The sequence below is a fragment of the Schistocerca cancellata genome, chromosome 3 (assembly GCF_023864275.1).
Source record: "Schistocerca cancellata isolate TAMUIC-IGC-003103 chromosome 3, iqSchCanc2.1, whole genome shotgun sequence".
Classification (NCBI taxonomy): Eukaryota; Metazoa; Arthropoda; class Insecta; order Orthoptera; family Acrididae; genus Schistocerca; species Schistocerca cancellata.
In genome coordinates, this window is record NC_064628.1 from 838,587,551 (window position 1) to 838,658,146 (window position 70,596).

The 70,596-nt window shown below is 40.1% G+C and overlaps 1 protein-coding gene across 1 annotated transcript; it reads right to left on the reverse strand.

The window, feature by feature from the left end:
- Positions 1 to 6,871: 6,871 nt before the first annotated feature.
- On the reverse strand, positions 6,872 to 60,340 carry LOC126177119 (39S ribosomal protein L52, mitochondrial). The gene is made up of 4 exons (XM_049924389.1): positions 60,182 to 60,340; positions 60,008 to 60,095; positions 20,844 to 20,976; positions 6,872 to 7,139 (listed from the first exon to the last, which is right to left on the reverse strand). Exons 1-4 carry the CDS (start codon positions 60,201 to 60,203, stop codon positions 6,996 to 6,998), a joined length of 387 nt encoding a protein of 128 aa, XP_049780346.1. The 5' UTR covers positions 60,204 to 60,340; the 3' UTR covers positions 6,872 to 6,995.
- Positions 60,341 to 70,596: the final 10,256 nt, after the last annotated feature.

Genomic DNA, 70,596 nt, shown 5'->3' on the forward strand with positions numbered 1-70,596 from the left:
TTATATATCATGTCCATACGTATAATTATGTTCTTTGTTTTCATTTCTTTTATGTGGCTCAAAAAGAGCAGACAGTTGCAATATTTTCCTATGGACATATGACCTGTCCATCTATGTAATATATTTATGTTCCTTCTATTATCTTGATTAATCTGTGACTCAATGAGGACTGACTTTGAAATAATTTACATATATTTTTTATATATCTTAAAATCGCATGTGATATATTTGTGTCTGTTTTTGATCATTTTCCATGTGGCTCACTGGGAGCAAAGATTAATAGTTTTTTTTTTACTTTCATATATTACTAAATATTTTATTATGCTGTCATACTGAGAGCCATAACACAAAGTGCATTTGAAACAACACAACTAAAATATTTGCAGGAAAAAGTCATTTTGAAACGGTGTAACGGTCATTGCATACATACACATTATGCATAGTAAAACAAAAAAAATTATTAAAGTAGTACTTTTCCAAATTTTAACCATTTGAAACCATTTGACACATTTGTCCTAGTCGGCTAATATCATTAACATTCTGTAAATGATATTACCCGAGGGGGGTATTGTAAGGGAACATATTAAAGGCTTTACTGTACCGCAGTATGCGATACCCTCCAAATTCAACCAGTTTAACTAGTATTTATGATTATAGCAAAGGTATTGTGTATGTTAACAATGATTGCATAACATGTCTCCATAAACAGTCAACCCATTAAATTATACTGAGTAACTGACCCACACAAAAGTTAATATCACTTGATCACTGATACAGCAAATGTCATCATGTAAAAACACTAAGTTCATCTTAAATAATTAATATGAAGTACGAAAAATAGTGGCCAACTTAGGTATTTTGGATCTCCTTAAATAAAAATCACCCAGTGAAACCTATTTGTTCACTAGGAGCGGTTTCACTCTGTATTCACGAAATCAATCCTATTTTAGACGAAAACCAATGTAATTCTTAATAATTCATGTTATTTACTTATTTATGCAAATTAGAGAAGTCAATTGACAAACTTCCAAAAAACGGCCTTTTTGTAACAAAGAATTATTCTGTCAAGTCAACAAATCTGTCTGTCATTTTAATAACATGTTAAATTATGTCACTCGATGCAAATTAATAACTTTTCTGCACAAATTATGATAACAGATGTACATGTGACTTACAAACTATATCTCTTTTTAGTAGTTCTTTGACAAAGTTATAAATACGAGCAGCAAGAAGGGTCGAGAGGCAGTCGGAATGTCACTTTGGTAAAGTGTGTTTGTGTGTTATTGTTTGAGGTGGATAAACAATGCAAAGAACATGTAACGGAAGTACTACTTTGTGTTGAGTCATGGTCTTTGGTGGACAGTGGAATTAAGATGGCCACCAGAGTAATAAATATTTGAAGTTTACATATTTGTTGGTTTCACTCGTTCTTTATCATCAAAAGCACATAAAAAACACGGGACCTCATGTTTTTAACCCTAGACAACCAGATTTAGAGCCAGCATCAGCATCGAGACACAGCAGCGATCCAGCAAGTAGCAGCAATTACCACAACACAATGCATTTTAATGGCGCCAACCTAACATCAAGTGCTAACAAGCTCCGTAAATGGGAGTGAAATAGTGCGATTATAGCAATTAGCAATATCTACGACCAGGCGACCATTAGAAGCCGGACATGGTACAGGGGATGGAAGTGGCTCCACCTCTATCGGCATCCATCACTGGTCACTATTGATCTGTTGGTGTCTAAAACGAGGGCAGATGTTGTAGTGGTGGCAGGCAGGTTGTTGGGCAGGCTTCTCCCTGGTGTGATTGCATCAGTTGACTGTTGACCAAGGGTGGCACTGTATGTTGTTGCAGCTGGAGCTGACATCAATGCCTGACTACATGCCCCTGGCCTCTAGCACCTACCACCTTCTATTGCCAGCAATGGTGCCTTGTGTCCACTCAGTGTTTCAATCAACAGTGTGAGCTCATACGTAAGACCCAGGTAGTAATAAGGCTGTGTGCACGTTCAGTGGGTCTGTCGGGTTGGGTGCAGCAGGTTGATGAGGTGTGTGGTCTGTGGTCATGCAAAATCTTGGCCAAACTATATGCATTTACTGGGATGGAAAGGCAGGTTGTGAGAAACCGGTGAGCGCTTTCGCATAGTCAGTTATCATTAGCTTGTGCACCTGCATTTTGAAGGTCCTTACCATCAGTCTGGTTTCTGAATTAGATACTGGATGGAAAGGGGCAGTAATCATGTGCTCAATAATGTTGCATTTACAAAAATCCTGAAATGGTGACGTCATGACCTGAGGGCAATTGTTGGAAACTAGGGTGGAAGGTGGCCCCTTTATTGCAAATGTAATGGTGAGGGCACAGATAGATGCTACTGTGGTGGTAATAGCCACTTCTGCCACATATGAAAATCCAGAATTGGCATCAACAACTAGCTCCTCATAATCATGCAGCTAAATAACGTACTCTTGGTCAGGGTGTGGTCAAAGACTGAAATGCCGCACCAGGCTGGCTGACTGTGGAAGCAGGCCTAGCAGTTCCAGAGTGTGTTCTACAGTGGCCAGTACACAAGACATCACTCTATTGCCTCCATTCCGCACATTCCTCAGTGTGCATGTGGAGCAGCTTCAACGTGTGGGATGGTGTATAGGCAGAATTACTACCCGGCATTCAGATTCAGTCATGGCTAACAACAGGACACCATCAATGGCATTAAGCTGGTGTCAAAAAATGTGTACAATGTTGGAGCTGCACCCTTAGGCAGGTGCAGGTGTGTCACTGATTGATGTCTAAGGCAAAATACAGCACTCTGCGGCTGTCAAACTCTGCATCTGGACCATAGGAGCAAGAAGGAAACTCTGTCCACATTTTAGTGCTGTATGATGGGCCTATAATGGATCTCATTGTTATAATTACTAAGGAACAATGCCTACCATTGCAATTGCTGCACTTTCTTACTGGAAAGTTTCAAGTGTGGACTGAATATCGAAATGAGGGGCTTGTCAAAGTTGATCAGGTGAAACTTAATACCGTAGAGATGTACTTGAAATTTCTTGATATGACAGCCAATATCTCTTTCTCTATTTGCAATTAATTTTGCTGTGCTGTGTTTGATGTTTTAGATGCAAATGCAATGAGCTGTTCTGTGCCATTGGCATGCTTATGGGAGAGCATTGCACCAATGCTGCAATCTGAGGCATCAATAGCTAGCAGTAAGCATTTACACGGGTTGCCCCTTCTAAACATGGGACAGGCACTTTTTAAGTTTCAAGAAAGCTTTTTGGCATGCCTTTGACCATAGAGCTTTTTCATGCATCTGATTTAGCAGGTAGTTGATCCACGCCATATTGTGAATGAATTCCACATAACAATTAGTTTTGCCTAGGAAAGACCATAGCTCTTTAAGTTTCTTGGCAGTTAGTAAGCTATTGATTGAGTTCACATGATTCTGTGAGCTCTTGTGCCCTTCTTTGCTTAATATATGTCCTAGACACTTTACAATTTGCAAAGAAACTACATTTATTATGGGAACAATACAGCCCATGGGCCTGAAGTCACTCAAATGTCGCCAGATTTTGCAGGTGCTACTCCTACATTAGCCCAGTAGTTAGCAAGTCATTTAAATAATTAACACAACTGGGGATACAAGATATCAAGTTCTTTGAACAGAACATGGTTGAAACTAGACTGACTTAGTCTTGAATTTGGTAATCAAAATGCATAAAAACAGTAAAGCCAAAAATGTTAGTTGCCATCCAAGAATCTATTCTCAGCTGGGTTAGTTGTCAAGCTATATTTTTATACTTATCTAGGACTACGATCTGACCCCACAAAAGGAAAAACTGTCCATTTTACGTCATCAAGCTTCCACTTGCTTTGAGACAAATCAACAGCAAACAAAGTGCTTCTGTTTGTTAGCATCTACCAACAATGAGGGTGGTGGATTTGGAACTACTGCTCTAACTACTGAATCCTACTTCCCTGCACTACCGAACAATTGGGTACATGCCGAATCAGATGAAGACATTGATTGGTTGCCATCCATTGGTCATTCTACTGCTACTGCTGCTGCTGCTGCTGCTGCTGCTAAGGGTTGGATCAGACGACTAAAGCATTTGCAGTAACTGCTCCATCAGGAAATGGATGTATAATAACATCACAGATTAATGATTCAACATACAATGCACCATACTGTTTATAGGAAAAATCACACTTGGTTGGTAAGCCTTACAAGTAAGCAGCCTACGCTGTAAATGGTTGCTTAACAAATTGATTAAATTTGAGCCTAGTTGTGACTACATGGGTTTGGTGACTGTCATAAAACCACAAACATCTGAAAAGCTCAAAACAACTGGGGTCTAATAGTGAGTGTAGTTTTTGCACAAACTTCAAACAATTTATTACAAAAAGGCAATAAGAATGCACTCTGAAATTCTTGGTCAGCTATGTGATGAACCATGTAGAGAATAACAGAACTATGTCAATAGATCTCACAATGCTCGTTTTCCTCATCAAAGCAAGCAAATGGCTGAGGGGGAGATGATGATGCTGTAGCTGCAGGTAGTTGGAACAGCAAGTCCTTCTGTCACTGCTGCCGTAGTAGTTGTTGCTGCTGCTGCTGGAATTCTTTCTACAGCTGCTGCTGCTGCTGCCACAACTTTGGAAACTCAGGATCTATGCATCACATTGGATTGTTGCAAAGTAAGAAAATCCTTGTCACCACTCTTCTATCCTATCTGGCATAGGCAGAACACAATTTATGATCACAAACACTGGCAGTGATGCGGTGACTGGTGGAAAAATCAGACAGTTCTTGTGGCTGATGACAGTGGACTTCACAAAGTAAACAATGAGCCAGAAGCAAAGTTCAGAGCATAGTGAAAGTCACTGTAAGCACAAGCAAACAGTTCAAGGACCAATTCGAATTGAAAAGTGTAAACACAGGCAAGGTCAATTACCTTAGTATCAATTGAACATACAGAAGGCTCCAGAGAATGGTGAGAGCTGTGTGACAAGTGCAAAGCCACTATGTTGACGGACACTCTTACATCAGTGGATGGGTCCATGTGACACGCTTATGAAGGCATTCTCTGCAAGAGCTAGCTGTGGCCAAGGTACCAGAGGGCACCTCACATTCTGTCTGTCTGTCTGTGTGTGTGTGTGTGTGTGTGTGTGTGTGTGTGTGTGTGTGTGTGGTGTTACAGTTCTTTTTGTATGTAATTAGCTCCTTCTGAATGTTACTTAAATACTGTATTCAAGTAGTTAATGCTTCAATGGAATAAAACTGTATTCAGTCTATTGGTTGTGTTGTACTTATAACTAATTATAACACCAAACATCTCTGACTTTTTCTCCATATAGATATGTGGACTGGGCAAGGAACCTACAACACTGTCAGCCACTGAGGATTGCATAATTTTATCTCTGTTGTTATTTTTTCACCTGGAATCTTAATTGATGAAATGTGTGTCTACCCAAAACAAACTTCTATTTTGTTTTCTTCATACCATAATTGTTTGCAGTTATTCTCTTGACAAATTTTTATTGTGTCTTCTCGCATCCAGTTTTGTTTCATTCAGCATATTCTATCATCTTACTGTTTGCTAGAAACTCTCACCTTCTCTTTAATAGCTGCATTGTTCCACTTGAAAACATTTCTTTTGCTTTCTTCATATCTGAAAAATTGATTGTGTACACTACTGGTAATCTTCATTGTGTTTTTTATCTTTTTATAACCCACTATTTTGCTTTAAAATGTTCTAATAAGCTTTCTGTGAATTATTTGTTCCATGGCCCCACAGCTTTGGCTTACACTGCTCACCAGTTCCTGCTGAACTGAAATTATAATTAAAACTTATGTCAATTAATGTTCAGTACCTGAGAAAGATGCTGGGAGCCTGCACAGGTTCTGAACATTGGTTCCTTGGCTTAATTTGTTAAACATTGACTCTCTTTCATTCTGCACAATAGATACATTACCAACATATTTACCACTGAGTGCTGGCTGTAACAACAAAACTTGTATCAATTTATAACTGAAATGTATACACAAATATTCTTGATACTATTTCAAATTTGCTTCCATGTGACATTCTCTGTCGACTCCCCATTGCACCATCTCTTGATATCTGCATATCATCACAAGGGTGTCATTACTATGTAGGAGAAGGTGGTTGTGGGTGTCCCTCAAGTTATACCAGATGAGAGTAATATTGACTGATTGAAATTTTAGTTAGTTTTAATTAGCCATAAATCATTGATTACAAGAATATATAAATTTTAAAAACAGCAGTGCAATTGAAAATATACTTATTGCTGTTTTCGACTTTACAGTTTCTGAACATTATCTCAAGACAAGGATTATGAAGATTATTCCATCAGTTCCATGGAATCCAATAATTACTTCATCTCATTTACACAGTAATTATAAGCATCTGATGTCACTAGCAGCCTATTGGCAAGTACATCCTATTTCTCAACTGTCTTGGTGAAACTTCTGAAACCCTTAAATCTTTGTACCCCTTTATCATAATCAGTAAATTAAAAAGAAACCGATATTCATGGGAATCACAATCATGGTCTATGACAGCATTCTTCATATCTACAGAAAACTAAACTGAAAAAGGGCTTACTGAAGGTTCCTTCAGCATCTGACTACCTAGTTTGATCCTGATCAGAATCCTTCCAAATCCCAAATAAATGCAACTGCTTAAGCCACAGAGCCAGACAGACTACTTCCTCCACTGACTTTAATAAATGATATTAAATTAATTTTCAGAAGACAATCACAAAAACTGAAGCAGGAGCCACTTTACAATAAAAATTATTTAGGATGGTCTATTTTAAGTTGGAAAAAAAAGACCAGCTTATTCCTGTAAAATATCACTTTACTATATTACAAATAATTACATGTCAGATACAAATTCTGCACTATTAATCTAGGTAACAGGTTTAACAATAAGAGAGAAGTGACAATGGACAGCAAAATAATCACTTTTCTAACTTTAGGAGATTGCCCTTTGGTTTGAGTTTACTGTTTATAATATTTTTCCTATATTCTTCCTCCTCCCTCTTCAATCTTTCATGACGTTCGACAGCAAAATCCATTTCTTGGGTCAGCTTCACAATTTTTTCCTGAAAAGCGAAAACATCAAAAGTGCAGTAACACTCATCCTTTTCAGTGAAGAGTTAAGGCAAAATTGTTAGTAAGATGTGAGAAACAACAGACAATGTAACAACACAATAAACAAATTCTTGTCCAGAATAGCCCCGGTAGTGTTTGCATGATATGCTTGTGCATTAATTATTTCTATTTACTGTAAACAATACATTATCCCTCTGCAATACAAATCATCTTCTTACCTGAACAGAAACGATAAAAATGTTTCAAATCTAAAACAGAAAAACTAGCAAAAAGATTGGTAAGTATGTATACTGTATCAAAAGGAAAATTCACTTGAGAATCTATAAAAATATGAGATAGACTTGATGGCCATTACCTACCTACAGGGGGTGAAATATTTAGTTCTACAAATGTGTATATATAAGCATACATAAAACTCTCCTAACTTTTGGAACTATTAGTTTTTCCCTTGGGATGGGAAGAGGTACAAGTCAGGGATGATTAATAGGACACAGTCACATCATTTAAATATATGGGCATAACATTGTCACATGACGTGAAATGGAATGAGCATCTAAGGATTTTGGTAGGGAAGACGAATGGTCAACTTCAGTTCATTGTGACAATTCTGGGAAAGTGTGGTTCATCTATAAAGGAAATTGCATACAGGACACTAGTGCGACCTATTCTTGAGTACTGCTCAAGTTTTTGGGATCTGAATCAGGTCAGACTAAAGGAAGACACAGTTCAGAGGCGGGCTGCTGAATTTGTTGCCAGTTGGCTTGAACAACATGCAAGTGTTAGACAGATGCTTCGGGAACTCTAATGGGAAACTGTGGAGGGAAGGTGACATTCTTTTTGCACTTGAAGCTGACTGCAGAAGGATTCTACTGTCTCCAACATGCATTGCACATAAGGACCACGAAGATGAGAGGCTAATTAGAGGCATGTAGATAGTCATTTTTCCCTCATTCTATTTTCGAGTGGAAGAGGAAAGGAAATGACTAGTAGTGTTATTGGCTACCTTCCACCATGCACCATATGGTGGATTGCAGAGTATTGATGTAAATGTAGAAGGGCAGGTCATTCACGTCTCAAAATGAAACAGATCCCATGTGGGTCGAATTGACCTACCCTTCCTTTTAATCTTACCGAACCTATACCATTCTCCTCCTCAAGGAAGGAACTAATATTTCTAATAGTGCTACAGTGATGAATGTAACACAGAAGCCTCAGTTGTTGAGTAACATAGAGGACAAATGCCATTGTGATGGTTTGGGATAGTATACGACATAACTTGTGATCTCAACACCTATGTACTGAGGGCAACTGGAACAGCAATTGCTACATGCCGTTCAGGGTGGCTAGTGGAGTGTAGGTGTAGAGGTATGAATGTCAACAACAACAACAACAACAACAACAACAACAACAACAGGCAGCTTTTAGAGTCAGAGGTACCGCTTCTCATTCAAGGTGCCCGACATGGAATGTTTCAGCAGCAAAATATGTAGTAACATTTGGGGCAGAATGTGTAAGCATTTTCTGAAGTATGACAGCTATCGCCATCAACCTGGTCTGCCTCTCAGCTGACCCACAATCCACTGGATGCCTCTGTGATTTGGTTAGTCGACAATTTGTATGTCACTGTCACTGTCGTCTTTGACTAAATGCCACTTCTTTTAAAATCACTGATTGAAGTATGTTGCTGCTTCACACTGTATCAAATTCACAAAGTTAAATATCATGTAAATTTCTTTAACCCTTGGTATGTCAACAGATAGACAGCTCAGTGATCCTGAAGCAAAAGAAATGGCAGCATTGGTGGCACTGTCACGCAAACTTCATGAATGACTATCTCACTTGATGGTGCAACACACCTCACTATGAACTAGTTTTAATCCCACATCTGGAGCTCAAGCTCTCATTCTATATTAACCAGTCTACAAAGTCCCTTCCTCAACTGTTATTACTATGAAATATGTTGCTTGTATTGTGTCTTGTGAGAGTGCAGAATTAACTGCAGCCTGTAAACACAACCCTAGTAATTTGTGTGCCGTCATGTATTTAATAAGTGATATAACAATCATTTCCATCAGTGTATCCTTCTCATTGGTACTGCAATTTTTGCATACATCGACTGACAAAAAAAGTGAAGCATCCAGAAGGGGAGGAGAAAACAAAACAAAACTTTACGGACTGAAAAAGTATGCAAAGTCATTTATGTAATTACAAAAAACTTGGCACCGTAAGTCCACTTATCAGTATGATGTTGCTCCCTCTATGACCTCAATGCATGCACTGATTTGGTTGGAAAGGGTTTTACAAAGCCATTGTATCCTCTCCTGAAGCAATCTCACCCACATCCACGTAACCGGTCCTTAATATCCTAAATACTGGCACTGGGACAGAATTGGTGTCTGAGCTAGTCTCAAATGCTGGTATTGTGGACCTCGCTGGCCATGGGAGTATTTCAAAACCACACAAACAATCCATAGAAATATGTGCCATGTGTGAACAAGCAATGTGAGTTGAAAAATGGCAACACAACTGCATCACGAGAGGTAACACATGAAGACATAGGATGTCCACAACACACCATTGTGTCATCAGAACTCCCTCTATCATTTGCAGCTATGACCTGAAGTCTGATGACTTCCCACACTATGACAGCAGAAATTATAAAGCTATGCCCCTCCAAAACAAGAGGAATGGAACCTTTCCCCCAAGTTGTGCTATATTCACCAGTGATAGCCATATAGGTTAGTGCACAACAAGAATTCATCACTGGACACATTGTGGTGTCATTTATCAGCAGTCAATGCTTGCCAGTCACTGCACCATTTGAACACAGCTTTTTGAGTTATGGTATATCCAGCAGCGTACACATGGTATGATAATGCAACTGCCGCTAGTCTCTGACCAATGCTGCAGGATTACATAGAATGCTACAGAGAGTCTATTATCTGTTCTCAAGTGGTAGGTGCACATGTAAAGAGGTTACAATGTACTTGATGCACAACACAGTGATCCTCCTTTGTGGTGTGCAGATGTGGTCAACAGAAACCTTGATGAGAAGTATGTCACAAATTGCATTTCCATGTAGTCCAACATAAGGCCACTGTTACATCCAAATAGCTCGCAAATCTAGATATCGCACGATTCGACCAGCCAACAAAAGAGAGACCCACAATGAGCCCCCTTTGAATATCTATCTTGTCCTTATGCCACAGTCTCACTTAACATCAGATGCTGTTTGCACCCTTCGCATACCCTACAAGGTCTGAGTCACGGAGAATTGCAACTCTATAATCATTTACATGCCCACCAACGATGCGTACGTATACAAAATTACATTGAAATCTGGTCATGTCTTCTGGGTGCTTCAGTTTTTCACCATGCAGGGTACTTTATGATAGATATTATCAGCTTGTGCCTTTGTTCTGACAAAAGCCTTTATTGGTAATGCCAGAATAGAAACCTAAAGATTACACATGTGATTCTATGATGATTTTACAAACTTTGAGGGATGATGGAGAAGAGTAAATGTATCAATTTGAAATAAGGGACACTAGTCCACAAATGACCAAGTCAAAGGTACCTCTGACAATGGAACTCAATCTATTGCAAAATCCTGGCTTTCCACTTTTTGGGAGGAGGTGGTATGGACCAAAACAAGAACAAAAAGTCCAGTAAACATGGGCTCTGAAGTGCATATCTGAAGAGCTATCCCATTTGTTCATCCATGCTGCTAAGAAAAACATCTCTTCTACTGAACAAGTGCTCATAGCTCTAATGATGTGCATTTTGGAGCCCATGTTCACTAAGAGCTTTTTCTTGTTTTCTCCAGACTGCCTCTTCCCACAATATGGAAGCAAAGAGCTTGCAGTGGAAGAGGTCCACTTTCAGAGATATCAGAATGATTTTCGCTTACAATGTTCGACTCGGTCATTTCCACACCAGAGTCCCTCCCCTCAAATCAACACATTTATGCTTCTCCATCATCCCCAAAAGCTTATATCATCAACATCATAGAATCACACTGTATCAATAACCTTCAGCTGCAATCACACCACTAAATCTTAATATCTGGAAGTACAATGTGAGCAAAAGGTTCTCTTGATGAGGGTCTCTCTGATAGGACTGATGCTAGATGAATATATTAGTGTTAGTACACATTTTATTTTGAAGCAGATAATAATACTAGCATGAAAGATGAGAAGAGAATCAAGCTGCTGAGATGAAGTTTGTACAGCTCATGACTGGTAAGACAAGGATTAAGAATGAAATAGTGAGAAAACCTAGAACAAGTCAAAAGTAAGAAATATGTGGGAGTAAAATGGAATTTCACAGGATCCAGTACGACTGTTCACAACTTCACATCACATGGGCATATGTCATAAATGAATGTTGACTGACTTTCTAGAATACTGCAGATGGACAATCACAGACCACGAAGATGACCATGGCTGTGATTTGGTGACATAATGATGAATAATGTGCAAATGAGCAGGAGCAAAATTGGAAAAACATAGAAGGAATGAAGGAAAGAAAGACGATGAAGATTTAATGTTCCTTGAACAATGTGGTTATTAGAGACATAGCACAAGGTTGGATAAGCAAGGAAACTGCCACCCACATGAAGTGAATTAAGGAATACTTGTAAACCTAAATATGGATGACTGTATGGGGATTTGAACCATCTCCCCAAAAATTTGAACTATCCTCCCAACTAAGAGGCCAGTGTCTTACCACTGCGCCACTTTGCTCAGTAGATCAACATAGATGGAAAACAAAGACACAGAGGTAAAAGTCAATAGACAAGCTTCATTTGCCACTCTCTTGAATATTGAATGAATGGTCTGACCCAGCAAAATAGTATTTATTCTTTCACTCATAAACCCAATTGGTATTTCATCCTGACAACAAATGCAATCAACCTTCCAATGTAATACACTACTTAGGGTTTTATCTGAAAAATTTTCACCCTTCATATCAGCATTAATTATTTTCAGCTTGATAGGCTCACTCCTTACACACTTCCCAAGAATTCCTCATCTTTAATGTCCTTCAACAACAGTCTTCAAACACAATAATACCAAAGGACTACAACTTAAGTGAGAATGATAATCATAAGTGTAGTGCCACCACCAAATGTTACCATGTAAACAAAGTAGCTGGCAGAACATTACTAGCAACCACTATAGCACCACTACATACAGGGTGTTTCAAAAATGACCGGTATATTTGAAACGGCAATAAAAACTAAATGAGCAGCGATAGAAATACACCGTTTGTTGCAATATGCTTGGGACAACAGTACATTTTCAGGCAGACAAACTTTCGAAATTACAGTAGTTACAATTTTCAACAACAGATGGCGCTGCGGTCTGGGAAACTCTATAGTACGATATTTTCCACATATCCACCATGCGTAGCAATAATATGGCGTAGTCTCTGAATGAAATTACCCGAAACCTTTGACAACGTGTCTGGCGGAATGGCTTCACATGCAGATGAGATGTACTGCTTCAGCTGTTCAATTGTTTCTGGATTCTGGCAGTACACCTGGTCTTTCAAGTGTCCCCACAGAAAGAAGTCACAGGGGTTCATGTCTGGCGAATAGGGAGGCCAATCCACGCCGCCTCCTGTATGTTTCGGATAGCCCAAAGCAATCACACGATCATCGAAATATTCATTCAGGAAATTAAAGACGTCGGCCGTGCGATGTGGCCGGGCACCATCTTGCATAAACCACGAGGTGTTCGCAGTGTCGTCTTAGGCAGTTTGTACCGCCACAAAATCACGAAGAATGTCCAGATAGCGTGATGCAGTAATCGTTTCAGATCTGAAAAATGGGCCAATGATTCCTTTGGAAGAAATGGCGGCCCAGACCAGTACTTTTTGAGGATGCAGGGACGATGGGACTGCAACATGGGGCTTTTCGGTTCCCCATATGCGCCAGTTCTGTTTATTGACGAAGCCGTCCAGGTAAAAATAAGCTTCATCAGTAAACCAAATGCTGCCCACATGCATATCACCGTCATCAATCCTGTGCACTATATCGTTAGCGAATGTCTCTCGTGCAGCAATGGTAGCGGCGCTGAGGGGTTGCCGCGTTTGAATTTTGTATGGATAGAGGTGTAAACTCGGCGCATGAGACGATACGAGGAAGTTGGCGTCATTTGGACCACAGCTGCAACACGGCGAATGGAAACCCGAGGCCGCTGTTGGATCACCTGCTGCACTAGCTGCGCATTGCCCTCTGTGGTTACCATACGCGGTCGCCCTACCTTTCCAGCACGTTCATCCGTCACGTTCCCAGTCCGTTGAAATTTTTCAAACAGATCCTTTATTGTATCGCTTTTCGGTCCTTTGGTTACATTAAACCTCCGTTGAAAACTTCGTCTTGTTGCAACAACACTGTGTTCTAGGCGGTGGAATTCCAACACCAGAAAAATCCTCTGTTCTAAGGAATAAACCATGTTGTCTACAGCACACTTACACATTGTGAACAGCACACGCTTACAGCAGAAAGACGACGTACAGAATGGCGCACCCACAGACTGCGTTGTCTTCTATATCGTTCACAATACTTGCAGCGCCATCTGTTGTTGAAAATTGTAACTACTGTAATTTCGAAAGTTTGTCTGCCTGAAAATGTACTGTTGTCCCAAGCGTATTGCAACAAACCGTGTATTTCTATCGCTGCTCGTTTAGTTTTTATGGACGTTTCAAATATACCGGTCATTTTTGAAACACCCTGTAGATGGGACTGATCCTCAGGCACACTCTCTGATGGGCTCTAACCACACTCTGGCACATAAGCCAGTGCAGGGCTGGAAGGACACTCTTCTCTGTGTGTTAAAGGCCATATTCTTGACAGGAAACTCCAAACTGTATCATCCACTGAAACTTCCAGGCAGATTACAACTGTGTGCTGGACCAACACTCAAACTCAGGACCTTTGCCTTTCACAGATGAGGTACTGGTGGAATTGAAGCTGTGATGGCAAGTCATGAGTCATGCTTGGGTAAGTCAGAGGTAGAGCACTTGGCCGTGAAAGACGAAGGTCCCAGATTCGAGTCTCGGTCTGGCACACTGTTTTAATCTGCCAGGAAGTTTCATATCAAAGCACACTCCACTGTGGAGTGAAAATTTCTTTCTGTATCATCCACTATAAGACAAAGAACCATTAATAAATCTAGCATAACTTGTGTTGCCTAGAAGGATTTTTTTTTTAATTGCAAGAACATTTCTCAATGAAGATGTACCCTGAAGCATGGAAGAAACTAGTATAGACATGCGTATTCAAGTACAGATATATGTAAACAGGCAGAACACAGCGCTGCAGTCAGCAAAACCTATATAAGATGTTTCCTGGTTGGACAAGTCTCGCTTCAAATTGTATTGAGTGGATGGACATGTATGGATATGGAAACAACCTCATGAATCCATGGATCCTGTATGTCAGCAGGGTACTGTTCAAGCTGGTGGAGACTGTAATGGTGTGGGATATGTGCAGTTGGAGTGATATGGGACCCGTAATACATCTAGATATGACTCTGACAGGTGACATGTATGTAAGCATCCTGTCTGATCACCTGGATCCATTCATGTCCAATGTGCATTCCAATGGACTTGGGCAATTCCAGCATTACAATGTGATACCCTACATGTCCAGAATTGCTACAGAGTCGCTCTGGTACACTCTTCTGAATTTAAACACTTGTGCTGGCCACCAAACCTCCCATACATCAGCATTATTGAGCATATCTGGGATGCATTGCAACATGCTGTTCAGAAGAGATATTCACCCCCTCGTACTCTTCAACATTTATGGGCGGCCCTGCTGGATTCATGGCATCAATTCCCTCCAGCACTATTTCAAACATTAGTGAGTCCATAAGTCCATAGCACGTCATTTTGCGGCACTTCTGTATGCTCACAGGGGTCCTACACAATATTAGGTAGATGTAACAGTTTCATTGACTCCTCAGTGTAAATTACCGCAGCCAGGACAGAATTTTGGTAGCAAAGAAGGATCCCAAGCAACCACATGCAGACTGGGCTGCTGACCTACACAGATTAAGTAGGAATTGCAATTTTACATGTCTGTGTGGTCAGAATTATGTGGACACTCTAATCAGGGATGTGATAGCACATTTAACTCTGATGTGAAATGCAGGGACCACTAGTTGAGGTAATCACATCCATCCTCAAAGGAATGTAAGTGAATAGCTCAAGCCTATGAAACTGGCAACATGGGCCAGAGTTTGTTTATGATGGAGAAAGGTACTGCGACAGTCAGCTCTCTGACAACAGTCACACAGTATGTCATGCCATCTCTGGCAACGGCCCCACATGCCCCACAGCCCTGATGACCTCGTAAACAACCACACCAATGACAGGCCACATCAGCAGTGGAGCCATGTCCAGCTGTAAACACTGTTTAATTTACCACACATTGTAATAAAACTTGCTATGGTGAAATAAATGTACTAACAGATCTTGGATCATATGAAATGACCCCTTCCCAAGTTGAAGGCTCAATATCCAGAAATCCACTACCATATAGCTATACAAAAATTTATAAATGTTAACAAACATAAACACTTAGTGTAATTATGATGATGATTATGGACTTCTTAAAAAGAAAAGTAATGATAAAAAATTATTTGTACTTTATTTTTGAAATGCATGTCACAAAGATAATTTTGCACAAGTAGAGCAATATACGATAGTATTTTCTTTGTTACATGTTGTTAGAGGTAAATCTTTGTCTTTGGGCTGTTAGTAATGTGAGTTTGAAGTATGAGGACAGAGTGCAAGTTACGTGTGTTGTGTTAGCATCATGGTTGATGTGGATTTCTACTGTGAAGTGAAATGATTGAAAATATATGTGTTCAACACCAAAAAGTCCACCAGCAATCATATATTTAACAAAATGAAGTCGAGCACCCTCTTGACCAGTATGAAAAGTTAAATTTCAGAATGGACTCTGAGCTTACAACTTACAACAAAGAAGAAGAAAAAAAGATGAGTCTTAAGAAAACTGTTTATACAAATTCTAGCATTGTTTCCTCTCTCTCTGCAGTGTGTCACTATCTCAGCATGCAAAGTGCTGTGAAAATGTGACCTGCCACCCAGATTATTAACTTACTTCAAAATTACTAAATCAGCTTTGGGCTACAAGAGGGTGGTGACAGTCAGAACATGCAACACGTGCCCTCATTGTGTGCAACATACCACAGGCTTGGCAAACAAAAGGACACTCACAAGCTAATGGAGATACTAGCTCTGCAGATGAATAGATTGAAAAATGAATGATGAGATAAAAGAAATTATTCACAGAGTTAAAGGACAGGAAAATTTAATTGTAATGGGTGACTGGTATTCTGTAGCAGGAAAAGGAAGACAAGGAAAAATGGTAGAGGAATATGTACTAGGGAAAAAGAAGAAGTCAGCTGGTAGAATTCTGCACACAGCATAATTTAATCATTGTCACTGCTTTGGTTTAAGGTTCATGAAATAATTTGTACATCTGAAAGAGATCTAGAGAAGCTTGATGATTTCAGACTTATTATATAATGCTAAGACAGAGATTTCAGAACAAGATTTCAAACTGTAAGACTTTTCCAGGGGCAGATGGGGATTCTGACCACAATTTATTGGTTATCAGTTGTAGATTAAAACTGAAGAAATTGCAAAAAGGTGGCAAATTAAAGAGACAGGATCTGAATAAGCTGGAATAACTACAGTTATTTAGAGTTTCAAAAGCAGCATTACACCATGACTGACTGAAATGGGGAAATGAATACAGTAGAAAATAAATGGATAGCTCTGAGAGATGAAATAGTGAAAGCAGCGGAGGATCAAATAGGTAAAAAAGCAGTGCCTAGTAGGAATCCTTGGATATTACAGGAGATACTGAATTTAATTGATGAAAGGAGAAAATATAAAAATGCAGCAAAAGAAGCTGGTGATAGGGGATAGAAATGTCTAAAAAATAAGACTGACAGAAAGTGTACAATGGTTAAGAAGGAGTGACTAGAGTACAAATGTAAATCTATAGAAGCATGTAGATCTTGGCGAAAGATACTGCCTATGGGAAAGTTGAAGAGGCCTTTGGAGAAACAAGAAAAGGGGAAGGGGGGTAAAATACACATAGGGAGACCAATAGAGGAGTGTATAAAGTATGTTCAAATGGATGTGGATTGCAATAGCTATTCAGAGATAAGAGGCTTGCACAGGGTAGACAGTCTTTGGACTGAAGAAGTACACAACAACAACAATGCACATACATCCCAACCTAAGAAAGTGTACCAAGTGAGATAAATTTACAGAAGTGCATACTTTTCACAGCGCCAAAAAAAAGTAACCTTTTTGGAACAGATGTTTTTCACCCTTTCGGATTTATAATCCACAAAAAGCAAAAGGATTAAAATGATCTTTGTGCAAGGGTTCTTTCAGGCAACTGCCAGTGACAGATTTGGGATTCACCCTCTCAGCAAATGGACTGAATAAGCAGAATATTATGTCACAGCCGCCACCTAGAAGGAAGTGATGTCCAATTACGGCACTAGCACACCCTGCGATCTTCTAGTAACTTGCATGGCCACTGTCTGAAACTTGTAGCCTGGTGGAGCAGTTCAATGGCTGCCCACCACCCTATCCTCTCGTTTGTTTTGCATCTACCAATGGTCCATGTCATCACTGAGGCTTCTTCTTTCAAGGTGGCACCCTACTGTGAGCCCACAAGCCTGGACACCCTCAAAAACAATTTTGCCTCAGTCATTCTGGGCAGCAGCTACCTGCTTCTCCTCCAATCCTGTGGAGACTTTAGCATTTCCCATTGAGCCTCGTCCTACTTCTGTGATGCCAGTGAATGTTGATCCACAGCCTTCCTCTTTGTGGCTCATCTGGGCCACACACCACACGGGTGAAGGGAAACAGTGGGGGGAGGGGGGGGGGGGGGGGGGGATTTAGTGGTGCTACCCAACTTTACCACGGAAACCGATTAACTGGTGCAACATGACTACTGACCACTATAGTGCCATTACTCAGATAGAACTGATCCTCAGTTGTGGCCTCTGATGGAATCATGCCTGACTCCATCACATAAACCACACTCTTCTCTGTATGTTATGATGTGAGCTGCGAATTGCATGCCATGAAAGTCATTGTACTGGCTACAGTTTTATTCTGGTGGACTCTATTTGTAACATAAAAAATGGATTTTACATGGGAAAACCGACTTAAGACATTTCCAAGGGCAGATGTGGACTCTGACCACAATCTATTGGTTATGAACTGTAGATTAAAACTTAAGAAACTGCAAAAAGGTGGGAATTTAAGGAGATGAGACCTGGATAAACTGACTAAACCAGAGGTTGTACAGAGTTTCATGGAGAGCATAAGGGAACAATTTACTGGAATGGGGGAAAGAAATACAGCAGAAGAAGAATGGGTAGCTTTGAGGGATGAAGTAGTGAAGGCAGCAGAGGATCAAGTAGGTAAAAAGACAAGCGCTAGTAGAAATTCTTGGGTAACAGAAGAAATATTGAATTTAATTGATGAAAGGAGAAAACATAAAAATGCAGTAAAATACAGTAAATGAAGCAGGCAAAAAAGAATACAAACACCTCACAAATGAGATCAACAGGAAGTGCAAAACGGCTAAGCAGGGATGGCTAGAGGACAAATGTAAGGATGTAGAGGCTTATCTCACTAGGGGTAAGATAGATACTGCCTACAGGAAAATTAAAGAGACCTTTGGAGGAAAGAGAATCACTTGTATGAATATCAAGAGCTCAGATGGAAACCCAGTTCTAAGCAAAGAAAGGAAAGCAGAGGTGGAAGGAGTATATAGAGGGTCTATACAAGGGCAATATACTTGAGGACAATATTATGGAAATGGAAGAGGATGTAGATGAAGATAAAAGGCAAGATATGATACTGTGTGAAGAGTTTGACAGAGCACTGAAAGACCTAAGTCGAAACAAGGCCCAGAGAGTAGACAACTTTCCATTAGAACTACTGACAGCCTTGGGAGAGCCAGTCCAGACAAAACTCTACCATCTGGTGAGCAAGATGTATGAGACAAGCGAAAAGAAGAACATAATAATTCCAATCCCAAAGAAAGCAGGTGCTGACAGTTGTGAAAATTACTGAACTATTAGTTCAATAAGTCACGGCTGCAAAATACTAACATGAATTCTTTACAGAGGAATGGAAAAACTGGTAGAAGCTGACCTTGGGGAAGATCAGTTTGGATTCCATAGAAATATTGGAACACGTGAGGAAATACTGACCCTACGACTTATCTTAGAAGATAGATTAAGGAAAGGCAAACCTACATTTCTAGCATTTGTAGACTTAGAGAAAGCTTTTGACAATGTTGACTGGAATACTCTCTTTCAAATTCTGATGGTGGCAGGGGTAAAATACAGGGAGCGAAAGGCTACTTACAATTTGTACAGAAACCAGATGGCAGTTATAAGAGTCGAGGGATGCGAAAGGGAAGCAGTGATTGAGAAGGGAGTGAGACAGGGTTGTAGCCTCTTCCCAATGTTATTCAATCTGTATATTGAGCAAGCAGTAAAGGAAACAAAAGAAAAATTCAGAGTAGGTATTAAAATCCATGGAGAAGAAATGAAAACTTTGAGGTTCACTGATGACACTGTATTCCTGCCAGAGACAGCAAAGGACTTGGAAGAGCAGTTGAACGGAATGGACAGTGTCTTGAAAGGAGGATATAAGATGAGCATCAACAAAAGCAAAACGAGGATAATGGAATGTAGTCGAATTATGTCGGGTGATGCTGAGGGAATTAGATTAGGAAATGAGACACTTAAAGTAGTAAAGGAGTTTTGCTATTTGGGGAGCAAAATAACTGATGATGGTCGAAGTAGAGAGGATATACAATGTAGACCGGCAATGGCAAGGAAAGCGTTTCTGAAGAAGAGAAATTTGTTAACATCGAGTATAGATTTAAGTGTCAGGAAGTCGTTTCTGAAAGTATTTGTATGGAGTGTAGCCATGTATATAAGTGAAACATGGACGATAAATAGTTTCGACAGGAAGAGAATAGAAGCTTTCGAAATGTGGTGCTACAGAAGAATGCTGAAGATTAGATGGGTAGATCACATAACTAATGAGGTATTGAATAGAATTGGGGAGAAGAGGAGTTTGTGGCACAACTTGACAAGAAGAAGGGACTGGTTGGTAGGGCATGTTCTGAGGCATCAAGGGATCACAAATTTAGCATTGGAGGGCAGCGTGGAGGGTAAAAATCGTAGAGGTTGACCAAGAGATGAATACACTAAGCAGATTCAGAGGGATGTAGGTTGCAGTAGGTACTTGGAGATGAAGAAGCTTGCACAGGATAGAGTAGCATGGAGAGCTGCATCAAACCAGTCTCTGACTGAAAACCACCACAACAACAACAGACTCAAGATAGCATGCGCCGTTTCCGAATAGTATCTTGCATATGTATCACTTCCTGGGAATGAACTCCATTTCTAGTGTGAATAGATTGCCTTTTTACAAAAAATAACAGCATCCACAAGAGTATCAAACACATTCAGAAAAATAAGAGAAGTCAAGGCACTTATTTTGCCAGACCTGATATTCACATTCCCTTGTTGTCAAAACTCTGTTTGTGGACTGTGAGGATGGAAACAAGTTCTCTAAAATAAGTCTATACTTTTACTGACCGCATATTCACGTTGTTTAAGTAGTCGCTTCTTCTGCCTTACACCCAGTGGAGTTGTTCTTCCATCAAGGAATGTGTAGTCAGGAGTGTTGATTAATGAGAGCTCTTTATTTGGATTTTCAGGTAATCCATTTCTGAAAGCAAAATAGAATGTTTCCAGCTTATTAAGAACTGAAAACTGAAAAATGGTAGTAATATAAACACAGCATGGATATGGATTTAGTTACAAAACTATACAACTGAATGGAAATTTTAACATGAATATCTAAGCTTCAAATGAAAAAAGTATCAATAAAACTACTCTTTCCATCTATGTTATTTTACTTGGTTGAAAACATGAATGTAACATACAAAATCAGGTTACCACGTTATGACTGCACTGTCAGTCGCATGGAGAGAAAAACGTTACTGAGACAGAAACAAATGTTGAAAGGAAAAACTCATAGTTAGAAATAAATTATAATATTTGTGAACTTATCACTATTTTTATACATTAAAAAATCTGCTGTTCAGTTATTAGGATTGATATAGAACATGTTATCTGAGAAGCCAATACACAATGAAATCTCACATATAAGGTAACAGAGTGATTTGGAGAGCAATGTCGAAATTCGGAGCAAGTATCTATGCAAGCTATTGTACTATTAGCAGAAAATCAAAATGGATACACAGGATAAGAAAACTGTGAAACAGAAAGCAGTAATTATGGAAAATATAGATCAAGGACATCAAATGAATGTCAGATCAGGAAGCAATACTGGGACAAGAAGAAGTGAAAAAAGGAAGAGGACGATACTGGTGCACATGATGGCTGTCAAAATTATCAGATATCATATCATCGTGTGTCTGCCAAAAAACTGTTGAACGTACAAGACTTATTTCAACAGCTCCCAAAGGCAATAAAAACAAATACTGACATCCTGAAATCATAAATAGGATATACTGTAAATACTGTCTCTTAAAAACAAAGTTGGAACCATTAAAAATACGAGGGCTATTCAATAAAGAATGATCATAATTTTTTATGCTCATAATTTCACACACTAAAATTTAATCTTATGATTTTCTGTTAGCTTAATGTGCAACAAACACACCATAGTAGTTTCATTGTTGGGACTCCTGGTTCCCACCTATGAGAGGCAGGCAAGGTCAGACATGTTCAGTATTGCCCACCACTGCAATGGAGGTAACACAAGAGGAACAATATGCGACTTTGAAATTCTGCTTTTGTTCCAACAAGTCTTCAATTGAGGACTATACAATGTTATAGGAGGCCTATGAAAAGTTTTCTTCCCTACAGCACAGCTCGAAGGTGGTTTAAAATGTTTACAGAGGAGAGACAATCGGTTTCAGAGAAAGGTGGACCCAGTGCTCCAGTTACAGCTCCTACGGAAGAAAATATAAACACTGCTGCTGTCATTGTGAGAGAGGATCGACGAATTACCTTAAGATCACTTTCTGAAATACTGAACATTTCACTGGGTGCCTACCACACATTGGTGACAGACAAATTACACATGATGTGTTTGTGCGCAATGGGTTCCAAGGCTGTTGATTCCTGAACAAAAAGACATTCGTGTGCAGGTCTGCATGCAGTTAAAGTTGATGTTAGAGGAAGATCCAGAGTGTCTTTCAAGTGTAATCACTGCTGATGAAACTTGGCTACATCATTTTGATCCTGAGAGCAAATAGCAAAGCTCAGTGTGGAAATCCCCTTCATCACCAACCCCCAAAACAGCAACAGTGCTTGTTTATGCTGGGAAAGTTATTTTTTGATATTCACGGAATGGTTTATCAGCATGTTGTACCTGCACACACACCAGTAACTGGACAATATGACAGGGAGTTCTGAAAACAGATGCAAAAGACCACATTTCCATGAAGCAGGCTGGATGCTGCACCACAATAATGCGCGGCCACATATTGCCAATGTTGTTGCCGAATATCTTGCATAAATCAATGTGAAGTGCTTCCCTCATCCTCCCTATAATCCGGATTTAGCCCCATGTGACTTTTTTTCTACTCCCTAACATGAAGAAATGTCTTCATGGGAGTGTTATCAATCATCAGAAGCAGTGGTGAAGGCTGTGGAGGTGATTTTGAAGGACCTCTCAAAAAATGGTTTTGAGCAAGTATTTGAAGACTGGCAGAAACACTGGGACAAGTGCATCACATTCATGGGAGACTACTTTGAAAAGGACCATCAAAATTATGAGGATGAGTAAAGGTATCTTGTCAAAAAAGAAATTATCATCATTCTTTATTGAACAGCTCTACGTAGTTCTAACAAAGTCCACGAAAAAGGATCAAGAATCTTTATAGGAAGATCTAATGCAGTAAATGAAAACCGGCCTAGATTTCTTGAAAGCAATCAATAAATCTTTAAAAGAGGGTCTTAGAGCCTTGAAAACTACTTAGGATTAAAAATAGCACCAGGTGAGAATGAACGAAATTAAAACACTCAAAAGTGAATTTACGGAAGGCATTGATGCTTCTATGAGTGAACTGCAGTTCAGAAATTAGTGAATAAGGAAGTAAACAAAACAGAGTAAAATATTATTAAAAAAGTAGACAAAAGAAATAGCAAATGCACTTTCAAGAATTCCTGGAGGACAGAAGGCACTCATGAGAGTCATTAAATGAATATTGTGTAAGTACTGGAGTATGTGGATAGGCTACTTCATATACCACTGTCTCCCCCCGCCCCTGGTAACCCACTGTGTTAGTTCATATTTCTATTCAACATTACCTTCCCGGTCTTTTCAAGAGATATATGTACAAAGAAGTAATTATTGGTTGACTTTCTAGGAATGCATGCATTCAGAATTTCAACAGTAAACTACACTATGAGGCACAGCAATACCCTTGTGGCATCTGGCAATGGAGCTGTGTAAGCATCTCTCTGACACTTTCATGTTTGTTACACAAACCTGGGATTAAATGCACTGTTCTTCTTTGTCTCTTCTTTCATTCCTCTATCAATACTACCTGTTAATGGTCCCAGATAGCGAAGTAATACTCAAGTATCACTCTAACGTGGGTTTTGTAAGCTACCTTCTTTTTGGTTGGACTACACTTCCTGACGATTCTTCCAATGAATCTCAGTGACAACTGCCTTTCCTACGATCAGTTTTTTCTTGTTTTTCCATCCATACCACAAGTGCATTATCCCCGTAGTCATGCACACAGAGATACATTTATTAATACAAAGAGATGTTTATATAAGAGTGTAGCTCCAAGAAAAATGCACGAACTAAAAATAAAAAAAGGTGTCTCACAAGACGAAATGTAGGCAATGATTAAGGAAAATTCATGGGGGAAGTAGGAGGTCAGCAATGAAATGTTAGTAAGTGATGTGACATCTTCACTTCAGTGATGTCAGAAAAGAATAATAGAATAAGAAGTAAAGATCGATTAGAAGAAGAAGAGAAGCAAGTGGTAAGTGGGCAGAATAATGCAAATGAAGCACAACACCAAACACAAAGGTAATGAGGGAGACAGAAAACAAGATCGATTATAAGAAGAGAAGAAAGTGGTAAGTGCACAGAATAATGCAAATAAAGCACAATAACAAACACCAAGAAAAAATAGAGGGGGCGGGGGGGGGGGGGGGGGAGAGAAAGGACAGCCATTTTCGGAGGAGAAGAATAAATGAGAAAATCAATAAAAACAAAATAAGATTAAATTAAAAAACATTAAGTATGTTAAAGAGAGGTATGGGAGGGATTAGGATACTATTGTTCACTATGAAAGTATAATGAGAGGATATGCTAGTAAGCAAGATCCCATGTCCAGAGTTTAGGAAAACTGCTCTCCTGAACCTGAAAGTAACAGCAGTCACAATTTTTCAAATTGTCTCTCTCAGGATACACAATTACACGTATGCACAAGTTTATACACAATTAACTGTTTGCAGTTTTATTTGAAAGTCATAAGCAGAGCAAATAGTGATTACTTATTGAAAATCCCATAAGACTACTTTGTCAATATCCTGGCTTTACAGGAAACACACACCAATAATTCCAAACACCTATTAGTGACAGGGAAAATGCCTGGACACAAAATGGCAATGTATACAGCATCATGCAAAATATGGGGTAGCCACATTTGTCGATAACATCTTGGACTACTCTGTCATATTTGCACCATCAGATTCATTAGACTTCTTTCAACCTCCACACAAATTCACTATTTCACTTCTTCCTGTTGGGTGTTACCATCTCCGCAAATTCAGGGGTGAGTGCGAATGACTTCCCTCAAAGCCAACACAGGACTATTATTTACAGGACTGAAGTACAGATACTAATTGTATAGTCTGCTGCTGAGAATCAATAGAATTTCAAAAAAGCCAACTGAGAGAACTATAATAAATACACTGATAAATGATAAGAGATGGATTTTGTGGCCTAACTAAAGCAGCAGCCACAAGAAATATTCAGTGAACAGTCTATAGAGATAAATAATCAGGATGGGACAAAGAGACAAGCAGATTAGCTGCTAAATTTAAAGACAACAATTTCCACAAAACAGCCTCGGAACTTCTGAAATGCTGGACCATGCCAGGAAATATAAAAGTGTGAAAACTTTCAAGAGTATGAATTTAACCCATTTCAATGAGAAAGCCTAGTCTCTGAGTCATGAACAGGTCTCTTCACCAAAGTCATCAAAGAAGTGTGCAGCAGATAATGTTGAATGCATAGCAAACACCCCTGTCCCAACTTTCGGAACAACAACAGGTAAGAAATTCAGCATAAGGATCAAAAGTAAACTGCAGCCACCACCATAAGGCAAAAGAAGCAACTTAGTGAAGAAATTACATCCACTATAACTTACTCCTGCAAATGCAAGAAAGCTTAATCAGCATACACATTGGAAAGGTTGCAGGTTTCGATGGGATATTACCATAACTACTTAAATGCTGTGGATCTTCCACTAAGCCCTGGCCTGCTTTCTTTTACAGATGCATCCCAAGTTTACTTTTGCCACATGCAGAGTAAATTTCATGAACTGGATAATGAACTGCCTCAAGGTTCAGTTCTCCCTTTTACGCTTTCAACTTACTTGCCCACACAGTTGCCAGAAAAAGTACCACAAGTTTATACACTACTGACCATTAAAATTGCTACACCACGAAGATGACGTGCTACAGACGCGAAATTTAACTGACAGGAAGAAGATGCTGTGATATGCAAATGATTAGCTTTCCAGAGCATTCACACGAGTTTGGCGCCAGTGGCGACACCTACAACGTGCTCACATGAGGAAAGTTTCCAACCGATTTCTCATACACAAACAGCAGTTGACTGATGTTGCCTAGTGAAATGTTGTTGTGATGCCTCGTGTAAGGAGGAGAAACGAATACCATGACGTTCCCAACTTCGATAAAGGTCGGATTGTAGCCTATCGCGATTGCGGTTTATCGTATTGTGACATTGCTGCTCGCGTTGGTTGAGATCCAATAACTATGGAATATGGAATTGGTGGGTTCAGGAGGTAATACGGAACGCCTTACTGGATCCCAATGGCCTCGTATCACTAGCAGTCGAGATGACATGCATCTTATCCGCATGGCTGTAACGGATCGTGCAGCCACGTCTCAATCCCTGAGTCAACAGATGGAGACGTTTGAAGGACAACAACCATCTGCACAAACAGTTTGACGACATTTGCAGCAGCATGGACTATCAACTCAGAGACCATGGCTGCAGTTACCATTGATGCATCAGAGACAGGAGCACCTGAAATGGTGTACTCAACGATGAACCTGGGTGCATGAATGGCAAAACGTCATTATTTCGGATGAATTCAGGTTCTGTTTAGAGCATTATGATGGTCACAGGGCGACATCGCTGCGGTGAACGCACATTGGAAGCATGTAGCCGTCATCGCCATGCTGGCGTATCACCTGGCGTGATGGTATGGGGTGCCACTGGTTACACATCTCAGTCACCTCTTGTTCGCATTGATGGCACTTTGAACAGTGGACGTTACATTTCAGATGTGTTACGACCTGTGGCTCTACCCTTCATTCGATCCCTGTGAAACCCTACATTTCAGCAGGATAATGCACGACCGCATGTTCCAGGTCCTGTACGGACCTTTCTGGACACAGAAAATGTTCGAGTGCTGCCCTGGCCAGCACATTCTCCAGATCTCTCACCAACTGAAAACATTTGGTCAATGGTGGCCGAGCAACTGGCTCGTCACAATATGCCAGTCACTACTCTTGATGAACTGTGGTATCGTGTTGAAGTTGTATGGGCAGCTGTACTTGAACACACCATCCAAGCTCTGTTTGATTCAATGCTCAGGCATATCAAGGCCGTTATTATGGCCAGAGGTGGTTGTTCTGGGTACTGATTTCTCAGAATCTATGCAGCCAAATTGCGTGAAAATGTAATCACATGTCAGTTCTAGTATAATATATTTGTCCAACGAATACCCATTTATCATCTGCATTTCTTCTTGGTGTAGCAATTTTAATGGCCAGTAGTGTATATGTCTCAGAGCCAAAACAACTATGATTGGCAACCTGTGTGTAATGGATAAGTATTTCAGTAGATGGATGTTCAAACCAAAACCTCCAAGAGTCAGAAGCTCCAGCATTCCACTTGAGCAACAGATATGCAAACTGCTGTCTGCAACTGATATTGCAATGATATATTACATCACAACAGCACTTCAAAGTGTCTCAGCGCCTCTTTGCTTAGTTCATTTACCTGAAGACACAAGCTGTAAAAGTGAAAAGCTACCATAATTTATTTCAAAGTCTAATTGGAACTTCATGGATAGCTGATGCATATACTTTGAGAATGACAGCATTGGCCTTAGATTTTTAATCTGAATGCCTCAATATTTCCCATACCCACCTATCGATGTTCAACTCGCAAGCAGTGCTTCTGCCTAGATGCCAGTTTCACACCTCCCAAGGCTGAGCAATATCACATAGGAAGAAACAAGCTTTCACTCAACTATGGACAACGAAGTGGCTGCCAGGCGCCCACTTGCACCAGCGATTGTTTGGTAACCAGGCCACCTCTGCTGCCAACTGAAGAAATAACTGACTTCAACTAGGCATGGACCTTAGCTCCATCAGCTTCTGATTATAAATGTATCAAACATCTAAATATGAAGTTTGAGTAGCTGCAGGCTCTGTCTGAGAGCACTTTAACACCCTTCCCAATGCTGTAGCACTACAATGGTGTTGCCAACAGAGAATAATCTAATGAACCCATTTTTATACTGTTGTTGTTGTTGTTGTTGTTGTTGTTGTTGTTGTGGTCTTCAGTCCTGAGACTGGTTTGATGCAGCTCTCCATGTTACTCTATCCTGTGCAAGCTTCTTCATCTCCGAGTACCTACTGCAACCTACATCCCTCTGAATCTGCTTAGTGTATTCATCTCTTGGTCAACCGCTACGATTTTTACCCTCCAAGCTGCCCTCCAATGCTAAATTTGTGATCCCTTGATGCCTCAGAACATGCCCTACCAACCGGTCCCTTCTTCTTGTCAAGTTGTGCCACAAACTCCTCTTCTCCGCAATTCTATTCAGTACCTCAATAGTTATGTAACAGTTATGTGATCTACCCATCTTATCTTCAGCATTCTACTGTAGCACCACATTTCGAAATCTTCTATTCTCTTCCTGTCGAAACTATTTATCGTACATGTTTCACTTCCATACATGGCTACACTCCATACAAATACTTTCAGAAACAATTTCCTGACACTTAAATCTATACTCGATGTTAAAAAATTTCTCTTCTTCAGAAACGCTTTCCTTGCCATTGCCAGTCTACATTTTATATCCTCTCTACTTCCACCATCATCAGTTATTTTGCTCCCCAAATAGCAAAACTCCTTTACTACTTTAAGTGTCTCATTTCCTAATCTAATTCCCTCAGCATCACCCGACTTAATTCGACTACATTCCATTATCCTCGTTTTGCTTTTGTTGATGTTCATCTTATATCCTCCTTTCAAGACACTGTCCATTCTGTTCAACTGCTCTTCCAAGTCCTTTGCTGTCTCTGACAGAATTACAATGTCATCGGCGAACCTCAAAGTTTTTATTTATTCTCCATGGATTTTAATACCTACTCTGAATTTTTCTTTTGTTTCCTTTACAGATTGAATAACGTTGGGCAGAGGATACAGCCCTGTCTCACTCCCTTCCCAACCACTGCTTCCCTTTCATGACCCTCGACTCTTATAACTGCCATCTGGTTTCTGTACAAATTGTAAATATCCTTTCGCTCCCTGTATTTTACCCCTGCCACCGTCAGAATTTGAAAGAGAGTATTCCAGTCAACATTGTCAAAAGCTTTCTGTAAGTCTACAAATGCTAGAAACGTAGGTTTGCCTTTCCTTAATCTTTCTTCTAAGATAAGTCGTAAGGTTAGTATTGCCTCACATGTTCCAACATTTCTACGGAATCCAAACTGATCTTCCCCGACGTCCGCTTCTACCAGTTTTTCCATTTGTCTGTAAAGAATTCGCGTTAGTATTTTGCAGCTGTGGCTTATTAAACTGATAGTTCGGTAATTTTCACATCTGTCAACACCTGCTTTCTTTGGGATTGGAATTATTACATTCTTCTTGAAGTCTGAGGGTATTTCGCCTGTCTCATACATCTTGCTCACCAGATGGTAGAGTTTTGTCATGACTGGCTCTGCCAAGGCTGTCAGTAGTTCTAAAGGAATGTTGTCTACTCCCGGGGCCTTGTTTCGACTCAGGTCTTTCAGTGCTCTGTCAAACTCTTCACGCAGCATCTTATCTCACATTTCGTCTTCATCTACATCCTCTTCCATTTCCATAATATTGTCCTCAAGTACATCGCCCTTGTATAAACCCTCTATATGCTCCTTCCACCTCTCTGCCTTCCCTTCTTTGCTTAGAACTGGGTTTCCATCTGAGCTCTTGATATTCATACAAGTGGTTCTCTTTCCTCCAAAGGTCTCTTTAATTTTCCTGTAGGCAGTATCTATCTTACCCCTAGTGAGATAAGCCTCTACATCCTTACATTTTTTCTCTAGCCATCCCTGCTTAGCCATTTTGCACTTCCTGTCGATCTTGTTTTTGAGACGTTTGTATTCCTTTTTGCCTGCTTCATTTACTGCATTTTTATATTTTTTCCTTTCATCAATTAAATTCAATATTTCTTCTGTTACCCAAGGATTTCTATTAGCCCTCATCTTTTTACCTACTTGATCATCTGCTGCCTTCACTACTTCATCCCTCAGAGCTACCCATTCTTCTTCTACTGTATTTCTTTCCCCCATTCCTGTCAATTGTTCCCTTATGCTCTCCCTGAAACTCTGTACAACCTCCAGTTTAATCAGTTTATCCAGGTCCCATCTCCTTAAATTCCCACCTTTTTGCAGTTTCTTCAGTTTTAATCTACAGTTCATAACCAATAGATTGTGGTCAGAGTCCACATCTGCCCCTGGAAATGTCTTACAATTTAAAACCTGGTTCCTAAATTTCTGTCTTACCATTATATAATCTATCTGATACCTTTTAGTATCTCCAGGATTCTTCCATGTATACAACCTTCTTTTATGATTCTTGAACCAAGTTGTGTTCTGTGCAAAATTCCACCAGGCGGCTTCCTCTTTCATTTCTTACCCCCAATCCATATTCACCTACTACGTTTCCTTCTCTCCCTTTTCCTACTGCCGAATTCCAGTCACCCATGACTATTAAATTTTCGTCTCCCTTCACAATCTGAATAATTTCTTTTATCTCATCATACATTTCATCAATTTCTTCATGATCTGCAGAGCTAGTTGGCATATAAACTTGTACTACTGTAGTAGGCGTGGGCTTTGTGTCTATCTTGGCTACAATAATGCATTCACTATGCTGTTTGTAGTAGCTTACCCGCACTCCTATTATTTTATTCATTATTAAACCTACTCCTGCATTACCCCTATTTGATTTTGTATTTATAACCCTGTATTCACCTGACCAGAAGTCTTGTTCCTCCTGCCACCGAACTTTACTAATTCCCACTATATCTAACTTTAACCTATCCATTTCCCTTTTTAAATTTTCCTGCCCGATTAAGGGATCTGACATTCCACGCCCCGATCCGTAGAACGCCAGTTTTCTTTCTCCTTATAACAACGTCCTCTTGAGTAGTCCCCGCCCAGAGATCCAAATGGGGGACTATTTTACCTCCGGAATATTTTACCCAAGAGGACGCCATCATCATATAATCATACCGTAAAGCTGCATGCCCTCGGGAAAAATTACGGCTGTAGTTTCCCCTTGCTTTCAGCCGTTCACAGTACCAGCACAGCAAAGCCGTTTTGGTTAATGTTACAAGGCCAGATCAGTCAATCATCCAGACTGTTGCCCCTGCAACTACTGAAAAGACTGCTGCCCCTCTTCAGGAACCACACGTTTGTCTGGCCTCTCAATAGATAACCCTCCGTTGTGGTTGCACCTACGGTACGGCCATCTGTATCGCTGAGGCACGCAAGCCTCCCCACCAACGGCAAGGTCCATGGTTCATGGGGGGGATTTTTATACTAGGTAGCTAAAAGGCCAGCCAGGCATCACACCTTTATTGGCTATCTTCGCCAGTAGTGATACCTGGAGGCACAGTGACCAATATCCATGTGTTGCTGTCACAAGGGGTGTCAGAGGTCGGATGTCAGCAATGTCATCCGGTTGACAGTCGTGTCAATGGCTGGCCTGTGCCTGGTCACCATAGAACAAAATTTGATAACAGGAAGGATGGCAGTTTCTTCAGCAGCAACCAAGCACTAGACTTCACTGAATTCTAATGAGTAAGTGGTACCTTAGGCATATTGTAACCACTTGTGGATTCCTTATTTTCTTTGTTTGGGCTTTCGTGTGTACCTGTTTCCCTTTCCAAAATAGTTTACCAGGGCAAGAATGCCATCGGGTACTGCAGGTGAGATGGTGACTACCCACAACATAGTTCAACGTTTATTGGTAGAGGATGCACAGATGTGAGCAGATAATCTTGCTACACATTAAGAGTTAGAAAGATTAAGACAAGAGTGAAGTGTGGGAGTTCCCCCCCCCCCCCCCCCTCCCTCCTGTGGTTACTCACCAGCCTTAGGTTCCAGTGCTCCCATACTAATTACTCCCTCTCAGGTAAATCCGAGGAGGATGTGATAGCTTTCCTTGTAAACTTACAAACAACAACTTTGAACAGCTGACACTAGGAGCCATTACTCAGTGCAGGTTTTCTGTGACTAGCAGGACATGAAAGGAAATTTGTAATGATTTATTAGAAGTTATGAGAAGCTTGTACTTTGAAGGATCTATTGAAAGTTCTGTTGGAATCCTCTTAGGGAAAAATACAGTGAGGTATTACTAACAGCAGCTTAATGGCATTATCCAAAGGCATAGGAAACAACAGAAGAGCTTGTGGAGATAATCAGAAAGTTGAATATTAATATTTATGAGCTAATGGACAGCAGAACAGATGGCACTGAACACATTCTTATAGAGCTTGCCAGTGGAAATCCTCTGTGAATGTTGGATAACTGTGACAGCCTTGGAAGATATCATTGTGGCAAAAAAGCCTATACGAAAGGAGAGGAATATTCAGGAGAGGGGAATATTCAGTACATATGAGACAAGTTACCAGTTTGGGTGGTCTGGCCACACTCAATGTGACTGCAGAGATTCTCAATGTAGAAACAGTTAAGGTACTGGAAGTGAAAATGCCACAGGCAGTCTTCACAAAGACAAGGCAGTAGAACATGAGTAGGGTTTCACACTAACATTCCATTGTTAAACAGAAACAAGAACACGGAAGACACAGCATGGCATTCTCTGGAAATGTAAACATGAGAAATCCATATGCAGACTCAAGGTTAGGTTACTGTGTGATTGGTGAATTGAGGGGGACAGTTAGACAGAGGATTCTGGTGTCTGCAATATGTCAGATGGCACTTGGAGAGGGGATAGATTTGTCACATTAAAACTTATGTGGAGCAGTAGAAAGTCAAGTGAATTTTCTTCGTTCAAAATGGGTTACTTTCTGGGTAAGAATGTGCAATCTGCAGGCTTGGATGAAAGTGCTTCCCTAATTGGCAGTAGCTACATTTTTGAGCTTGATATTTCCTTGTTACACAACATATTAAATTCAATCTAAAATGGCATACAGGGAAGATAGATGAGATATTCTTCTGTGTTGGTACACCATTGAAAGCATCAAACCAACACACGGTAAATCCCTACACCACTGAAAACCAATTAGACCATGTGCATAATCCTTTACAGTCCCCTCACATGATAGGATATCACAAGGTATACTGGAGGTAGTCTGAATGAATGTCAGAGCTGAGTTGCCAGTTAATACGTGGTTGAATCAAATATACACAGGAATTTTTCTAAGGAGATAGGCAGTTTCTTGAACCTGTTTTCATGAAATGAATGTGGCAGCGACAGCAGATAGTTGTGCACGAATGCTTTGACAGCACTATCATTGTCAAATCTGTGTCCTCTGGCTGCTTACTTTAGTGGTCCAAACAAATGAAAATCGCAGGGTGATAAGTTCAGACTATAGGTAGGACACTCTAGTGTGGTCCTGTGGACAGAAAGTTTCTAGCTTTGACAGGTACATGTAACCACTTTTCATTGCAGTTCACAGTCCAGCGCTGTTCAGTTTGGTAGCATGTCAGTGGCCATTTGCATACTTTGAAATGATGAAATTTGTGCTCTGTTGTGAGAAGAAAAGGCACTCAGCCTGTACACATTTTCCGAAATCCGAGGTTGTCAGGAATGTTTGACTGAGCACTACCGTAGCTTACGCCAACCCACAGTAGCAATTTCAGCGGCTGTTATTCAGTGATCATATTCAACAAGCTGACTAACAATGTGAATAATCTCTTCAGTCATGCTGGTCCTCGGATGAAGGTAAACTGCATTCTCAACTGTTTCTGGGCCTCATAAAAACTGTTTGTGCCACGCATACATTTGAGTCTGAACTGTGTTGCAGGCCTTTTCAAAATTTTGAATGGTTTAACATCCTCTACTGTGTGAAACTTGATTACAGTTCATTGTGCAACAGATGATGGTAGCTCCTGCTCTGACATTACAATTCTGACTAAAGAAACAAGACAATGTTCTAGCTGTGGAGAATAATCATTGAAAATTAAAGCAACAATAAACAAAGATCACACAATTCTCCATTTACAATACGGCACATAAAACAAAAACTCTTATTTATATTTGATTCATCCTCATACATTTTGTGTGGTGGATAGTTAACCTGGAAATAACGAGTATAGTCTCGGTGGTTTAGGCGCCAGGGGATATTATATGTGCATAGAAGGGATATGTTTGGTTTTTTTGCATTTATTCCAGTTATAGACCACATTTTACATCACATTGTTTATTTCAGTCTATAATGACCATCTTCAGACCTGAGTACAAAAAAATTTTAATGCTCAGTTCTGAAGAGTATCATAGAGTGTAATTAGTAATTTGATGTAAGATATTGTGGTCTGTAACTGGAATAAATATGAAATAGCCATTCCTGGACCACTGTGAATTTTTATTGTGAACAAATAGCAACCAATACAAAAAAAAGCCTTGTGGTGTTTGTTAGCACAGCTAAACTTAGCACAACAAAGGAGAAACCACAACATGATGGATTGACAGCAAATTGGAGGTAGTGAACAGAGGAAAGTATCATGGAACCCTGAGCCAGGATAACTGTCAATTGAGAAGCATGGAAAGAAAAAGAGTTCCATATAAGAGTCACTGATGGGCAATAAATGGTGAAGTTATTAGATGAGTTATGTAACCCTCCCATACTATTAACAGCCAATCCAGGAATGCCACAACAGATTTCCACTGGAAATAAATTATCAGGGTACCAGAGATAGTATCCGATTCTGCACTTCCTCCAGCCAGTAATGGAAGAAGTCTTAGACCACCAGCTCAATTATGTAATCACAGAAGAGAATACCAACACTTTGGGGCCTCTCAAGTGCAGATGGGAGCTGGCCAGTGCTACTAGTTTACGATAGCCTTGAGAGGTGGATTCCATTAGTTAGAAGTATCACAAGAGGATTGACTCCAGTCCTTGTTTTCTGTACCCTAGTGGCATCAACAGAACCACAAAATACCATTTGGCTTAAAGAACATACCAGTGACACATCTGCATCAGCTGGATGGGATTCTAAGAGGCCTAAAATCAAGGCAGCATATGGTGTACTTGGATGAAATCATTACGTTTTTGAATGATGTTGAGAATATGTTATGCAATCACAAAATATGATGAGTCAACTGAAAATAGTGTGCTTGACAATGAATAGGGAAAAATGCCAATTTGTGCTACTTCAAGTCCACTATTTAGGTCATACCTGTATTACTGGCCAAGGTAGTGTGCAAATGGAATCTTGGCTTGTGGTGATATCTGTACATGAAACATCAGTGTGCTACCCCTATTATAGAAAAATAATTGCAATTCTTCTTAGCAGCGGCAAACTTCTATCGGAAATCAGTGTGTCTTTGTGGGAATAGTGATATCCTTCACCTATCTTCTTAAAAGGGGGGGGAGGGGGGGGGTTGAGTTCTACTGGACCTTGGAGTGAAAAGAAGCCCCGAGTATTGTAGGACTTGACCAGTGATCGTAACTAGAATACCAAAATCTGATACCAGCAATCACATCCTAGAATGCATCCTGAGTCAAAAATCTGAGTGGACAGAATGGAGCACCCAACAACTGATAGCTCCAAGTCGATGAAAGAACCCAAAATAATTATGCTACAATGGAAAGAGAGACATTAGAGGCATTAAGTGTAACCTATGTCATCACCTAATTATGATGCTACATATACAGCAAGCTTTTTAAGGTGAGGAATGGCCATACCACATTAAAACAGCTACTAGGTCTAAAAGATTCAACCAGCTGACTTACATACTGGATGTTATGCCTTAGTGAAATTCATTATGAAGTTATGCACTGCACTGGCAGAACACGTAGTAATGGCAATGGATTGAGTTGCAAGGTTAACACAACAGAATGCATGAGCATCTATGCTGATGAATGGTAAGCAATAAAGAGTGCCAACCCCATTGTTAGCAATTCGCTATTCAAGAGCAGTTTTGTGCTTGCAACAAGATTCCGTATAAACTTCTGGAACAGTCAATGTACTGTCCTGCCAGCCAGTTTGTGCAACAAAGTGTTGAGGCAGCCCCATGGGGCAATACTGGTGGGGCATGGAGGGTAGAATGTTATGGACCAGTGGATTGTGGAACATTACTGTTGAAGTATCCATAAACAAAAATTGGAGCAATAAAAGGAACTGATTGCCTTGTATGCAAAGAGCAGGGCCCAGCTCGAGTGAACACCTTTTCTAAGATTCAAGATGACTGGTTCAGATACAATAATGCCTTCTGAGTGAACACCATCACGAAATTACTATGTCCTTACAATTACTCACCATTTCTCACAGTAGCTTATGATAGTTATCAACTGGCTGTTTAAATATGTTATATCCTAGCCAGTAATGCCAACCGAGCCTGCTGCCAAAAGGTTGGCAGCCTCAAAGTCCGGACGCCGTCCGCATAAGCAGCGCCAGCGATACAGGAAATTGCCGCAAGTCTGTGCGCGCCACCGCTGGCTTCTGGCTTCTTAAGCGCTGGAGTCGCGAGCGCTAGGACAGTTCTGTATTCGCCGCTCAGTGGTATACTCGCCACCGAATTGTGTACTTGCTAGTCAGTTGTGTGTTCATCGCAGCAGAGTTGTTGTTTGTCGTCAGCCGACGCTGACCTAGCCGCTCCGACTCGAACTAGACAGATTTCTGTAGACACGAAGTTCACTACTGTGTTTCTGTATCTTCGTTAATAAAGATAAGTACCGACTTTTATTTAATCAGAGTGTTTGGGTTTTCATCTTTCTGTTCACTGTTCCAGCGGACCGGTCGGCCCGCTATTAAAAGTGTGGCGGTGACTTCGTAAGCCGTTTCTACAGCGAAGTGTTTGTCACTACGAACGCCGCCACAAAAAAAATATAGTACACTTGAGTCACCTATAACAGGTCAAGGATCTAACTTATTGTCAGAATTTATGAAGCAATTGTGCTGACTCCTACAATCCAGAATTTATGTACTAGTGAGCTGCAGCAGGGAATGGAAGAGCCAAGTGGGTTCGTGGAATGATAGGCAGAATGTTAAGTCACTAAGTAAACAGCTACCACAATTATTCATGCAAGTTGTTGCCATATATTGTAACAACATTAACTCCACAGTTCATGAAAGGCCAGGACTCACTTTATGAAGTAGTGTACAGGCAACAAATACCCTCATTTTCTGACTACGACAAACCACCTCCAGGGGAATATATTTCATCCAGGGAAGAAATGCTCTCGTCTTTGAGCCAGTGTTACCATCTTCAGGAGAAGGCATTCCACCTGCTTATAATTTTGCAAAAAGAATAAGAGCAGTTCAAAGATCGACCAGGAAGGCAAACATTAAGGCTTTAGAGCAACGGGTGGGAACAATGTGGGGTAAGCTCACACTACCAAAAATTCACACTTGCCTATGGGTGACACTAATAAATATATTTGAAACTAAGTGCAAGATACAGAAATTCATTATATGGTATAAGGGTCCGTATGAAGTAGATGAAATGACATCATCTGTAAATAAGAAACTTTAGCAGTATATATTGTGTATGTACAGCATGTCTGGGCATCTAGGGGTGCTCAGGAAGCACTTCGGCTGTGACAAGCAGCTATAGTAAAGAAAAGGTAACTTGTTGCCTCCTTTTATTTTGCATAGCAATCACCAACCTGGAAATGGATTACAAGCAGCTGTGACTGTCGAGTCTTGACACCACTCACATGTCTTGAAGTCCAATATGAGTGGTGTGTGTTTCACCCCTTTGTGGTCATGTTGGGAACACTGCATCAATGTGTGCTAATACATACAGAATACCATGTTCAGAGTACAAAATACAAGACAGGAAAGCTCCTACAGTGATGACAGCTGCTGAGCTTGTTTATTGCCATTCAAATTTAATCACATTATACCTCTCGAAGCTAATTCATACCACACCATGGAATGCATGCATATTAACACAGGTGTTGAGGATAAAACTAGTAATAACTTTCTAAATAGTCTGAATAATTTTGGCTTGGCACAAACGATACACACTGCCGTGAGGGGGTCAAAAATTTCAGCTTCAATTTTAGACCATTTACTTACAGATACTGACAGGAAAAATTGTAAAGCATTTATAATAGATCTTGGCATTTTGGATCATTACTGCAAGATAATGAAGGTAAAGATAAGCTTGACAACTACAAGCCTATAGAAGTATTTTTTTTTTTTTTTTTTTTGCTATATAGGATAAGCACTTGTTATAGGGCATTGGCAAATCAAACCTGGGATGAAATGTACATGGAAAACAATTTAGACGGTAAGGTCTCTAGATTCTGCACATTATTGAAATCAATTTTTGAGAAGACATTTCCACAACTAGCTGCTTCTCTCTCGAAGCAGTTCAGTTTTGGAACACAGCCTGCAACCAGTCTACATTAAGAAGCGATGACATTTTTTGCAAGACCCGAATATCATTTTGCAGGACAATGCTCAGGCATATATGGCACAATTGCGACTGATTTGTTCAATTAAAGGGGCTGAGAAGTGCTGGACCTACCACCATACTCCCTGGACTTCAGCCCTTGTGAATTCAGCATGATCCCTAAACTGAAGGAAGCCCTTCACAGCATTCAGTTCAGAACCGTTACAGAGATTCATCAGGCAACAGACTAGGGCTGCTAAGGGTATCCTATGACTTTCATATTTCTGGCAACAGATGAATACTTTGACAGTAAAACTTTGAAAAATGTATCTGTTTTTTATAAGTTGTAAATAAGCAGTTACCACTATTAAAGATCCAGCTATTGCAACTGTATTAATCAAGAAAGAGAAACTAATAAATTACATGAATAAATACAACCTTTTTACAGAAGCACAGCACAGTTTCAAGTGTGGGAGAAGTACAATATCAGCCATTACAGGATGACTGTGTTACATGCATTTTCTTGGGCTTGTCCACGGCTTTTGACATTTTTGACCACAAAATACTATGATGCAAGCTAGAAGTGCTAAGCATAAGAAGAACAGCAAATGATGATTCCAGTCTTATTTAGAAAACAGGGTGCAAAAGTTGGAGGTAGTTTTCATGTCTGCTGAAGATAAATTTTTAGTACAACAACTGTCACACATGAAACATATAAACACAGGTGTTACTCAGTGTAGTGCATCGGGTTCAATTCTCTTCTTAATCTATATCAATGACTTTCCAGACATTAAAAGACATGGAGAAAAAGTTCTATTTTTAGATTTCAGAAACGATATAGTCACTGATAAAACACCAGAACTCCTGTTACAGAAAGCAAATGAAATCCTCAAAGATGTTTACGAATGGGAGAAATCCTCAAAGATGTTTACGAATGGGAAGTATGTAGTAGATTAACCTTGAACATAAAGAAAACAAACAGTATGCACTTCAGCATAAAGAGGTGAAAAACTCCGTCACATTAAGCACATATGAGAAATATATATACAAGCAACAAACACAAAGTTTTTAGGGATGGTAAAAGAAAAATACTGATGTCAGCTGCATTAGGACACTGAAATAATTCAGTGGTGACAAGAGAAAATTTATGCTGGACTGGGGTTCAAACCTGGATTGGTGGTCACCTTAACCACTTCAACTATCCGAGCATGCTTCACGTCCAGCTCGAATTCTAAACTTGACACACACTATTTCCATTGTGCATCCCTGCCGCCCCGGTTTTTAGTGACGAATGCTGATTGTTAGTTAACATGGAATGAGCACACAAAGATACTGTCAAAAAGAATGCCACAGCATGTTATGCTCTTAAGGGTTAGTGTCAGTTTGTAAAACACCACGTCTTGTGACAACATACTCTGCCTACGTACACTCAATTCTTAGCTATGGGCTTACTTTCTGGGGATGAAGCCAAAAAACATGGACACAGTTTTGCAACTGCAGAAAAAGGCCCCAAGAATAATAACTGGATGTAGTATTTGGGCTCATCGTAAAGAACTATTTAAAAAATTGGGCATCCTTACTGCACCAAGTGAGTACATACATCAATCTGTGCTGAATATCAGGGAAAACATTACTAAATCCTTCACTAATAATTCTACACATAATCACAGAACAACAACCAGTTTTTAATCATATTTTCCCAGGAGAAACAAACAAAAAACACAAAACAGATTCCCCCATCAGGGGATAAAATTGTGTAATAAAAATTGTCAAATGAAATGAAAAGGTTACTAAAATACACCTGTTTAAAAAGGCAGCTAAACCATTCTTCATAAATAATGTGTAGCACACAATTAAAGTTTACTTGGCTGACTTACAGCAGTGGGTAGTAGTGAAAGGGGATAGTTACAACACCATGTCGCATTTTAATACATTGTTTACTATTTTCATAAAGAAATTATGTGTCAGGGTGTAAAATGCTTGATCGTAAGATTTCCTGACTTCAGTTATTCAGATGTACTGAGGTTCATAGTTGAACACAGTGGGAATGGAGTCTGGAGTTTGTGCAATGGGCACAGCAGAGATATCCTTAGCATGAACGCATGCCAATTAAGAGCGGAACTATGCTTTATATTACAAGTTACTGGAAAAATCCAGGACTCATCAGCAGGTCTCCTTAGTGTGTGCAATAATGAAGAAGGGAACTATGTTTTATATTACAAGTTACTGGAAGCAGTTCTGGAGTCATCAATAGGTGTTCTTAGCATGTATGACAAAGAATGAAATCTTGTTTATATTACAAGTTACTTGACACACACTGTGAGTAAATCTAGGAACATTACACAACAGAGGCTTACTGAATGAGGCAGTGTAGTTGTTATAACATTAGCTTCATATCCAGGAGGATGGAGTTGCTCTCTCTAGCCATCCTGACTTGGATTTTCCATGATTTTCCTACTTGACTAATGTAAATACCAGGATGGTTCCTTAATTAAGACCACACATGACAACCTATCCAATGCTCATAAAGCATGTTACATATGCTGAATGTTGTATATTTTAACCAACTGATTTACTGAATTGCATTGCATTATCTTGACAAATTCTATACCACTGTGAGATGATCCTTGGGTAAATAAAGGTAAGTAAATAAATAACCAAGCTGGAAAATGGGCTGCAACAGGGAAGTGCACTTTCGCCTTTATTGTTTATTATTGTTATGGATGAAATCCTACGGCAAGTGTCAGATGCAATTGGAGATCATAAAATGAAAGCAGTGCTTTTTGCCGATGACCTGATGTTATGGGGAAATTGCGAGAAGGAGGTGCAAGAGCAGTTAGATGCATGGGAGGCAACGGCAGCACAATATGGAATGCATTTCTCTGCAAAGAAAAGTGAAATAATTGTCACAACAAGGAAGACGAATAGGCCAAATGTGGATATAACTTGCGGAGGGGAAAAACTACAAGTGGTAGAGAACTTCAAGTACCTGGGAAGCGTGATTGAAAGTAAGGGGGGAAACGCAATGGAAATAAATGAAAGGTGCAGAAAAGCAGGGCAGTTCTACAAATGCATTAGGGGGCTTATTTGGAGCAAGGAGGTGCCACAGAAATCCAAGGGAATTATATACCGAACCTACTTTGTCCCCATATTGGCATACGGAAGTGAGACATGGGTAATGCACAAAAGCGACAAAAGTAGAATACAGGCTAGCGAAATGAAGTTCCAGAGGAGCAGGTTGGGTGTAACAAGACGAGACAGATTGCAAAATGTGTATGTGAGGGAAAGACTAAAGGAGGAACCAGTACAGGACAGGATAGAAAAATCAAGACTGCAGTGGTATGGACACATGAAGAGAATGGATGAGGGAAGAATTCCAAAGAGGATGTTTGATCTGCAACTGGAGGGGAAGAGGCCCAGAGGAAGACCAAGAGATAGATGGGTGAAGGGAGTGAAGGAATGTGTGACGAGAAGAGGAGAGAACTGGACGAAGGTGGAAGAGGGGGAATGGTGGAAAGACAGAACACGATGGAGAGGCTTGTGTTCCCGACAGACCCAGCCAGTGGCTGGAAACTGTCCAAGATGATGATGAAATAAATAACCAAAATATGAGTTTAGCTTATTTCTTGTGGAAAGACTAGTGGACCATTGTACTAGTAAGTTAGAGTCAATAAGCCCTATTATTGTCAAAAGGTGGGTCTACATTGTCTGTATATGGTAACTGACACAGTAGTAGTACTTATTATTGCTTTTTAGATCAGAGCATAGAACCACAGGATAGTGGACTGCTGCTCAATGGGGTCTACTGTGATTTAAATGGGCCCTCTTCCAGCAGCATAACAGGGACCATGTCATTGAACATCTACAATCTTATCAACCTGACTGATCTACTATTCAAAATCCTGCCTGCCGAACATTTGTCTTACCTGAATGCCACTCTAGACTGCTCTCTTCTTGCTTCATCTGGTAGCAGCTCAGCAGAACTGTATCAGTTTAGAGCAGTTACTGCAACATGTACAGCAACAGAGGTACAAAGTATCAATGCCAGGTTATTGTTCTGGGTACCACCACCTCAGCAACTGCCATGAGTCTGCTTGTTGCTGATGCCACTTACTACTGCTAAAAATGGTAAATATTTCAAATCTGTGCCCCACCGCCCTTTGATTGCCAGACACTGGCTGCCAGTTTCAGCCAGCACAAGTACAACAATACTGGTAGGGCTGTGAGTTCTGTGCTAGCTAATGTCAATAGCAGGCTGGTTGGCTCTGACATGCCTAGGTCTGATGGTCTTTCTGCAAGAAATAAACTTAGCTCACGCCCCAGCATGGTATGTATGAGTTTCAAGCATAAGTTCTGCAGCGGTCATCACCGTATGAGATTTTCTGTCTCAGGCTACAAGTCAAGTATGTGGTGTGCACATATTTGTGCAGTGTTCCATACAATGCCTGGCAAGGGTGTTCATGTAGTACTCATATTAGCATTCTAGATAGGCAAGCGGTATCGGATCCACACCCACAGTCACATGCCATTCATTTCCATAACTACAGTCACTATGTCATAGAAAGTTTATTTACCAAAGTTGCAAGAAGCTACAGGAACCAATAAGCCCTTTGTATATACAAGAAATTGTTCCCGAGGCAGTGATAGGACTACTTTCAACCTGTCAACATAATGGATTACTTCTTGCAGCAGAGAAATCTGCATTGGACAACACAGCCTGCTGCATATAATGCCTTCTAGATTTTGGCCCAGTTGAGCCTCCAGGTGCTCGTTATTCCAGGTGAGGGATGATAATGTTGATGTACAGTTAGGACGACCTTTCATCTACCCAGTAGGTGAAAGGGGGTTTGGAAAAATTTTCTCCAGTGACGACACCCAAGTAATACTACAGCATCACAAGGATGGTACGTGCCAGCAGCCAGACCCTACAAACAAACACCAGCACAGCTCCAGTAAAGGTGGTTGTTATCTTTCTTATCAAAAGTTGGTGGAGTTAAGGTCCCTGTCAGGTTGGAGCCAGGTATTCATTCCCCACATTATAAATTGACAGCAGCCATGACAGAGAGGGCAGTGGCACTGACATAACAGAAGTTCATACAGATGGCATGCTCAGGAATCAAATTGGTGGTTGTTGCTGATCACATGACAGTTCCCACACCATCTTTCATGCAAGATGATGCCAGGCAGCCACTTCCACAAGAACAAAAAACAACCATATCTCTCCCCAATATGCAATATAACTCAAGAACATTCTACAATCCAACTGAAATCCTATCAATCACCCTGGTGAACCACTATGAGCCTATTCACCAGTGCTTTCAATGAAACTGTAGTGGTCATCTCAACCTCAGCAATGTTTTTTGCAAGTCAGACATCAGATGCTACTCTTTCAAATTTCAATGCTCCTTGCACCATATGGCACAAACTGAACTGCACGAGATGTGGGTAACAAGAACTACTGCTATGTTACTTTTGAATACCACTTGAATGCCTATTTTTTCTTATTGTAATTGTTACTGCACATATTGCAATTGTTACTGTGCCAGAACTGTGCTGAGACTGACCCACTTCATCAAATGCTAAATATAGGAAACACGGTGCTAGCTTGAGTCACATTACTCAGCGACTGAGTATTAAGACAGAGATAACCTTATTTCAGAGCAAGATATGAGAATGTTGTAGCTCCGGAAGAGTAACCTAATGAGGTGTTCAAGGCCTGAGTGGCACTGGATAATGAAGTGCTTCCAATTTTCTGGTAACCAGAGCTATGGTGACTGAAATGAGCGGGCAGATTCGATCCAAGATATCCATGTGTGTGCCAGATGAAGGAGAAGAAAGCTGGTAGAGAGTGGTGGTATAGCTATTGAAAAATTTTCTGTTGGAGCAAATACATTTACCCCAGACACCTAAGCAGTAGAGAAGGGAGTGTTTAGTGCGGAAGTGGTGGAAACTGTAGAAGTGGAGACATCACTGCTTGTCCGTAGGTCTAAAGTGGATTAGTTCTCAATAAGCTGCAGGGCAGCAACTTTTGTCTTTGACAGGATACTTCAGGTGATATGTTGGAGCTACTGGTCTACCAGAGCTGAGATATGATCTGTTGAGACTATGTACCCTTCCAGAAGGGGAAGGTAGAATAGTTGTTTCTGTGTATTCTACATAGTAGACAAAAAGCACACATGTGCAAATCAGAAAGAGTAAGTTTTTCCATAGAGAGACACATTACACCTTCTGGGGGTTTAGAGTTTATGATCTCCTGCAGTTCACTGTGGGTAAAAAGAAATGTGGTCTTTAGAAATAGTTCTATATGACAAAATCCCTATGCAACTATCAAGGAGCATGGTAAGAAAATCTACATCCAGAGGGATGATTATGATATACCAGTCTACCCTCTGATCATTTATGGCTTTGGAGTCACCTAGACTAATGGTTATGGTGTTAAGGGATATTTTCAGAAGATGACTTTGGGGGCAATGGGGGAGGATTATTTGGGGTTCACAGTCTGAACTGTTCCTCATTCTGTCGATGGTCTCAATGTTGCTTATGGGTTAGAACTGAGAAGTAAATTGCTATTTCCAATTTTTGTATCTGTACAGGTGTCACAATGCTGGGAAACTGTCCTATCAGCATAAATGTCACTACACTAACTGACAGCAGGTATGTGATCTGGGAGTCAGGGAGCTGGATCTTGCAAGTGGAAAGGAAAAAAAAAAGAAAACGCAATGTGTTGGCCAGTGTACGGAGGAGCAGAGAATCCAAACACTGCATACAGACTGGCACATAGAAAAGCACAAGACAAAAACATCAGGAATAACCAAAATGACTAGCACGCGAACCCAAGGGTGTGGTGTGATACAAAAGGCCAGGTCTGTGTTAACCACCTCAGAAAAGAACTGACTGGCCTGGCCTGTTACTGCTGGCAAGAAAACACTTGTGTCACTGATTCTGTCTATACAATACTGTGTGTTCACTGTCTGCGATAGCTTTTTGCATTACTCTGTCTCAAGACCCATGCCATCTCACCTGCTTCCTTATGTATATCCCCCAGAAAAGGCCACTAGGACCTAAAATGGCCTAATTTCTGCACACAACCTTTGTCGCAAAACCAGAGAGGACATGAGATTCCCTGGCAGTGGGTTGTCCACCAAAGTAGGCACTGATGACCTGACTTTGCTGAAATGACAGAAGATTTCAGAAGCTGGCATAACAGCAGGTCCACCTGATCCAGTAGGGGTGAGGACCCATTTACAGGCTGTAGGGAAAGAACAGCACAGGTTCCATCTCTATGAGCTCAGCATCAGGAGTTGCAGAAGCAACTGTTGGAAGTGTCCTATTCTGTGGGTAACAGTAGGTTGGTGGAGAGCATGGTGTTGACACCAGCAGGTGTGGAAGCTGCAGCATTTGCAAGACTCCTACTAGGAAAATGCCACATATGACCCTATCGTAAGGCTGGTGTAGAGAGCAACAGGTTGCAAACCAAACTGATTTGAATGACGGGTCAGGAGCTCCCGACCGACATTCACCACGAACATGTCGGCCATTATTGCCCAGCAATACACTCGGCAGCCAGCCCTGTTGCTGGCAAAAAACTGGGCTCAAACAGCACCCCATGAGGGAAATACAGTAGGCCACTATACCAGAGGATCATGTAGGTAAAAAGACGAGGGCTAGTAGAAATCCTTGGGTAACAGAAGAAATACTGAATTTAATTGATGAAAGGAGAAAATATAAAAATGCAGTAAATGAAGCAGGCAAAAAGGAATACAAACGTCTCAAAAATGAGATCGACAGGAAGTGCAAAATTTCTAAGCAGACAAATGTAAGGATGTAGAGGCTTATCTCACGAGGGGTCTCCCTCTCCCCGATGTTATTCAATCTGTATATTGAGCAAGCAGTAAAGGAAACAAAAGAAAAATTTGGAGTAGGTATTAAAATCCATGGAGAAGAAATAAAAACGTTGAGGTTCGCCGATGACATTGTAATTCTGTCGGATACTGCCTACAGAAAAATTAAAGAGACCTTTGGAGATAAGAGAACCACTTGTATGAACATCAAGGGCTCAGATGGAAACCCAGTTCTAAGCAAAGAAGGGAAAGCAGAAAGGTGGAAGGAGTATATAGAGGGTCTATACAAGGGCGATGCACTTGAGGACAATATTACGGAAATGGAAGAGGATGTAGATGAAGATGAAATGGGAGATACGATACTGCGTGAAGAGTTTGACAGAGCACTGAAAGACCTGAGTCGAAACAAGGCCCCCGGAGTAGACAACATTCCATTGGAACTACTGACGGCCTTGGGAGAGCCAGTCCTGACAAAACTCTACCATCTGGTGAGCAAGATGTATGAAACAGGCGAAATACCCTCAGACTTCAAGAAGAATATAATAATTCCAATCCCAAAGAAAGCAGGTGTTGACAGATGTGAAAATTACCGAACAATCAGTTTAATAAGCCACAGTTGCAAAATACTAACACGAATTCTTTACAGACGAATGGAAAAACTAGTAAAAGTCGATCTCGGGGAAGATCAGTTTGGATTCCGTAGAAATACTGGAACACGTGAGGCAATACTGACCTTACGACTTATCTTAGAAGAAAGATTAAGGAAAGACAAACCTACGTTTCTAGCATTTGTAGACTTAGAGAAAGCTTTTGACAATGTTGACTGGAATACTCTCTTTCAAATTCTGAAGGTGGCAGGGGTAAAATACAGGGAGCGAAAGGCTATTTACAGTTTGTACAGAAACCAGATGACAGTTATAAGAGTCGAGGGGCATGAAAGGGAAGCAGTGGTTGGGAAGGGAGTAAGACAGGGTTGTAGCCTCTCCCCGATGTTATTCAATCTGTATATTGAGCAAGCAGTAAAGGAAACAAAAGAAAAATTTGGAGTAGGTATTAAAATCCATGGAGAAGAAATAAAAACGTTGAGGTTCGCCGATGACATTGTAATTCTGTCGGAGACAGCAATGGACTTGGAAGAGCAGTTGAACGGAATGGATGGTGTCTTGAAGGGAGGATATAAGATGAACATCAACAAAAGCAAAACGAGGATAATGGAATGTAGTCGAATTAAGTCGGGTGATGTTGAGGGTATTAGATTAGGAAATGAGACACTTAAAGTAGTAAAGGAGGTTTGCTATTTGGGGAGCAAAATAACTGATGATGGTCGAAGTAGAGAGGATATAAAATGTAGACTGGCAATGGCAAGGAAAGCGTTTCTAAAGAAGAGAAATTTGTTAACATCGAGTATAGATTTAAGCGTCAGGAAATCATTTCTGAAAGTATTTGTATGGAGTGTAGCCATGTATGGAAGTGAAACATGGACAGTAAATAGTTTGGACAAGAAGAGAATAGAAGCTTTTGAAATGTGGTGCTACAGAAGAATGCTGAAGATTAGATGGGTAGATCACATAACTAATGAGGAAGTATTGAATAGGATTGGGGAAAAGAGAAGTTTGTGGCACAACTTGACCAGAAGAAGGGATCGGTTGGTAGGACATGTTCTGAGGCATCAAGGGATCACCAATTTAGTATTGGAGGGCAGCGTGGAGGGTAAAAATCGTAGGGGGAGACCTAGAGATGAATACACTAAGCAGATTCAGAAGGATGTAGGTTGCAGTAGGTACTGGGAGATGAAGAAGCTTGCACAGGATAGAGTAGCATGGAGAGCTGCATCAAACCAGTCTCAGGACTGAAGACCACAACAACAACAACTATACCAGACTGCACTCATTAACCAGCACCACCTGCTATGAGGCTAGGAAGCGAGACAGTGCATCATTGTAGGACGAGGCAGTCACAGACTTCAGCATTTGGATCTTGAAGGTTCACAAAAATCATTCTACTTCTGAATGAAATGGGGCAGTAGCCAGATGTTGGATGCAACCGTGAATGCAAAAATTCTGAAACTCCTATGACACACATTGCCAACCATCATCAGAGATTAGGGTCTAGGAGCAGCCCTCAATGGCAAAAATGACAAACAACATATGAATAGTTGCTCACGATGTGGCAGATGATGGCTACATACAAGAAATTAGACAATGCATTTACTGCTAATAACAACATACTTCCCAGAAATGGATCTGTAAAGACAACGTGCAGCTTGTCCCAAGGAGACTCTGGGACTAGCCAAGGGAAAAACTGATGTGGTGGTGCGGCATAGTTCTGCCCACAGGCCGCAAAAGCCCATACAAGATATTCACTGCCATAATCAATTATCAGCTAGCAGATGTGCTGCCATGACAGCCTTCACACAAGAAATACTCCACAATGATGCATGCAGCAGAAGAAGTATGCGAGAACACAGCACCAGAGGGACGATGACTTGACAGCTTTGCTCCTCCATGGCAAGCACGATGACCCCCTGGACAACATTGAATCAACTGTGTAGCAGGAGAAACATACGTCACGCCAAGTCTGTTCCCAAAGAAGTGCATTCGGTCCATCCCGTCTGGATTGCTTAACTTATTTTCTGGGAAAGCGTGTCAGCAGCTGTAGCAGCCACAACCTCCAGTGCTGTCAAAAAAGATTTAGCAATGTCTGCTGCAAGGTATCATTCAATTTGGAAACAAGAGCCTCCTGTCAACTGAACTACAGATTGGATCCCACTGGCAGTCACGACAGTGCACATGCATTAGCGTGCTGGGTGATGGACCAGTAACAAATATCATTGCAATAATTGCTGAGAAAAAGTGCCCAACTCTGCAAACAGTGTGCAGTCCTCCGCACGAGTTTAGAACCAGGGTTAAATAACGAATTATGTGCTCATGGTCAGTGAAGAGTACAAAATTTTCTCTATATAATTAAAAAATATATATGCTGAAAATGATAGCCAGTGCCTCCTCTTCCATCTGTGAACAGTTACATTATGCTGTTGAAATATCTTTGGTGTGTACTGGGACACATCAGTGGCCAGGGTTAGTGGGTTAAAAACAGTGCCTAAGAGACTGAAAAGCCCACTGATAGTCCACAGACCACATGAATTTCATGGCCTTTTGATACAGCCAGTTAAGAGGATGGCAGATATGCGCATATGGTGAAGGGGAGTATGCTATTGCCGATGACTTACATAGGCCACGAAATTGTTTGCCTAACCCAAGGTATTCTCAAACAGGTGGTCATATGACTTCAGTAAAGAGTCCAGACCCTGAAATAGGATCAGCCAGGACTCTACATTGACTTTGTCAATGATCTGGTACCCAAAAACAGAAAGTGTCCAGCCCAGAAATATTTTGTGCCAAAGGTGAATTTACCGCAAACAATGTAAACTATCCTTCAACCTTCTTGAAATGAGCTGAGATGGAAAATTGCCAACACAATGAGATATGTTGTTTACTATAAGATACCACTTATGTAGAAGTCACTGCAACACTATACAGCCCAAGAGCCCATACATGTCTAAATTAATTAGACTAACCTTTGCCCCTATGTTGACATGTAACTCAATTGGCTGCCTGTCCACATCCAATGACAGGAAAATATGCTGGGGTGATGCCTGTGGGGTGCCAGAGACAGTCTCTAGTCCAGGGAAAATACTGGGGCCTCAGACAACCAGCCTGTGGCTCACTGACTGCCACAAAATGATGGCAGCTGGCTGACGTCTCAGCATACCCCACACATGGCATCAATATACAAGCAATCCTGTCAAGCATGCACCTAATGACAATTTGGGCAGGACCACTGACTTGCCCACTGAGTGCAGAAGGAGAGCAATGTCAAGAGCCCAAAAAACATTGCAAGCAAGGATCCCAACTTCTCCATTTACTTGGGCCTACCGAATTCACAGCAGATGAAGAAAAGGCAGCACAGTGACATAACGGTGCACTCAGATCATCAATGATGTCATCAAATGGTGGCTCAGCAGAAGGCAAGGTCACCCTGCCAATCCCACCGGGCACTGTTTACCAAGTTTATCTAACTTCGCCACCTGCCAACTGTCGGAAAGTATGTCCCTCGCCACTGCTGTAAGTTCGTGTTATTAAGCAATCTGGGCAAATTCAACTAATGAAAGGTTGTACGAGACCAATGCCCTGACTTGTACCTCAGATTTTGGTGTTAATCAAATAAACACATCCCTAATTAGTGAGCCGGCATACATTGGGGACACTCAAACTGACACTGGTGCAAGAGAGCCTGCAGATTGGTGATCCAGACAGCACACAACTGCCAGGGGTACTTGTGGTGCTTGTTAAATTGCAACTGTGCCACCAACACATAGGATTAATTTCCAGAATTCTGTGTGAGCAGCTGACAAAATGCTGCAAAGATAAGTTTGCCAGCCTCAGCAGAGGAATTCAAATTTTGCACAATTTAGTACAACCCCGCACTGCAGGACAATAACTTGGCGGCCTTATCAGCTGGATTGATAATACACCTGGCAGTGCAGTAAGAACTGGTGAAGGCAATTCTCCCACGTTTCTGCAGACTTGGCAAAACTGGCAAACGGAGTCGGGAGTAACAGGGGAGAAGGATTCTCTGGAGGCACCTGACTGCTACAAGTGTGGCGTGAGAGCAGATCAAATATGCATTCTGTTTGAGCAGCTGTTGTTGCTGCTTCTAGATGCACAACTGTTACTGCCAGCATTGCAAGCATGCTGGGTTTATTGTGGCCACAAATAAACACAACGAAACAAATAAAAGCGTCACACTTGTACACATGTCCTCAATCGCCACTTTTGTTTCTGTACAAGAATAACAATGTTGCGAAACCATCCTGTTGGCACAAATGTCACTACATTAGGGGGGTACATGGCTCAGAAGTTGGGTGCTGGACCCCATGTAGAGCCTGGCACAAAGAAAAGCACAACTCATGTTCAGTGCAAATAACAATACAGACTAGCATATGGAACCAAGCGCAGGCTATGATGTGAGAGGCCAGGTGCATGTTAGTCAATCTCAGCATAAGAACTGACCCGCCTGGCATACTGCCGCCTGCAAGCAAACACCTGGGTCACTAGTCCTGCCCATACAATTGTCTGCATGCACCGTCCATGATAGGTTTACACACTACTTTGCTGTGAGACGCACGCCAGACCTCCTGTGTCCATATGTATGCCCCTTGGCGGGGCAGTGGTAAGATGTATGGAAAAAGCCTTGCATTTATGTCTATTGTAGGACCATAGACAAGGGGTTGGGCACAACAGTGGAATGGGGACGGGTTGGGGGCAGGTGTGGAATAGGGACGGGAAAGAATACTGCTTAGGTTGGGTGGGCTGTGCAATATCACAGAGAATGTGACTCAGTTACTTCAGTCCTGTGGAATAATGACAAGGGGACATTCCCTATTGTCAATGAAAGATCTTGATGAAACTTGGAAGATGTGTAGAGGAGACAAAATAATGCAATACACATTTTTTTGTTTGTGCCCTGTTTCACTTTTAAGTGGGAAAATGCGCCCTGAAAGGTAATTTGGCATATTAGGTTTAGAGGGAGTCTTGAAACCATGAAACATAAAAAATATGTTTCACATAAAAACTGAAATGTAACTAACATTCTACAAAACTGTATAATCAATTTTTGAAAAGAAATTTTGGACTTTTGAAATTTAGGCCACCACAATTACTGAATTTTGCAAGATGGAAACTTTTGTTACGACAAAAAATAAAGAAGCTTTCACGACACCTACATCCATGTTTAATAAAGCTGCTTTCCGTAATACCATTTTTGGAAAATAAGTTGTATACAATGTGCTATCAGAGTACGTGTAACATATCTAATTAAATTATCTGTTCATTTGTATTCTAATTACATGTTTTACTTATTTTGGTGTATGTTTTATACTGGTATATTATGCTGCAAATTAATTTTTTTCATTTTTTTAGTTTTCTGTTTCACATATGTGTATTTTCTTAATTGAAATAATAAGTAACCCATTATTATGATATAAAATCATTACAATAATGATAATCACTAAACAAATGCTTACAACATTACATTTTTTACAGCACACACACACAAAGTAAATGGATTTCTCCTGTGCTGGGAAAGACATCTGTTTCACTTGATTTTGATGCAGTCACAAGAACATTTGGGACTTCATAAAGAAATGCTTAAATTCTTGGTCCAGACTCTCCATTGCTTTCTTAACTTTCCAGCTACGGAGACTAATGGGTGAATCGTTTAAGTGAAGTACTTTTCATGGTGCATCTCCAAGGCTACAGAAGAAAAGATCTCACAAACAGTGTATGCACCACCAGCCAACCCCTATCTGTTAGGGTGATGCGTTCGAGTAAGTACTGCTCAGTGCACTAACTGCCAAAAACCGTTGCTGTGACAAATTCTTCACGACACAATGAAAATGATTTCAGAGCTAGTTTCATACATTAATAGCTGCTTCTGAAGACTATTAGTTGAAGATTATAAAGGGTGCCACATGTGGCAACACAGCCTGTTACCATCTCCAGGTACCAGCCCTCTCCGTCACCACTCCTCATTAGTCACATCCCAGAGATGCTGTAGTTTGTGGCCTGCAGTAGAACGAGGTTCGCCAATTAGCAGCCCATGGGGTACAAGGCTACACTGCTAGTTGGCAACATCACAGACAACATCGTGAATCTGACTAGAGCTGTGCATGCTGGTGTCTGCTCACTGGTGCCTCCTGTTATATAAGCAAGTGCTGCAGGTTCCATTGCAGTCTCATCTGCTGCCTGATACTACTACGGAACTGTACATCACTGCACGACTTCTAGACCTCACGACATTCTTAGGACCTCTCTTTCAAGGAATGATTTTTGATTACTATGCATTACATGTATTTCTGGACATGGTCCTCCACACGGATGTTTCTTCAGATTCTTCTTCAGACTGCCTGTACCTGTCACTGAACCTGTGGTGTTGAACAAACTTGTTCCTGCACTGAGCTGAGATTTTGTACTGTGTGTAAAGTACATCTGTTTGCAAATAGGAGAGATGCCAACCATTAAACCAGTTAAAATTTTCCGAATCCTAAATGACCATTCCAACAATCTGGAATTCCCTGAGAGTTTCACCAATTCACAGGGAATGGAACCAAAAGGCATCATTGTAGCATTTATTTGTGAAAGAATAGATGGACATTTGACTGTAATAGAACAAGATAATGGGCTATGGTTTAATGGGTCACAGCTCCATGACATAGCAATGATTGTGATCTGATTGTGAAACATATAAAGAGTCCTTCACCCAGGCAATGTCCTATCTTCAGAAAGCGAATTAAATATCAAATATAAGAAATCTGCGGTTGAATTTTTGAATAACAGAAAGAGGGGGAAAATGCTGCTTTCATACACACAGCATAAATATCACAAAGTTATGTTAGTGAAACAGCTGTATTGCTGGGAAAAGTATGTTCTTGATGATGGCTCAAAAGAAAGTACTTCAGGTTATGGGTCATCAGCTGGTTACACATAATATTGACCTACGAAAATGGGCCTTGCAGACAAGCAGGGAAGTTAAGTTACATAATTTCAAGGCAAGCTCCAAATGGCTATTGCATTTTAAAAAGGTACACAGGCTTGTATCTTGGAAAATAACAATGTTTTTAACTATACACTATATAAACGATAAAAATGATCTCGAAGAAATCATTTTATGATTTGTAGTGCAAGTTAAGGAGCATAACAGGCTGAAAATGTGTACAACTCTGATCAGGGCAGAGTCAACCTGAAGTTTCACTCAGGACATACTTTGTTCAATAAGATGTTCAATAAGAGTGCAAAGAAAGTTGAATCCAAGGTGCAGTCATTGTCTTCAATTACTCACAGTTACGTGATTCAGCCTACAGTCTCTGCAGCAGGCAAATTGCTGACATCTCTTTTCGTAGTTTTAAAAGAAACTAACATTAAGATTGGACGGTGAATTAGAGAATGTCGTTCTAAAGCCTCAAATATTTTTGTGGTGACATTGACATCTCATAAACTAATGTCTGGCCATGTCAAAAGATATTTGACAGTTTTCTTTCCCAGTTTGGGAAAAAAACCTGTATTATTGTATTCCTGGGGTGGTCAGTGATAAAGAACAGTTCTGAGTGTTGTACCTGAGGACAAGGAACTTGTTCATCTGGTGATCCCAAAATGCTCGATGGGGTAGGTAGAGCCGTTGGACATGTACAGTTCTCGACGTTGGGAGAAATTTGTGAAAAGATTTTCAAATCTAGTTCTGTTGCATGATTATGATATCAATCTCTACTTGAGAAACAAGTTAAACAATCTGCATTCACTAATACACAATCAGCTATCTTCACCGATGATTTACAATGTACTGAAATATGCGTGGCACAAATCAGGATATTTAGAAGAACAGCCGTCACTATTTGCAGCACTTGATGAACATTGTTTTTTATTGACCTGTCCACTGTGTGTATTATGTGAAGAACTGTCGTTCATTGTGTGTGCATAGTGTACAAAAACATTATGTTTTAGCATTTCTTTCCTGATTATCATTACTGTAATAAGTTTGCTTCATAATAATGAGATAAGTATCATTTTCAATTAACGGAATACACATGACGTGAAATGTTAAAAAAAGAAGAAGAAAGGACATTAATCACAAACATAAAATAACAATTTACACACTACATTAAAAATATGTACAGTATAACAAATAATTGGAACAATAATGCACATTCAGATATTTTGATTAGGTGGGTAGATCACGTAACTAATGAGGAGGTATTGAATAGGATTGGGGAGAAGAGAAGTTTGTGGCACAACTTGACTAGAAGAAGGGATCGGTTGGTAGGACATGTCCTGAGGCATCAAGGGATCACAAATTTGGCATTGGAGGGCAGTGTGGAGGGTAAAAATCGTAGAGGGAGACCAAGAGATGAATATACTAAACAGATTCAGAAGGATGTAGGTTGCAGTAGGTACTGGGAGATGAAGGAGCTTGCACAGAATAGATTAGCATGGAGAGCTGCATCAAACCAATCTCAGGACTGAAGACCACAACAACAACAACATGTTACACATACTACAATGGCACATTTTGTGCCACTCACTTTCCAGAAATGGTATTACAGAAACCAGGTTTATTACACATGGACGTATGTGGCATGAAAACTTCTTAATTTATGGTGTAACAAAAGTTTCCATTTCGCAAAATTCATTCATCGTGGGTTGGTAATTTTCAAATTTTTCTGACAGTTAATTATACAGTTTTCAAGAAGATTAATTACATGTAAATTTTTATTATTATTATTATTTTTTTTTTTTTTTTTTTTAAATTTTGTGGTTTCGAAGCAATTTCCTCCACACCTAATATGCCAATTTAACTTTCAGAGTGTGCTTTACCCCTTAGAAGTGAAATTGGGCACAAACAAAAAAGTATGTATTGCATTATTTTGCCTCCTCTACACACCCATCAAGGTTCATCAAGATCGTTCATTGATACATGGGAATGTTCCGTTGTAAGTCATGAGGAAGTTGCTCCTTTGTAGCCAATAAATGGGTATGGGTGGGGAGGGGGGAAGGGGCAGACTTGCAGGTGGCTGGGGAGACAAGGTGTGGAAGATCTGTTTCTGGAGACGGTGGTGAGGATAATTTCAGTCTGTGATGCCTTCACTGAGATCCCTGGCATATTTGATAAGGGACTGCTCGTCACTACAGGTAGCTACGCTGTGTGGAAAGGACTTTGTGTTGTATAATGCATGGTAGGTGTCAAAGCAGAGGAATCATTAGTAGTTGGTAGGTTTGATGAGGACAGAGGTACTGATGTAGACATCCTTGAGGTGGAAATTAAAATTCAGAAGGATGGCTAATTGAGTTGTGGAAAACCAGGTGAAGTGCATGGGGGAGAAGGTGCAGAGGTTCCATATCATGAAGATGTCATCAGTGAATCTAAACAAGGTGAGGGGTTTTGCATTCTGGGTGTCTAGGAAGGAGTCCTCTAAATGGCCAATGAATACGTTGATGTAGAATGGTGCCATTTGGGTGCACATAACTGTACCATGGATTTCTTTGTACATGATGCTCCAGAGGAGAAGTACTTGTGGGTGATGATATAGTTGGTCATGGTGACCAGGGAGGAGGCTGTGGGTTTGGAGTCAGTCAGGCACTGGAAAAGGTAGTGTTCATAGGCAGCAAGTCCTGGCCTTGCGTTTTATGTTGAAGGAGGTGGCACAGACAGTGATAGGCAGTGTGTCATATGACAATGGTACAGGAACTGTGGGAAGTTAGTAGAGGAAATGATCATGTCTTTTATATAGTAGAGTAGGTTATCAGTAATAGACTGAAGATGGTGGTCACAAGAGCACAGATTGTCTCTATGGAGGCACAAGAAACATACACAATGGGGCAGACAGTGTAAACATAAAATGAACAAACACATGCACGTCTGCACTGTCCTTGCTATCTACATTGTCTTGGTACTACATTTAATAATCATAAATATGAGGTTCTAAATGAACCTAAAATATGCCCAATTAAGTAGAAATGTTCCACTCCATCCTTAAGCTACTAATTTCCAAATAATCCTCACACCTGAAGTTTACTTTCATTTGAGCTCCAAGGTTCTGCCAATAATGATCCTTATCTGCACTCACATTTTACTCCTAGCAAATTAACACTCTGATTGTCATTGTAGGCTAAACATAATTCAATTCCTGGTCTGACAGAATTTTAACTAGTCACAAATGTTTTATGCCCTATTCCAAACTTAATAACTGTGCCCAACATCCTTTTCCAGAGAAATGAAACAAAGAACAGCATTCCATCTTCACTCTTATTATTATCACTGCAGTAATTTGGCTCATTACAATGATTTTCGCTCCAGTGTCGTATTTGGACATATATGACGCTTGTGCATTTCAGTTTCAGAGGATCAAGGGAAGAGTCCCAATACACCCATCTGCTCTGACTGTGACGTGTGTGTTGTGTGACATCATTGTGGCACAGTGTTATTGAGTTGAATCGATTTTGTAGATGGAATGTCATAGCATTTGACAGCATGCTCTTGTGACGGATGTTCATGTCTGGAAATGTCTGTCTTATGTGCAGTACTTTGTGTAATCATTCTGTGAACTGGTTGTTGAAAGCGTGTGCTGTACCCTCAGTGAGTTATTCACTGTGGGTTGCACTGGGTGATGATATGGTGACAATGATAAGTTTTTTACAGGAGTCTGGTTTGACTGCCAACTTTGAGAGGTGTTATGTGTGCAACAACAATATGAAGTTGACTAGAGCCCTGGCTTCTCGGACCAGGGACCTACATATGTGGCAACCTATCCAACAGGGAACCTAGTCCGAGAAAGCTAGGCTGGCTATCAGGGGGATTGTTTTACTTACAGATTAGTTTTGTTATTGTTCATCTTTTCATCTTTCAGCAGCTATTTTGTTTTTTTTTCTGAGGGTTGTTTTTTAAAAATGTGTGAACTGTCTTTTTGTTTGTTTGTACTATTTCTTTGTTGGTTTTGTGTTTAGAGGTTGGTTAATGAGGGAAGGTTGGGGTTGTCTGGATAATTCTGTTCTGTTTTTGTTGGTGAGTTGGTTGTGTGTGCATATATAAGTGTATGGGGGGGGGGGGGGGGGGGGGAACCTAGTTGTATTCATCAGTAGCTTTGGTTAGTAAATATTTGTTTGTTTTATTTGGTTTTTAATGCTTTATGTATTGTTTATTTGTTTTGGTGTATAGTTTTTCATTGGTATTTTAATTAGCTAAGTGAACATAGGGATTTCTGGATTTTCAATTTGTGTGCGAAGTTTTCGTATCATTGGTTTTGTTTGAGCTACATAGGCGAAGGGAATTTTGTGATTCCACATTCTGGAATTACTTATGTTAGTTTTTTGGTATCATGGGTTTCGTTTGAGCTATGCAGGTCAAGCGAAATGGGCAAATCCAGTGGATTTCGTGTTTTGTAGCATTATGTCATATGTTCAGGATTTTTTGGATAATATTTGTTTTGCGAAGGTGGTGTTTTTCATATCGTCATATATTTAACTTTTACCCACCCTAAACCCCGTATTTCCCATGGCTGTCCTGTTAGTTTCATTCTATTTCTGGAGTGAAATATGCTCGTCTCACTTTTATTTTTATTTCATTTGTATGTAGCGACATTATAGTCACCATATTGTATATGCCAGAAGTAGGGGTATCCATCATCTTGATGACACAATGAGTCAAAGCAGACGGGTGGAATTGTATGCTTCTGCAATGCCGTTCTAGCTGTACCAGCAGGCTCTTGTATTGTCTCATTTTTGTGTTTTTGAGAATCTATGTGATAGTACTTTAAACAGCCTAAATTTCTACTATTTTTTTCTGATGTGGTGAAAAGAAACTGAAATACCTAATTTACTGCTGTTCGCCATGCTTCAGTTATCACATTAGTACATAGATAACTGACATTTTAAGTCTTTTTTTTCTTCCTTCATGATAACACCTCACATTTTCCATGACGCAACAATTATTGAGTTGTACAAATAGATGTCGCCAATCCTACAAACAATTTGATCTGTCCAAAGCTGCGCTTGCTTTGGCAACAATGTACTTACATAAATTACATGTCACTTTTAATGTGGCGTGTAGGCCTATTCAAACATTTCATCATATCAAATAACTTTCATTGTGGCACTAAACATATATAAACTCAGTCTATTTTGTGGTCTCTCTATTGACTTGTGCACCAAAACTTATCATAATTTCGATTAAAACTGACATTAATTACATAAATTTGAGTTTTCTGTAGTGCAGGCGTACTTTATGTTTTCTATATGATGAGAGAGAAATGCACTGGACATTTATTTGAAGTCCTTCATAAAGACAGTCAAATAGTGGTGGTGGTGGTGGTTGTTAGCGTTTAACGTACCGTCGACAACAAGGTCATTAGAGACGGAGCGAAGGTCGGGTGAGGAAAGTATTGGGAAGGAAATCGGCCGTGCCCTTTCAAAGGAACCATCCCGGCATTTGCCTGAAACGATTTAGGGAAATCACGGAAAACCTAAATCAGGATGGCCGGAGATGGGATTGAACCGACATCCTCCCGAATGCGAGTCCAGTGTGCTAACCACTGTGCCACCAGTGAAATAGTGAATTTGACCTTAAAGTACTTACCTATTAACTAACAGCTTCGTTAACCAAAACATCATTACAAATAGCAGAGAGATTAAAAAGGAACAATCAGTTGTTTGGATGAATGTTGCAGACTGTCTAAATTCCAAGTCACAATATAATCTGGAACTGATAGACATCTGTCACTAAATGTTGGTACACAGTAATAGTCCTCTGCAAGCAGTTGTTAGGAATGAGAACTAATGCTAAAACAATGTGAAACTTGTATCATCTTTTCTACGCACGGATACTTGAAAGCGAACTAAGAGCCAAACTCATCAGTCATCCCAAGGTCTAAAGATTCTTAACCAATGTATGTTGTACGCTGGTGACAGGTAACTGCTTTATTTATCTGGTCTTTCAATTACTACACAGGACAATGAATGACTTTTTGTAGCCTCTAGCCTGGTTCGATACTGATAACTGGTTTCTCTCCCACCCTCACTGCCGCAACGCCGTTAGTCCTGGCCCTTGATTTTCATACATCTGCAATTTTTAAACTGATGTACTTCTAAAGCTGTTCGAAGAAAATTGCCCTTTTCAAGCATTTCCTTCAATACGCTATGGGATTAGTGTCTTGACTAGAATGTATTCGAAAGTACAGATGTTTCAGCTTCACTTACTCTCGTCTCCACTTCTGTTCGAGTCCATTTGCAGTTGAGGTACTGAATAACAACTTCGTTAAGGCATTTCGGCTTGCACAGATCGTATCTAAAATAAAATAACAGTGTAAGTACGCATTCAATAATACTTGTACCACGAGTAATGAGTTAGAATCAATTGATCGTGGCACCCACCGAGACGCAGTAATTTCGACATTTTTTTTAATTAAAGATATGAAGATCTTCGTTCACATTAACCATGCAAAGCACACTTGTTTACTTCACAACTATTTATTTGTTTACATGTCTTTGAGAACCAAACATTGTATATGGCGAAGACATTATACCGAGTCTACGCAATACCAACGAATGTTGTGTTGCGCACACAGGATTGTGCAGAGAGAGACTAGCTCTACTGGCCATTGCGGAGAAATGGCTTAGCCACTGGCTATAGGAATGTTTCAGAATGAGTTTTTACTCTGCAGGACCCGTAGTCGCGCACGTTTCGCAGGAGAACTTCTGTGAAGTTTGAAAAGAGGTACTGACGGAAATGGAACGGTGAAGGCAAGCCATGAGTCGTACTTGGACAGCCCAGTCAGTAATCGGTAGAGCACTTACCTACGTAAAGCAAAGGTTCCACATTCGAGTATCGTTCCGGCACACAGTTTTAACCTGCCAGGAAGTTTCAAATCGCTGCAAAGTGAAAATTCATTCTGTAAAAAATTCCCTAGTTTATGGCTAAACCATTTATCAATTCCCATCACCACACCAGCACTCCACCTTCTTTCTGAGCAAAAGCGGTGGGTGCAACAGTAAAGTCAGCTCACTGCATGAGTAACATGAAAGCAGCGACAACTACACGTTCCCACTTCAGTGGCTTAGTCTGTGAGGTGTCTCCAGAATGAACTTTTCACTCTGCAGTGAAGTGTGTGCTGGTATGACACTTACAGGCAAATTAAAACTGTGTGCAAGACCGAGACTCGAACTCCAGACCATTCTCTATCTCATGTCCCACATTCCAAACTACACAGTTCTCCTGCGAAACTTACAGGAAAAGCAGTATCGGAAGAAAGGGTATTGTGGGGGAAAAAAAAATGAAATGATCATATGGCATTGTTGGCTGGGAGGCCCCATTCAGGGGAGTTCGGCCGCCGTATTGGAAGTCCTTTTTAGGTGTCGACACATCGGCGACTTGCGAGTCAATGAGTATGAAAATGATAATGAAGGACACACAACACCCAGGCCCCCTGTGTGATAGGCGATAATGCTACCGCTACGCTATGGAGGCGGAAGGGTATTGTGGAGACTTGCCGTAGTCACAGCTGTGGGGATATTTCCCAAATGAATTTTTCACCCTGGAGTGGAATGTGCGCTGATATGAAACTTCCTGACCGATTAAAACTGTGTGCTGCACTGAGACTGGATCTCTGTCTTTCGCAGTAAAGTCTTCTAACATATGAGATACCCAACCACGACGCACTACTCATCCTCACAGCCTTACTTTCGCCAGTACCTCATCTCCTACATTCCAAACTTCACAGAAGTTCTCCTGCGAAATCTGCAGGACTAGCACTACTGGAAGGAAGGAAATAGCAGAAAATGGCTTAGCCACAGCAAGAAGGACGTTTCCAGAATGAATTTTTCACTCTGCAGCTGATTGTATACCAGGACGAAACTTTCTGGCAGATTCCAACTGTGTGCTGGACTGAGACTCGAACTCAGAATTTTTTCCTTTTGCAGGCAAGTACTCTTACAATCCTTCAGGCTGTGTCTCTGGCATATCCTTTCCTCTAGAAGTGCTAGTTCTGCAGATTTTACAGGAGAATTTCTGTGAAGTTTGGGAGTTGGCAGATGAGGTACTGGTGGTATTATGGTTGTGAGGATATGTTGTAAGTTGTGCTTGGGTAACTCAGTTGGTACAGTACTTGCCTGCAAAAGGCAAAGGTTCCTGGTTGGTGTCTCAGTGTGGCACACACTTTTAATGCTTAGCTACATGTGCCACTGAAAGTTACACCAGTACACGCGCGCAGCACTCTGTGCCGCAGCTCCATTTTCTGGCAATCATACCACATAGTATTTTTAAAATATTTATTGAGCAATCAAATTTAAGTAGTACAGCTGCTACAGATGACTCATGATGGCAAACATAATACTTTAATAAATATTTCAAATATAACTCATTACTTATGACTAATTAGGAACAAGGTTGCTTAAGAAACATAGTGATGAACAAATATTTAGAAATAATAAACACTAAGATGTCACGCTTCGTCGAATGGAATGTTGCAGGCATTGCAAATTGTTTTGTGGGTGGAATACTTTTTGCACGCAAATCGCATACACTCTGAGCATTTTCTTGTAGTTTTATTGTTGCGATGTTCACCGCACTCATGGCTTGGAGCAGATCTTGGTCGCTGTCCTGAGGCTTGAGGGATTACTGGTAAATCAGAAGGCTCCTTGTATGTTACCAAATATGCTTTTATATCTAAGGGCAGTGATTTTATGTGACACCGTTCTTTCAGATAACCTTCAAGTAGGCAAAATCCCAATTTTTCAATAAACTCTCCTCGCCTTTGCCTCTTCCTTTCCAACATTGATATGTTGTTGGCAACAAAAATAATATGGGCGTTTACAACTGCCATACCTAAAAATCTGAAAAATAATGCTAGTGGCCACCTCCTTGTCCTTCGTCTCGTAGAATAATTGGCACATTTTTGGTTATGTGAATCAACGCCACCTTTAGTAGCGTTATAATCGAGAATAATGTCTGATTTCCCGTTTCCTTGCATACAGCTGGCTCATCGTGCATTGTGGACAGTAAAATGACATCCAGAGTGCAACAATCTTGAAAGCCAAATTAATATGATCCTACTGGGCGATTTCGGATAGGAAGGAATTCAAGAGGGATGTCTGGCTTGTTCTTCTTCATGGTAGCTTGAAAAGTAAGGCCATCTTCGAGAAGGTGTATAGCAATCTCACAACTTCAATAATAGTTATCAGTTGTTAAATTTCTCTTTGAACCTTTCAATGGTTCTACTAACCTCTTTACGATGTGCATCGGCTTATTCGATAGTACATACTGCCCTGGACGCTGGACACCACAATAAATCTCAAAATGTGATACATAATACGTTTTCGCATCACATAAGGCATACATTTTTATGCGATTTTTGCCTGGCTTACCTGGCATATAGATGATAAAGTCACATCGGCCTCGAAATTGGTGGAGCATTTCGTCAATGGTGACAAATGCAGATAAACAATAACTTTTCTGAAAATTTTCATTTATTTCTGAATAAACCTCTCTAACTGGGGCCAATTTACCTACCACACATCTCTGTGATCGACTGCGTAGGGATTGTAGTAAAAATCGAAATCTGTTTACGCCAAAAGCACCCATCGCCACCATAAGACCAGGACCATTATCGCCTGTGAAGCATCAGCCTTGCAACCCTTTTTTACAGCTAAAATATATAAAAGGCCTAAAAGACCCATGATTTTGGACCGAGAGATGTCCTTACAATCTCTATGTCTGGAATATATGAAACTATTTCTCTTTCTTTCTATATATATACTAGTGTAATTTAGAATTTTAACTACAATATCAATTGTAAAATACTTCATAAATGCATCAATTTCAGTTTTAGCATCCTGTGAGACACGTGTGGGTCCAGGAAAAATTTTCAACAAATTCTTTGAAGACGTTTTCGAGGTCTGGGTCACTGGATTGCTAAGCCAAAATGTTTCAGACCTTTTCCCCTGCCTCAAAAATACTTGTAATTCACTTGGCAGTCCCAGAGTTTCTTGGCCTTCGTCCCCTGACTGTTCACTCTCGCTGGAATGGTCATCTTTAATAATTCTCTCTTCCTTGTCACTTTCGCCTGTAAAATCGAAAGTATATTCTTGTTCTAATATGCCTTCATGCTCTTCGTTGGAGAGCTCTCTTAGTAGCTCCACAATCTCTCCTGTCGCATTATAACGTCTAGACCTGAAAGATGAGAAACAAGGGAATAATGAAATGAAAAACAAAGCAAATAAACGACGAAAGTCAATAGAATAATTAGACGAATGAAGCAAAATGTAGCTTATTTTTGTAATAGAAGTAATAATAATTATTCGTTTATAAATGTATAGTATTAAGAAAGCAACGAAGAAGTAAAAAAATACTTACATTATCGTGTATTATAAATATAATTGAAAAACACCAACACACGCAAGCGGTACAGGGTGCCGCAACGAGGAAGTGTCTCAGTTAAGGGCTTGCAGACAACTAGCTGTAAATCACAAAGGCACGGAGTCGTGCGGGAATCATGTGGAGACTCCTGGTGGGGGAATACCTGGAAGCTCAACCTCAAACTCCCATAATAGTTGCCAAAACTCAGAAATGCGCAGGTTGTGGCACGGAGTGCCACTGAGCTTGTAGCTAAGGGTTAATCTGCCAGTAAGTTTCATACCAGTGAACACTCCACTGTAGACTGAAAAATTCATTCCGGAAACATCCCCCACGCCTGTTGCTAAGCCATATCTCTGTTATATCTTTGTTTTAGGAGTTCTAGTCTGCAAGTTTCGCAAGAGAACTTCTGGGAAGTATAGTAAGTAGGAGGTGAAGTACTGGCAGCATTATGGGTGTGAGGTGAGGTGGTGGGTGGGTAGCTCACTTGATAGAGCAGTTACTTATCAAAGGCAATGGTCCCAAGCCTGACTCTTGGTCTGGCACACAGTTTTAATCTTCCAGGAAGTTTCAGTATTACTATTGTCTGGCAGTTCATTAATATAAAACATGAACAAACTTCCCTGCATCATGCATAAAGCTACTTCTACTTCTGTCGATAATTATCCATCCAAGATAACTTATTGAATCCTTTTATCAAGATGTGCTTGATCCAATCACAAATTGCACTTGATACCCACTACAGCCCTATATTTGATAATTGGTACAGATGCAGTACCTAGCCAACTGCATTTCAAAAGGCGAGATACACTATATCTACTTGAGTGCTTTGATTCATGATGGTTAGGACGCCATGTGAGAAAAGTGCAAATTGGGTGTAACATGGTCAGTGTTTTCAGAAACAAGATTGACATGGGGGAGACGATTCTGTTCAAGATGCCTCATTATTTGGATTTGTCCTTTATTTCACCACCATTGTGGTTTCTCTCATTAAGACTATGTTGCCAATAGTGATATCTCAGTATGTATCAGCTCAATATGCACAATAATTTTACAGCAGATGGAAGTTTATTTATTTATATCTAATTATTTGTTTGTTTGTCTGTGTGTCATTTTAAGATCAAATGGCTCAAATGGTTCTGAGCACTATGGGACAACATCTGAGGTCTTCAGTCCCCTAGACTTAGAACTACTTAAACCTAACTAATTTAAGGACATCACACACATCCATGCCCGAGGCATATTCGAACCTGCGACTGTAGCAGCAGCGCTGTTACGGACTGAAGCACCTAGAAACGGCCGGCTTTTAAGATCAGTATGAGGCACATCAAAAATAGATTACAAAAACTGTAAGTGCATATAAATGTAAAGAAAATTAATCTGGGTTCACAATGAAACTATAGTGACACCACAGTTAGTACCATACCGCAGTTGCATGCGTGAAAACAACATTTTCAGTGGTGTCACTGTAGTGATGCCACTTTTCTCATACTACAAAATGTGCACCTCGGATGTGCTTTGTGATGCCACTTTCCCTCCCCTGTCATTCGACAGTTACCTCTTGGTTGAATTTCTGTACATCTCTCATAGTAAAAAATCTTGCTAATCGTATTAGTAAAGAGATATGTAGACATTACTCTTGTTAATGGCACTCTTGTTGAAATGAAAGAATGCTTTCACAATTTAATTATGTGCATCCAAACACTGTTTTCACTATGAAACTTTAAAAACAATAGTTTATTAATTTTTTAGATTTGATAAAGAATGACAATGGCGCCCATAAATTTGGAATATTCTGAAACCAACTTGCATTGACAGTATAATCCATAATAGTTTTTGCTACACAGAAATACATGAGAAAGCCATTTTTCACTCCATGACCCACAGAATCATTAAGCTTCTGTGAGAACAGAACAAAATTACCAAACAGTTATATGTACTACAACATATAGCACAAAATCACAGCTACAATACTGTTATGGCCGTCAAAGTGTATATTACAACATTACATCAGAGAAATGAAATATAGTTAAATATTTAATATTAGTACAAGAAGCAGAACCAGAAAAAAAGTCTGTTTCTTTACCTTATTATGGTGCCACATTATATATAACAACCCATAGTTTTCGTAAAACTAACTTACAAATCGGATTCTGCATGAACAATAAAGTAGGGACAATAGTCAGGCACATCACCCAAAAAAAAAAAACGTTTACACAAGCAGAAATTTATAAAATCAAGCATTGTGAATGTGAAAGTTTCTATGTTGGCAGATAGGTGGATGTTTATCCACCAGATGCAAGGAGCACAAAAGATTAAGTGAGAACTGTATATCCTCAATCACTGCAATAGCAACATCAGCAATATTGAGGGTAGAAAAGGCCAGATTAATAGACAATCCAGAAGAAATTGCAACTTCAAAGAATAACCACTATATACACTCAATAAAAAAGTGGACTTAAAAAATAAAGATTTTCTGGATTGTTTTGGGCATTTACTCAAATGTATTGTAAGTGCAGACTTCTGATGTGTATACCTGTCATGATATACACAATCCACTCAGAATTACAGTGCATTAAATAGAGTATAAATATCTACAATGAAATGTTGGCGGTAGCTCAGATATTATGTTGTTATCCCTGCCCAATGTCTACCTCCATCTAAAAAATCTCATAATTATATGAATGTTAACAAACTGCAAAACTGTTTTTACATGTTGTTACGTTCATATTACATTGATCTCAATATGGTTATTATGCTTTTTAGATCCTTTAAAGCGGCCGAATGCCGAAATTGCCACAGTAAAATAGAAACAGTAACAACTAAAAGGAAATATGAAGTCATTTTTAAAGAAGTCTAAAACTGGTTGTTAGCGACAGTTGTACAATTTCCTGAACTAAGAGGCATAAACTTGTTAGTCGAAGTGGAACAATGAGTGTTACATAAACAGATATTCAAGATCAAAGATTGCTCGAAATTGTGGATGGTATGTTGTAAAATGTCTCTGGTTGCTATTTATGTACTGTAAAAGCTAATATAAGAATCAACAAAGTCTTACAATCTTATAAGAGTAGTGCATGAGCAGGTCCATCTGGTAATCAAAAAGATTGATTTCTGAACATTGTACTGTTGTATAAATAAATTACAATTTAAAAACTTGTCACTTTCTTCTTTGTGTGTTTGGAAAAAAATGTTCATCTTCTTTAACATGCAAGTGAGATAGTTTGAGTGAGATGGTTTGTGCAAGCTGTATAAAAATAATGTCATTACTATGCTCAGCCAATACAAAACTTGATCATTTTGCACTGCATGATAAGTGTGCAGCTGTCATGACAACAAAATGATGTTGAGTATGGTATCATTCCATATGGTGAGTGGCAAATAACCCCAGCAAATGTGCCTGTTTTTATTCTGAGTGGTATACAGCTAGAGCCATGGTAACATGGTATTTTTCTTAATAGGAAAATATTTTAACTTTTTACATTCACGATTGCTGGTACTTAAAGGTTAAGCCACTGCAGTTAAGAACACATAATGGTTAATTTAAGTGTTGAAACTATAATATATGTATAATAGATGCATTGATAACATTTATTTGTGAGAAAGCAAGTATTGCTGGCTCATTAATGAAAGGTGATTTATAGTTTCACAGCAACTCACTTAATTCTACAATTGATTAATAGTAATGAAAAACTCGCATTATATTCAGATTCTAGTACTCTCAACATAAATGCACTTAAACACCTGTCCAGTGGATTTGACAAATGAAATATAATTTCTGCTTGACTGTAGCTTTTAATAAAGGAACAACAATTAACTATATTACATATTCTTTTAGTGCACTTGTACAAAGGATAACTCCAAAATTCGTTATAGAATAGCTTTAATATTTCGTCTTGTTTAACTGACGCCAAGTAAAGAGTGAAAATATTAGTTTTCAAATGAGTCTTCTGGGCATTGTAAACAGCACCCAACACATCATACAAAAACTTTTAAATTTTGCTTTGGAGGGAGACATTGTATAAATATTGGAGTGGTTTCAGGTAAATGCTACATGTTAAATATCAAAGTATCGCTTGTAGTTTCACTTGAACCAGTGTTGGATCTTTAATGTATCGAATTTTTTAATAGAGTTCAATACAAAGCTCCACAAGTACTCGAAATTTGTTTTTGTCACTCGGAAATCATTTACAAACGAATTTTCATATTCGGTTGTCAGTTCTTTTGTAGGTGTATTTGTAGCCCCCATTTTACTCCTGCACAAAATATGTTTTGGATCAGCATGTGCGTTTTCTTTTCTTTGTGTTTAACTCTTGGTTAATTTCTAATGCCACAATCTGTGCTATTACAAAGTAACAGCCTGAATCACCAGCTTTCGCCAATGCTGACACCATACTGGAAACTGTTCAGCTACATATAATTTGCGGCACCCTCTGTGAACTTTAGCTCATAGTGCTACTACAAAATGCCATGACCTGTGGCAACACTTCCCATGTGTGAATCCAGCTTTATAGTTGTGTAAAGAAAATATAAATATCGTTTTTTACTATCATGAAATAGGGGGATATGATAAGCGAGTTGGGATGGTAATCATTGCAGCAAGATCTTCTCAAGTAATTTCAGTCAGCAAATTTTCCTCTGAATGTGAAAATATTTTATTTCCATCAGTCTACAAAGGGAAAAATGATCAACATAAATCAGAGGTCTTATGGAAAGATTTAAATGTTCATTTTTCCCATGTTCTGTTAGAGTGGAGTGATAGATGAATAGTCTGAAAGTAGTTTGACCCTCTACTAGGCTTTTACATTTGTACACAAACACACACACACACATACACACATATAAATACACACATGTACAGGGTGTCTGTATCTCTTAATTAGTTTCATTGCCCATGGATCACTTGTACAATAAATCACAATGATGTAGAATGAGTGATATTACATTCACCTTGGAAATTAATTTGAAAATGTGATTACATGTCGAATATTTATAAGCTTCTTATTTACTTATTTATCTCCTATATCACCAATAAATCTGTAAAACTGTTGTGTGTGTCTGTCTTCACGACTTCTGGGAACTATAAGCCACAATTAAATACTGACATCATAAATATTTCAACTTTATTACTTTAATCAACAGCGGAAATCAAGGAAAAAAATGCTCTCGAACGAATAAAGAGAGATCTTACAAAAGCAAGGAGGACACCTAAACAAAGCTGCAGTTAACTTGTCCATCACATAGGCATAAAAATAGTCCACAATTTCAACTACTTGTTCAACTGCTTGCGTTGCCACACAGTCCTCCCCCCCCCCTCCAGTAGAATGAGGCTCCTGGAATGAAAGGATACTTGTGCTGAATCATTCTGCCCACTCTCGTGCTAACTAGCGCTGGTATTGGTGAGTACCAGTGCTTGTTGAGTGTAGAAATGCTTGTCAACATTTGAGCATTTTTCAGCAGCTGACTCCATTGCCGCTGATTGCAGGGCGATAGTAGAAGTCGGCAGCATGGGAGTGTGGTCAATAGGGGAAGGTCTAGGAGCAGGCATCGGCCAATGGAGAGGCTGCCATTGTGCAGTATCATCCGACAGAAGCAGGTACGCTGTTTGGCTTGGTGTTAACTAACTGTGTCAATCTGTAAGCATCTCTTTCTATAGCTGGAAAGTGGCCAGTGAAAGCAGTTGCAAGGGTGGTGAAATTACATCCGTGCAGAGTATGACATGTGTACATCGAGTGAAGTAAAAAGTGCTTAAAAACGGCGAGACGCCTTTGAATGTCTGAAATTTGCACTGTAGTTCTTGATTTGTAGCACCAATGATCAAAGATACATAGGTTGTTTTACTTGTTGTATAAAAAAAATCCGTCGGAAGTCTCAGGGTTTCCCGCACACCATTTCTGCTGCTGAAACACTGAGGTAGGTTCTGAAAGCAGTCTGCAGCCCGAGTAATAACAGTGGCAATGCTGTCTACCAGGAAGATTTGTGACACATTACTGCTGACTTGAGGGTTCTGTGCCACTGTTCCACCATGCACGTCATGCTTTCCAGATGGTAGCTGGTGGAACGATGATGAGTGAGCTACCATAAAGCAGCTAGGTCATTGAACAGATTGTCGATCTTGATTTGTTGTCATACCTGTCAGACCCCCAAACCTCGAAATCCATGTTGTCAAAAAAGCTTGTGCATCTGGCATAGGCATGGCTTCGACCTAGCGAGCAGACCTATCAATGGCTGTGAGGATATATTTGAGTTCTTGCAGTGGAGGTAGAGGCCCTATGAGGTCTATGTGTACATGAGGAAAACGGTCTGTTAGTTCTCGAAAGAAAACGAGAGGCTCATGGATGTAGGGCACGACTTTGGCCGACTGACAAGACAAGCACGTCGTGCACCCGACCAAACATACCTGTTTGTTATCATATGAATAGTTGTGCTGGTTCTGTAA

Bases quoted from the DNA above. Each gene is read 5' to 3' on its own strand.
- LOC126177119 (XM_049924389.1), bottom strand. From the start codon at position 60,203: ATGTCGAAATTACTGCGTCTCG. The intron at 60,096-60,181 runs GTGGGTGCCACG...ATTTTATTTTAG, and splicing joins GTCGAAATTACTGCGTCTCG to ATACGATCTGTGCAAGCCGA. The intron at 7,140-20,843 runs GTCAGTAAAAGT...TTCGCTTTTCAG, and splicing joins TTAAACAACGTGAATATGCG to GAAAAAATTGTGAAGCTGAC.